Here is a 72,089-nt window from a genome sequence, read left to right on the forward strand (position 1 = left end):
TGGAATAGTCCTTCTGGGAGACAGTCTTTTTCAGTGCTACCATTTGATTTTCACATTTATCCTCCCATGGGCGCATTTTATTATTTCTTTAGTGGATGAGAAAACTGAGGCTAGGAGTGCTTTCTGCCTCACCTAAGTACCCATCCAGCAAAAAAGAGATCTGCATTTGAATCACCATGTGTCTGAATTCCAATTTCCAACCATCCAAAACCAACTTGCCTCTTTGCAAGACCACATCAATAAAAGTAACACTACTGACTACTGAGCTTTTGCTACGTGTCAGTCAGTCCAGTGGATACAAAGTGAAGGGTGCGGTAACGGCTCATATAATAACAGCTTTGGTGTCAAATGATATGTTCAGGTTTGAATACAGAATTTACTTGTACTCTAGTCTCCTTTCCTCATCTGTACAAGGGTGATGGACAAGATAGCATTAGAAAGAGCCAAGCCACAAGAGCCACATTGCACTAATACAGCTTCATAATTGATCTTTTTAATTCTCATCTGGGAAACTGTAATGATTAACAATAATGATAATGAAATAATTAAAACCGACCTTACGAGGTTGTCATAGTGATGACAAAAACGATCACATATAAAATGCTTGACGTAGGGAGGCATTTACACAGGTTTGTGCCCTTACTCATCCTGCCTCTCTCTAAATAGGAAACTAACGAGCTTGCGTGGATTTATCACTGATTAGCAGGGGCCTTGCTGAATTGATGTCTATCTTCTAGTCTCCTTTTCTCATCCGTACAAGGGTGATGGACAAGATGGCATTAGAAAGAGCCGGGCCACAAGAGCCACATTGCACTAATACAGCTTCGGACATGAGATGGCAAATATCCTGTATCTTGTGAGCAAAGAGAGAGGGAAGAGCAAATCTTGATCTCTTTGGCTCTGCTGCAACAGGAAACCTGACCCTCACCACCCACCTTGCAGGGATCTGGGAAGGATTAATGAGACGTAATGCTCAGTGCTCTGCTGAGAGCTGTTACACCTTCCAGGGGGAAAAATCCCATTGTTGCCAGCAAACAAGACTGACAATTTGATGAGGTGTGAATATTTTTAGTGTAACAGTATGTAAACACTGCTTTTTTTCATCCAAGCCATTCCTCCCTGTGCACACTCTTATGCATTTTTATGAGGCCATTTCTCCGTGGCTGTGAATATTCTGAGCTTGCCCTTTTCCACCAGCCCAAAGAATGTGCTGACCAGGGGCCCCGGCTGAGCTCTGAGCTGATTCCTAAGGCTCACTGCATTCTCTGGGAGAAATGTTAATAGGCGTATTCCTGTTTTGTGCCAATGCGTGCGCCTTGCTTCTGGCCAACACAAATTCCATCATGCAAAGCCAGGGGCAAAAAGAGGCTTCCGTTGGCAACTGTTTTCTGCAGTAATATCTGTTCCCCAACTCACACTCTGCAGCTGGTCACATCTAAAATTCTAGGTCCATGGCTGTTGGGCACCCTCTTCCTGTGCTGCCGAGGGCCTGAGCAGTAGGTGGATGAGGGGCAGGGGAGGCTTTCCTCTGTGGCTCCCACACAGCAGCATCTACATTACCACTGCACAAAGCTATACGCACGGGACTAATGTCATTGAAGGGTGGCATGTGTGGGAAGTAAGAACATAAAGTCATACCCTAAAAGTAGCAAATCCTGAGATGCCTACCTGCAAACATCCCCAAATCAACACTTTTCCTCACTTCCAATAAGAAAGCCCTAAATCCCAACAACAGGTAATTCTGTGTATTTTGATTAATGCCATAGCTCCTACCTGATGTTTCAGATTACCCCCAACATCTATTCTCCCTCAACAATCTGAAAAACTTTAAAAAATGTGAGCTATATTTTGTATTGCATGAACTCTCCAATAACACTTATAACCCAGAATCTTTCCATTGGTCTTCAGATCTGGCTCCTGCTGACCTCCTCAGGCACTCTCTGACCTCTCCCCGCCCCCACCACTGTCTAGGGCCAACCCTCAGGCCCTTTCTGTGCCTACAGGATGCTCAGCTTGTCTCCACCGCTGGGCCTGTGCCTTTGCTTTGTATTCTGCCTACAGCCCACTGCCGCCAGGTCTGCACTTGGCAGGTGACGCTGTATCATGTCTCAGCTCAGACTTCCCCTCCTCACTTGCCATCCAATTTATCCCCCATGCCCCGAGGTGCTCGCTAACAAAACCCCCACTTTCATTTCTTGCATAGCTATTTTCATGACTTGAACTTGTTGTGTATATTTTTGTGCTTTTGTGTTTATTATGTCTTGCTCCACCAACTCTGTAAGCCCCGTTAAGAAAGGCATCTTGCCGCCTATATCCTCTGTATCTCCAGCACCTAGCACCTGCCAAATGGCAGTGACCCAGTAAATGAATGAGTTATCCTCATAACCCAAAGGAAAACTATAAGAAAAATTGAATTGTACACATTTCTCAGGCTACTCACCAATGCATGCCAGTCCCCGCCCCTTATCCACAAGGGTTGGTCTTCACATGGATCTACACCCGGACAGTGCCTGTCCCCTTGGCCCCATCTCCAGGCATTCTAGGCCACATAGCCTTCTCCTGGCAGCATATTTTTCAAAGTCCACATACTTCAGTCCAAAGTTTCAGCATGTTTTTCCAAGATCACCTCTGGCCCTCAACATTCCTCACGGCAGTTCAGCCTCTTTGAATCCCCTTCTCCTGAGTAAGGTGCGACATCGCCCCCTCATTCTTCTCAATCCTCAAATGAAAGATGTTAGATCCAGAAAAGAAGGACACTCATACCTTTTCCAGGGATAAGCACCAATTCTCAAACACAATGCCATCGAAATCCGCCTTAAGTAAGGAGAACATCTTCCTAACAGCAATGATATCTGCACAGTTGTAACAGCTCCTTGGTTGTAGCATCTTCCAATATGACGGAGAGCAAAGACTATGTGCCTTCAGGCTATGTCCTGGGTCTTTACTGATTTATGAGAAACAAGGCTCAGCACAGAGCGATCTGCATCCAGCGACTGAGGCTTAACTTGTGATAGGCCAGTAGAAACACATTTGAAAGAGTTCCAAATAGTTTTAATGTTGTTGTTGTTTTTCTTTTACTCTCTGAGATCACTTCTTCTGAAGATTGTCTTCCTGCTGTTTCTAGACACAGAAGGGCTGGCCATACATCCCTCTGTCCAAGCTGCAGAGGAGGCGGCTTTCCCAGAGAGGAGTGGTTCTTCCAGGTACAGGTAACTGTGCTAAACCCCACGTGCCTTGACTGATCGGAAGAGACACTAACACAGCCCAAAAGGGACAGGTAGGGTGGAAATGGGCATCAGAGGTGAGAGAAGGTTTCCCAGGCAGGGGACGCTAGAACCAGCCCCAAAGGGTGAGTGAAATTTTGAAGCAAGGAAGAAAGAAAATAATTTCAGACAGCATCAGCTGGGTAAAATCCTGAAGGCAGGTGAGAGCATGAAATATCCTGGGAATCCAGGGAATTGAACATAGCCAAAGTGTAGGAGGCAGAAGAATACAGTGAGAGCAGATGTATCTGAAAAGGTAAGAAAAGCCCCTCTCATGGACAACCTAGTGACCCATAACAATACCTGAACACTCTCCAAAAGCAAAAGCATAAGAGTGAAAAGTTGTTGAGCAGAGGAGAAAGGAGTTTGGATTCCAGGATTTCATCCCAGCGCCAGAGCTCGCAGAGGCCATGCCCGCCACCCCCCTCTTGGTGGGCATCCTGCCAGACTTTTCCTCCTTTGCTGCCTCCACCTGAGCACTGAGTCATCACAGGCCCTAGGATTTCTAAGAACGTCAACTCCAAACCATTACCTGAGAAACAGGTTTGTGTTCTTTACAATAGAAGAGACACAATTAAAGTTCCCAGGAGTTAAAATGAGCAAATGTTACTTATATAATGGATTATTAATTACACTGCCTGTGTTTCAAAATGCCTTGTTTAAATAGATCTTGATATTTAGAGGAGATGTTCGGTGTCAGAGGTATCTTTCCTTTGACTTACATGTGACTATTGATCCTTATCAAAAACAAATTGAGGTCTGCTGGCTAATATTTATATCAGAGACCTGACATTTTCATTCTCAAGGTTACTAATCAGTTGCTATATACCAATTCAGCTTCTTGTAAAAAAAATTAAAAATAATAGCTTGTATATACTATTTACACTGACTCTTCTAGGTCTCCAAAAATTTTGTGTTGAGCCAGCATCCTTCCAGATAATCTTCCCAAGGAAGCCAAGTGAAGAACAAGTCAATGTTTGGTTGTGTTAATCTCTATACTGATCATGTGATTAAAATACAACTGTGTTGGACAAATGGGAAAATAGTGATAAGTGTAACTTGACTATCAACAACCAAGCTTCAGAGGTCGTGCTGCTTGGAGGAATGAGTGTTAAACCAGGGATCAAAGACCTCCATTTGCACCCAGCTCTGCTCCTTCTTGGTTGGTATCTTGGAGAAGCTGCTTCACATCTGAGTTTAGCATCCTCATCTGGAAAATGGGCTGTATGAAGGAGATTTAGGTAAGGTTCTCCATCAAGATTGAAAGCAGGTATCCTGATTAGCAGGTAATGCTATTACTCTCATCATCACTATAATGGAATAATCATTCCATTACTGGGTTTAAAAAAAATGATTATTAGAGGCTAGTTGTTATAGTGACCATGTTACCATAAGCAGGAATTTAGGGGTTGTTTGTTTTATTTTGCCTCTTGTTGGGGTCCACACTCACCCATTGTGTGTCCTCTCCAAAGTTAGCTGATCTTTCCTAACCTCTATTTTTCTCATGGGTAAAATGAAGATAATAGTATCTTCTTCCTCAAAGAGCTGTTATGGTGATGAAGAAAGTGTCCTCTCAACCTGCAGGGGACTTGGAATGTGCTAATGCTTATTCTCTGTACCCTATAAAAAGCTGTGCTGGTATTTCCCACTGGAACAAAGGAGTTATCTTCTGGAAGAGCCAACAGGATCGAGAAAGATGGCAGCATCTTCATCTCCCTTGACCCGCCCCTACCCCCACCCATCTGTCCTCTGAAGTGCTGGCTCAGGAGGCTGAGTTCCTCTTGGCATAGCATTGTCTGTGTGGTGCTGTAGTCCTCCATTTGTTAGGTCATCTCCTCAACTGGTTGCAAGTTCTTTAAAGAAAATGACTGCATTTTCTTCACCTTTATCCCTTTAGGACCATCCACATTGTCTAGCATATGTTCATACATCTTGTTGACTAAAGATAAAAGAAATGTGCTAAAATTCTTGTGGCTCCATATGGATCACAAGAGATAGTCAAGATGTGTGATTGCAAGCCAACTTTGTTCAATGTCTACTATGCATCAGATATCTTAGTAGATTCTATTTTGAGGGCAGCTCTGTGAACAATAAGAAGGAATCTTTTAATATACGAAAATCAGAATATGTTTCAAAGAGAGTTGTTGAACCTCAAGAATTGAGCCTTGAGCATATACAGGAAAGAAATGGGACAAAGACCTCTTTGAAAAGAGGGAAGGAGAATATTTAAGCAAAAGCAGGAAAAATGCCTGTGGGCCACATCAGAAAAGGCTTTAGACACCAGCCTAAGGGATTTGGGCTGTCTTCTAAGCATAGAGAGGAGCAACTCCAATTCCGGAGCAAGAGGATGAGTTGGAAAAGCAGTCTTCATAGTTCCCTGCCAGGCACCATTCTCAAACATAGCCCCTGCTAAGTCAGCTCACTCATGGCACTGGGGAGCCAGTGATTCCCATCCCACCTGGTGAATGCTGTTGAACCACCTGGAATTCAGGCCATGCCTGATACTTAAATGTAAAATTAGTTAGAATTTAATAAACAAGATAAAGTAAAATACACCACCCCCCTCCCCAAAAAGGAACCTTTCCCTACCTGGTAGATAACACCAGCTCACTGCCTTCTTTCTTTTCTACTTCCTTCTCCCAGTCAAGAAATGGTAATGAATTAAGTGGACCCAGGTTTGGGGAAGCTTACACAACCCATGCAAGTGTATCACTGCACATCTTGGTGAGTGTTGTGAAGGAAAGGTATTGTGTACTTTGAGAGCACATAATAAGGTAATCTGGTCTCTTCTCAGAAGTCAGGGACAGTTTTTACTGTGAGAGGGTTGTTAAACCTCAACAATGAGTACAAACATAATTTGTAGGTGTATGCGTGGGTGTGCGTGTATATGGGACAGGTGGGTGACATTCCCCAAAAAGGGTGACTGGACGTATAAGTAGCCCCAGGCATGAGGAAGATGGATCTTGAACACTTAAGAAATCAGGTCATACAACAGGTCCTTGAATAATGTTGTTTCATTTAATGTCACTTTGTTATAACATTGAAGAGGTGCCTAGAAACCTAACTCTTCTTTATATCAATTGCATATACCAATTATATCAATTGGTAGCCTTGGTTTTGTTATACATTATGCATTGTTTCACTTAAACTTGCAAGATCTATCAGCAAGGTTAAGTGAGGGCTTCCTGTATTCAGCAACATTCAGTGAGGACTTACTGTATGCCAGGACTTTCAAGCAAGAATAACAACACAAAAATAAATGCAAAGTCTCTGATCTCAAAAAAAAAAAAGGTACAATAATAATAATAGTCAGAGGCAATTAAGGTAAAACAAAGTCATATAAAATAATGAAATATTTGTTTGACATACTGTGTACTCACTACATGCCAGATAGTGTGTAGTTCAATTTTCATAATAACTCTATGAAGGAAATTCTATTTTTAATCCTAACATTATAAATGGGAACACCAAAGCGTAAAGATATAAAATATATTGTCCATGTTGGTACAGATAGTAAATGGTGGGTGACTATTAGATTCCATCACAGGAATACCTGAGTTCAAAGCTATTATCAAAAACATGGACATATATTTCTTCAATAAATATTGATAGTCTATTACATGCCAAGCATACCAGTTTTAAACATTGACCTCAAGAAGCTTATATTCTAGATTCTAGGGGAGGAAACACACAATAAGCCATATCATACTATGTTAACTTTTTCACTTAGTTTTAGGTATAATTTAAATATAATAAACTACATCAATATGAAGTTTAAAATTAGATGAATTTTGCCAAATTACCACAGTCATGTAACTACCGCTATGCTTACAATTTAGGACATTTCCATTGCTCCAGAGAACAACCACATGTCCCTTTGCGGTCAGTCCCCTGCTCCACCCACAGCCACTAATAACTGGTGACCTGCTTTCTGTCACCGTAGCTTTGTCTCTTTTGTAATTAATTTCATATAAACAGAATTATACAATATGCAGCCATTTGCTTCTAGCTTCTTTAAAACATGTGCATAACATTTTGCGATTTACGCATGTTGTTTCCCGTATCACTAATACCTTCCTTTTTTGCTGAGTATTAACTGATTAAACAAATATATCACAGTTTGTTTCCCTGTTCACCAGGTCATGGACATGGGGCTGTGTCCAGTTTTTGGTTATTATGAATAGAGTACATGCCCTAGAGAAGGACAAACTGGAGAATGAATCAAAGGAGGGCAAGGCCCCCCATGACACACATGCACAAGGACAACCCCAGCCTCGCTTGCGAGAGTAAGATACCCGCCATTTTCTAAGAACTGTGGAAAATAATTATTTAAAGAGCTAATAGTTATTGAATGTTTACATTTTGAAAGGCATCGTCTTAAGCATTTTTCAAATATGAATGCATTTATTACTTATACCATCCCCTTGGGCAGAGGAGGGATGTTATTATTCCCATTTTACAGATGAGGAAACTGAGGCAAACAGGAGGGTCACAACCTGCCTAAAGACACAAAGCTGGATTGGTGAAGCCAGGATTGGAGTTCAGGGAGGTGAGTTCCAGCCTTCCTACTTCCGCGTAACACAACATTCAACCTGTAAGATATAAAAACATACGATTACACTCTTTAAAACCAAATATGGCAAAATGTTTACCATCAATGAATCTAGGCAATGGGTTAAAGGGTGATCAATGTGCTTTTTTAATATTTATGTAATTAAAATTTTTTTTGATAAAACAATAGATAAAAAGTTAGCTTTTGAGGGGTTTACAGCAATGTGAGGAAAAAGCCAGCACATAGACACACACACAAAGTTCCAGTGAGTGAAAAACAGTAAATTCTAAGAACCTAAGTCAGACTCGGATATGCCTGTTGACAGGTCCGTGCCTACCCCACGCCCAGCTTCTGAACTCCCTGAAGCGGGGAACTGTGCCCGGCGGCCGCTGCACTCCCCGTGCCCAGTGCTGGATCTAGAACGGAGCTGGTGCCTAATGAACGCTCGCCTACCCAGTGAGTGGAAGCGTGGGGGCAGGAGGTTCAGCCTGCTATAGGGAGGTGGTGAGAACTGTAGTGTGCCCGTTGCCTCGGGCTGCTGTACCAAAGCACCGCAGACTGGGCGACTTAGAAAAGGAAAAATGGATGGTCTCACAGTTATGGAAGCAAAAAGTCCAAAGTCATGGTGTCAGCAGAGCTATGCTTTCTCTGAAACCTGCAGAAGGGAGAACCCTTCCTTGCCTCTTCCTGGCATCGGGTGGTGGCCGTCGCTCTTTGGCAGGCTGTGGCTTGCAGTCACGTCACTCCAGTCTCTGCTTTTGTCATCACAAACCATAGCATTTGTCCTGTGCGTCTCCCTCTCCTCTTCCTATAAGGACAGCAGTTATATTGGATTACAGCGCATCCTTCTCCAGAATGACCTCGTCTTGACTAACTACATCTGCAACGACCTTATTTCAAATAAGGTCACATTCTGAGGTCCTGGGGATTAGGATTTCAACATACCTTTGGAGGACACACAATTCAACCCATAACCCAAGCGCTGGGAGAGAAGCGGGGGAAGGGAGCATTGATCTGCATCTCTCCAAAATGGCCAGAAGGGCACAAATCCAACCAGAATGCTCTGGCATGGAAGATGGAGAACCAACCTGATATATATTTATTGACAATACTGACATTGCAAGGAATTTTACGACCTCCGCCAATCAAATGCCAGCAACAGCTGGCTTCCCCCGGTGCCAAGTCAGCTTTCCTTAAGCTGCTTAGGACTGGCTTCTCCGCGGCTGTTTATGTTTTCAGAATATTAAGCAGTGTTTAGTCACTTTCTCAGGGAGGGCTTCTCATTGCGGTTTCTAAAAATGTGCTGAATGTGTTTCCAAAGAGGAAAGACGCCAGAGGGCCCTTGGTGGGGCACGCTGGGCCCTGTAATCATGAACAGATGACAGAGTGGCCTGGCTCAGCCTCCAGGAAACGAGCAAAGGTCCGGAGCACCAGCTCACAGCCAGCCCGGCAGAATCACCATGGTATGGCTTACAAAAATTGCCCACAGTTGTCATGGACTCTTGAGTTCTAACGGTTCCATGACCCTCCAGGGGCCTCCATTTTCTCATCCAATAAGGAGGCCCTGTCTTCCTAGCCGTGTGACCGATCAAGAATCCCTAAAAGGCTGCCATGGCCTCAAGTTAGCAGGAAAGACAATGCAGAGACTTTTGCGCTTAGAGAAGTCGGCGCATGGGCCCCACACCTCTGTACAACAAGCCAACAATCAGTAAGCTCTTCTTTCTGCCACAGTGTGTGGAGCACACCCGACAGGATCTGACTAATTTCAACAAAGGGAGGAAAGCGCTTATTGGATAAACCCTAGGGAAGCCTGTAGGACTGGGAGGCCTGAACAATCTCAGGCTTTGGGAGCACAGGAACAGGGAACATGCTCAGGCACCCAAGCAATGGGAGAGCTCTCATAACAAACAACGTCTTCACAGTGGATGGAGCCAAGAGCCCGGGGTGGCTGCAGGTTTTCCAGTCAAGGTTCCAATTCCTAACCTACATGGAATCATCGGCCCTTCTGGGTGAAGAATAACATGAGGGGAATGGGGACTGATAATAAAAGAAGGGCGAGGAGAAGTGTGCTGGACAGAGAGCGGCCGCAGCTCCCACTGGAAGACTGACGTGTAGGTGCCCATAGGACCCACTGAATCCGTCCAAAGGCAGGTCTGCCCACCACAGCCTGCTTTCCCAGGGCCGGTGCCCTGGAAGGTGAGCAGCCCTGGGTCTGCCTTATGTACCCAAACCATGGACAGTGGGTTCCAGGTGGAGAAGCACCCCAAAGAGAGAGCTGTCTAAACAGCAATTTATCAGAGAGACCCCACTGAGCAAGAGGACAGGCAATATCCCTGTTCATCCATCTAAATCTAGTACCTGCAGAAAGTGCCGAGGCCAGTGAGCCCTCCTCTAACTCCTGCAGGAGAAAGATCAATTTTCTTAGTCTGGTATCTAAGACCCTCTGTAGCAGCAACTTTTTACCCCAGGACACTTCCCAGAATGTTCCACGGCTTGTTCCCTGGGGTCCCATAGTACCTTGTACACAAAATCATCTCTGCCCTCCATGTATTAGAGTGATGGGTACCGAGACCTAGGCGTGCCCAGCAAAGGAAGGGCTTCCTTGAGCAACTAGAAATCCCCTGCTTCTCCAAACACTGGTCATTCTATGGGCAGAGAGATTGATAGGCAAGGGGACCACAGAGCAATTTGGGAAGCACCCAAGAAATATTTAGCAGCAGAAAGGAAGTCTATTAAGAGCACTGTGTTTATTCAGAGGAATAAGTGAAAACCTCTAACAAGATTTAAAACACTATAAATTCTTTTAAAAATAATAATAAATGAGGCTACGTTAAAAAGTAAAAACCAAGTTGCCAAGTGCCTCCCTCCAAAAAATCCACAAACCAATTAAAAGACAAAAAGCAAAAGGGGAAACGAGTATTTGCAACAAATATAAAAGGGTGTTAATATTTAACTTTATACCAAGTTCATCCCAATGAAGAATAAAAGGAACAACTGTGTGGTCAGTATATTTAATTGTTTGACAAATATTTATCATGCATATTATGTGCTGGATTCAGGGAAAGAAATGCAAATTGCTTAGGATGATATGAACAGAAGCCTAACCTCACTCAGTAATTTAATAAACTTAAACTAAAACAGAAGGGTGTTGTTTTTATTTTTACCTGTCAGATTGACAATGATTAAAAGGAATTACAAAACATGAGCAAGGGTTTGGAAAAATGGATAGTCACATGGTGGTAATGGGAGAATAAATTGGCATAACTGCTTTGAAGGTCAATTTAGCAAAAGGTCAATATCTATTAACGTATCCTTTAACTCAGAAATCCCACTGCAAAAAAAATTTTTTTACAGGCATACCCACACATGCACTCAAGCATATATGGCTAAAGATATTCATTGCAACATTGCTTTAAAAAGAAATAAAAAAATAAAATACTTTAAACTGGAAACCATCTACATGTTCGTCAATAGTTGATTGTGGATATAAATTATAGTACATTTACATAATAGAAAACCATTCAAAAGAATGTCCCAAAATGACATAAAAGGAATGGTATCTATCAATATAAAAACTTCCACAATATATATTAAGTTAAAAAATAGAAGGCACAGATCAGTGTTTAGAGAATAATGATTATATAATCCTTTCATTTGAGTGATTGTACCAGATGGGAAGCTAGGGGTGTGTGTGTAAGAGAGCGTATGCATCCTAATCTATTTGCATAGGTTATATGTGTGATAATTTTGACTTCATTTTGTCTATTTTCTCTCTATTGTGTAAAATTCATCTCTTGCAATCTACAGATTAATTTGTTTTTCGATCATCACATCCTTGTAGACTATTTTGCTTTCTCGGGAGCCCCTAATTATTTTTTTATTCTTATTCCATCCTTTATCATCTCCTCACATTGTAATCAGCTCTCAAACATGTTATGCATCCAATGGAGATCTCTTTTTAATCTCCCCATATCCCCCATATCCAGAAAGTTTTGCATGATGTGTGATTTTTTTTTTTTTTTTTTTTTTTTTTACCATTTAAATAGAGACATTTCCGTTTGGCATTATTAACTCCCAGAGTTGTCAGTTCTGACACAGGGAAGCATAAAGGTGTGTGTGGTCTTTCCCCAAGGCCAGCTGCTTCTTTTCAGGAAGAGAACTCTAATCCTTAGGCCCTCATTACCACACCACCCCCACGCATAATGCTGCATGAGCAGATTCCCCAAGTTGGACCGGTTCTGTCTATTGGGTCTTGTCCATCTTCCTGGTAAGCACGTCCCAGGAGAGAAAGGCAATACAGTTGGCTGGTCCAGTAAGAGCTGCTCATCATTGTCCTAGAAATATAGTCAGAAGAATTTATAAACGGATGAAGCATTCTGAAATGCCCCCCAAACATACCACATCTGATTCATTCATTCTCTGCTTCAGCTCAGCCCCTCAGATGTAAGGAACAGTTTACGCCCCTTACACAGGACACCCTGGGACACTCATTTCAGAGTTTAGGGAGATCCCCAGAGACTAGAAGTCCAGCTGGGAGAATGCATAGCTGGGCGTGGGTCCTGCACACCTGTTCGGGATGTAGCATTTCAATACCCTTCAGACAGCCAGCAGACAGGGACTGAGACACCAGGGACCACAGAGTCATTGTTTAAATTAGTGCTGGAAGTCATGACTGCAAATTACATGTTAGCACTTTCCTTCCAGATTGTGTTCTTATTAATGGCTATGAAACATGGCCTTGTGAAAGGCACTATTAGCTAACACGGTAGACAGTCATCTAATTAGAAACATAATATCCCAGCTCGGCGGAGATTTTAGAAGTCACAGTGGTAGAGAGTAGAGCAGCAACACATCCCAGGAGCAATGCATGAGAGATAGTCACTAGGCCTTTTTGGGGGGAAGAGTGGTCCCTGTCCCCGGTCACATTTTGTATAATAAAAAAATAACAGCAGCAACAAACACTGATGTCCTGCTCACCACGTGACAGACTCGTTCTAAGTGCTTTTATGTGATGCTCACTTCATCCGCACAAGAGGTCCATAATCCCTGTTCCTATTCCTGCCACGTGTCAAGCCAGGAAACCAACGCCTGGAGAGATAGAGCCACATGGCAAGATAACCAGCAGTCGGTGTGGAGGTGGGGTGACCCTGGAACTCAGGGAGAGGGGCTCGCCGGCAGTCACCCCAACCCCCCTGCTGTACTACGCCTCTGTAACTCACCTGGGTGCCTCCATCACGACTCCCTTCCCCCCTCCTACCCGAGCAAGCGAAACAGCCATGGATAATGGCCATCAGTGTTTGAAATGCTACCTGCGGCCTCAATTTCTTTGCCTAAAGTAGAAAGACCAGAGGCGGGTATTGGAATTAGACAGACTTGTTAGGAATTTGCTCAGCCACTGGCTCGCTGTGGGTCCTTGAGCTGGGTGATTATTATCTCTGACTAAAGTACAGTCATCTGGAGAAGCAGAACAAGAAGGCTCACCTTGCAGCGCGTGCGGGGCAAATGAGACATTTGCAAGCTCCCCAGTGGGAGGATGCAGACATAGGTGTTCAGTACGTATGGGTTCCTGCCCCTGTCCTAGCTGTTCCTTTTCCATATTTCCCATTCTGCTCTCATTCACTTCAGGGCAGGAGAATGATAGAAAACCGCCTTCCCACTCTTCAGCAGCCCCAGGCATTCCTTGGCTTGCAGCTATACCACATGGCATTCTCTCCTGCGTGCCTCTGTCTTCACGTGGTGTTTCTCTCCTGTAAGAACACCAGTCCTATTGGATTAGAGCCCACCCCCCGTCCATGACCTCATCTTAATTTGATTGCTTCTGAAAGACTCTATTTCCAAATAAGGTAAACTTCACAACTATCAGGGGTAGGAATCCAACAAACCATTTGGAGGAGACACAGTTCAATCCACAAGAAAGGGACAAAGGTGCCACACGCACAATAGCAGAGCACGGATCCAGGGGAAACAGAAAGCCGAGGCCCAGGCTTAGAACTTCTGGTGGATTTTCTTCTCTCCATCAGGAAATGTGAATCACCACCCACACACTCCACGGGGAAGGTAGTGGATCAGGAGGCCAGAAACATTGAGGAAAACTTCTTTCTCATAAGAACAAGAGTAAACTTTCTCCTCTAACATCAGCCATGTATTGGGCCCACTCCACATCACCTCCTTTAATAATTCCAACACCCTTGTAAAAAAATATATAAGTAAGGGAAATAAATTCACACTCACGAATGATTAAGCAACTTGCTCAAGATGAGCCCACGGTAAATCTCAGGGCTGGAATGTGAACCCAGCTCTGTCTGGCTCAAGAGCCTGAGAGCTGATGAGAACCACTTACGGGAAAATCCATTACAGCTGTTCAGCATTGTATACACATAAGGAATTAGGGCTGTTTATTATAATATCACTGTAGGCCTGCCATTATTATTGCCACATGGAAATGACAACCACTAGCTGTGGATAAGCTCACCAAGGGGATCCAGGATTACGTATTGAATTGACCTGGTTTCTCTAACTATCCTCCATCTACCTCCCCTATCCTGCAATCCCATCTCATGTCTGGGTCCAGATGGGACAATCCCGGAGGTGTTTGTGCACCTGTAACCCGCTGAGACTCCTACAGTTTGGCCACAGGGTGGAGCGCTAAGACGTTGTGCAGAGTCTGAGTCTCCACACGTGACCTGACAACGCTTCAGTGCTTAACTAGCTCTGGGACCTCAGGCGAGTTACCTAATATCACGGAGCTTCTGTTTCCCCATATGTAAAAGGAGGAGAATCACACCTAGTCCTGAGGTTGTTGTGAGGATCAAATTAAATGTGGCAGCACGTGAAAAACACCTGGTATAGTACCTGAAACCTAGTATGTGTTCAACTAATCCTGGCTGATATGGTACCTTTCTTACCCCTGTAAGGCTCCTCTGTATTTTAGCTCATTGCACTAGATTTCTGTAATTTGATTCAAATGGGTAAGAAGTAGAATGAAAGAGCACTGGCACCACAAAACACAAACACATTGAAATCGTGCCCAAAGGCAGTCATGTTTCAACCAGGTGGTACGAGGTACAAGAAAACACAGGGCCATTAGTTTCCTAGGGCAGAGGTAACCAAGGACCATAAACTGGGTAAGTGAAGAACAACAGAAACACATGGTCCCCCCGGTCTGAGAGCTAGAAGTCTAAAACCAAGGTGTTGGCAGGGCCATGCTCTCAGGAAAACCCCTAAGGTGTAGTCTATCCTTGATCCTTTCAGCTCCTAGGGGCCACAGGACTTCCTCAGCCTAGAAACACACCACTTCAGTCTCTGCCTCCATCTGTGCACATAACCTTCTTCCTGTGTCTCTGTGTCTTAACATGGCTGTCTTCTTTTAAGGACACCAGTCGCATTGAATTAGAAACTCACCCTACTTCAGTATGACCTCATCTTAACTAATTACATCTACCGTGACCCCATTTCCAAATAAGGTGGCATCCAGGGGTGTTAGGGGGTTAGAGTTCAATATGTCTTTTGTGGGGGACAAAATTCAATCCATAATACAACACACAGAGTCCAGGAGGATGGCTCTCACTCTCCTCCCCAGAGCTCGGGCTGTGTCCTGGCTGATGAGACCCTTGAACCCCAGACTCCGTAGACCTTACACGCATAACTCTCTCCTGTTCTGTACTCAGTGACATCACACTGACAGCTTGAAATCAGCCCCAGTGGAAGTATTTCCACCATGACAACCAGCAAGCACTGCTTAAGAGAGTCTGTTCTTTAACATTTACCAGCCCGCAGCTGCCTAAGGGAGTCCCTTAGCTCTTATGGGAGAGAAAAGAGTCAGAACATGGGGGTTTTAGGAGAATAGAGCAGGCAGAACCAGGGAGAACTCTCCCCTTAGGGATAGAAGGTGGTCAGGATGTCTTTTGTGCTCCGATGTAGGCCTATGGCAAAGACTGAAGGAGGTAAGGGGCAGAAATACGACGTGTTTTTTTATAAGCGTGGGATTCTAATGCTGTCTTTTTTTTCCTGGCAGAGATTTGTTTTATTCATCTTTAAACATACAAAAAGCCTCAGAAGTGGCACAGGATGGGTGCTCTATATTTGCTAAATGAAATATAATCATCCCAATCAGAAAAGCAGGTTTTTCTGCACCTTGCTGCAATTTAGCTTCAGTAAAAGCATAAGTAAGTCTAGGATACTGGCCAATTGCTAAACCAGAATGGCTTCTTGAAAGACCTTACAATTCACCTTGGCAACAATTTGCACAGAGCAGTGGCCAGAGCTTTCTCCTCTGTCTCCAGCTGGAACCTGGATGGGAACATCAACCAACTCTCTTTGTTCTCTCCTCATCCACCCACACTCCCAGCAACCTGTGCACGGCCCTGTTAGGCCAAAGGTGTCATTAGCATCACAAAGCCTCTTCCAGATTCCTGTTTACCCCAAGCACTCACCCATCTCTCCACCCTGTGCCTGGGGTGCTCTTTCTAAACACACAACTGACCATTTCATCTCCCTGCTTAAAACCTGAAAATGATTTTTCCCCCTGAGATGCAACCCAAACTCCTTAGCACAGCATTCAAGGTTTTGGGGCTACTATTTGGTTTGGGTCTGGACAGGATGCTTTCATATCTTTCTTTTGCAAACATATCTTGACCCCACCACAGATAGAGATCACAGGTAACCTATGCTGAGCCAATCAGATTTCTCCATCAGATGGGCACTGTGATTGGTGATCCAGCAAGATCACATGACCCAAGCAAGACCAATCTGTGGTCCCTGGGATTTCTTTTTTATTTATTTTAATTATCCTTTCATTTCAAGTTATTAGAAACTTATTTCTAATAAATAAGGAAATAAATATTTGAGGAAATAAATAATGCCAGACTTATCAATGATAGTGTTCCTTACCACACAGGGAAATTCTATATTTACAATAAGATGTCTTTAATCTTGGCTCTGGTTTCTCTAGAGCCAAATCATTTTTTGCCAATACCCAGGCTTTGCCACACAAGCCCACTTCCATTTCACCTCAGTGTTTGGATTTCTGTGATGGGAAAGAACCCTGATCAGCAGGACAGTCCTGGCTCTCTGTCCCTCCAGCCTCACCCATTTCCCTCCCCTGCTCTGTGCTGTCATGTCTCCTATGAACAGGTCTCTGATTATGCCATGCACTCCACGCCTCCACACCTTTGCAGAGTCAGATGTCTTTTCCCAGAATTCTCTTGTCTGCTGGTTGAACATTGACTTTTCTCTCTTAGCTATTTTTTTCTTTGTAAGTTTTTGTCTGTCTTTCCCAGTGTGGATAAGCTTCAAAAGATCAAAATTTAAATTCACTGCTATGTTCCTGCCGTTTATATAAGCCTTGACACATGGTACCTGCACAGTGAATACTGTGTTGAAGAAGTGTATGCACGTGTCCTGAGGATGGGAGAGAACATGGTCATGATGAAGAGCGCAGACTTGGATGCTGTTGGCTTGCTAGACTTTGAACTCACCGGGGACAGGCACTGAGTCTTACCATTTCCAAAGCCTGCAGTGCCTAGCACATGGGGGTGTTCTGTAAAGGTGTGTGGACTGACAGTGTGTAAACTTTTGGAACCTGGGGAGGGCCCCAGGAGCCCCTAAAACTTGAAGGCACTCAGTAAATCTATGTGTGGGCCTAAGTGACCGGTAGTCTAGCCTTCCCCCCCCACTCCCAATCACTTTCCTACCTTTTTGGATGGAATAATAAATTACTTTATTGCTGAAAACAGTAGCTTACATTTATTTATGTCTCACTAAATTCAATATCTGTTTACATCCTTTAATCCTTACCAGAGTCCTACCTCATAGCTACTGTGTTGTTGTTGTTGTTGTTTTTCTTTTTTAGTGATAAGGAAACCAAGGCTCAGGGCTGTTAGGTGATAGGCTCAGAAGTCCATGACTATATATTGGATCAGGAGTGGAGCCCAGGGCCACCTGGAAACACCCCTTGGCAACTTGCCACTACCTTGGCTTAGCTGAGACTCAGGGGTAGGCCCCATGCTCACATTAAGGACAGAGGTATAAATGGGACACGACCCCAGCCTCCAATGGGTTGGGGACTCAGGGAGGGCAGATGATATATAAGCAGGAACATCAGAGTAAGGTACACAAATCAGAGACCTAGTCCAGGCTGAGGACAGTGGGAACAGGGCAATCAGGAAAGGCCTTGCTGTTGAATTCTAACAGCTGAGTCAGAGTTAGCCAGGAAAGGAATAGAGAAGGAAGAGAGAAGACAGCAGCATTCTCCAAAGAGAAAATAAGTGCAAAGGACTAAGAACTGAGCATGGTTAGCAAGCTCAAAGACCAACAATTGAGGCAGGGAGTCAGGAGGGGAAAAGCCTAGATCATCAAGATGTCAAAGGCCACGGGCGTCTCACGAGGCAGTCAGCCTATCCTGAAGGTTCAGACGTAAAAGTTCTAGAACTCAGCTCCTGGGCATGAGTTTTGGAATCAGATGGACCCGGGCTGTCCCGGACTGGATTCCCTGGAATGAGGAGTCAAAAGCGGGGGCCCCTGTGGCATTTCCTTATTATGATCCCAGAGAGCAGGTATGAGGGAAAAGAGAGAAAACAGGAAGGTGGACCAATACAATATGCTTTATCAAGTTGGCTCCCCCAAGGTATGACTGGTTGCCTGGTCCTGCAGGACTGTCTTCCAGGAAAATATATAAAATGCATCTCTGCACATCCAGGTGTCCAGGGGACTAAATGGGGAAAAGTCTAACCATCTGATTTCACTTCCCACTATCAAAGCTATGTCTCATGGGTCATTAATTTCTGGATCTCCTGGGCTACACATGCACAGTTGACTGGGGTACTGCATGTTCATAATCACAGAGAAACCCCAGAGCAGGAAACAGCAGACATGATGCAGAGGTGCCCAGGATGAGGTACTGGCCGATCTCACCTGCCTGATGCTGCCTGTTGCTATAGCAGTCCCTGCACCAGCAACCAGGGGAAGCTGGGAGGATCTGAAGAGGTGCATAAATGAAACGCAGACTCTAGCATCACTTACTGGCTGATGTATCTTGTGTGCTGGGTGAAGACCATTGTATCTTAGTTTCCTCTGATGAAAATAAGAATAGTAATTATCTAGCTCATGAGAAAATTCAAGAGCTTAGGATTGTGACTGGAACCTAGAAAATGCTCATTCGATGACAGCTATTTTTATTATTACTGTCATGATCATCAAGAACAAGAATGATATTGAATGAACTTTCTCTGAGATTCATACTTCGAATCATAACTGGATTTTAACCTAATAGGTACATGGCAGTTTATCATGAAAAATATCAAGGACAACCTTGAGTATTAAAAATAAAAATGCAACACTTTTTTAAAAATCTTTCTTATCTCTGTCCTTGAAATCAAAGCAATCCCTCCCTGTAGAAACCTAATTTGGAAAACACCATGAGTAAGGACTCAGAAGACTGGTCTCTGTTCCATCCCTGCACAGGAGCTGAGGGTCCCTGGGCAATGCCATTCGCTCCATCCCACCAACTGCACTGACTCTGGGCAGGCCCTGGGCCTTGCCTGGGGTGTCAAAGATCAGTCTGGCTCAGCCTTCTGAGAGCTCACAGTCTAACAGGCAGGTACAGACCCTGAAACCGCTGACGGTGGCATCAGGCAATAAATTCTTCACAAGTATGACGAGGAGCCAAGGAGCAAACAGAGAGTCACAAAGGGCCCCTGAGAAAGGAGCTTCCTCACTGGTCAGAAGAACACACCAAGGTGTCCCAAAGCATAGATCAAAGTCCACTAGGGAAGTTGAGGCAATTTAGGTGGTACAAAGACAGGGCATTAAATTAAGTGAGAAAGTTAGTCTCTTTACAACCCTGCTGTTTCATGTAAAAGAGAACAGCAATCTGAGTCTTGCTAATCTTCATTCTGTTAGGAGATATAGGTGGAAGGCTAACGGATCAGAGCTTTGTTGTCTGACACGGCATCTATGTGTGATTGTATAACTTTGTTTCATTTTATTTTACTCTCTAAAACTTTTATGGAAAACATTACTTTCTAATTGAAGATTTTATTTTTAAATATATTTATTTAAGTTTTCAAAAGTAAGTCGATTTAGAAACACATTATGTAAAAATAGTACAGATGGTATGTAAGTGTAGGGAATAACTGTTTTACTATATAATTCAGCAGGAAGTAATCACTTAAATGGACAGCAGTCAAATATAGCAGAAACGATGAAGGTGGAATAAAAGTTTCTAAGTTTGGAAAACAATGGGGTACATGACTTGTAAGGTCTCCCATTTTTAAATATCCCTTTGTCCATTACACAAATACATATGGCTTACAAATACATAATACACAAATCTTCCTGTGGCTTGGAATGAGGATATGATGGCAAGAGCTGAAGCAGCCATTTTTGACCATGCCGTTGTCTTGATGATGGATTCAGGGTTGTAAGAATAGAAAGAAAGGGCAGCTGGGACACTGATAAATGCAGGACCACTGAAGCAGTTTTAGGCCACCTACTGCTAGACTTCTTTTATATGATACTGAAATAAACTTCTTTCCCATGTATTCCACTGTAATATTGCTATTTCTGATAGATGCAGCTGAACCTAATCTAGATGCAGAATTTAGTTCTTGCAAAAGAGGCGCTGTAAGAAATAGAATCTAAAACGTGGCATCTCCTTATTGGATAAGCCACTACAGGTAGATATTAAGGTCTACGATATTGCAGGAAAGAAATCTGGTGCCTCAAGCTCTATGGCGGCAAAACATTAAAAAAAAAACTTATTGCCTACAGAGTGTGGGAACACAGACCACACGCTCTTTAAGGCTGTAATATTTAGACAAAAGGAAAATTCCATAATGTTGGTGTACTAGTTCTCCATTTCTGCTCAACAATTATCTCCAAAACAGCAGCAAGCATTTATTATCTCAGCTTTTTTGGGGGGGGGGGAAGGGGGTGGATTAGGACACCAAGCACAGCTTAGCTGGGTTCCTCTTCATCAAAATTGCTTTTAGGTTACGATCAAGGTATCACCTGGGGCTTCAGTCTCATCTAGAGGCCAAGTGAAAATCCACTTACAAACTCGCTGGCATAGCTGTTGGCAGGATTTAGTTCTGCAAAACATGTTGGACTGAGACCCTCGGATTTTCATTAGATGTTGGTCAAAGTTCTCCCTCTATTTCGTGCCATGTGGGCCTTTCCAGAGGGTAGCCCAGAGGATGGCAGCTGGTTTTGCTCAAGGAGAGGAAGTGATAGAAGGAGAGAAAACAAGCACCCAAATTCTGATCACACAAGCAGCATGTACAACCTCAGCCATATTCTATTAGCCAGCAGTGAGTCACTAAACCATTCCACACCCAAGTGGAAGAAATTATATAATCCCAGGAGGTAGGGATCACTGGGGACCATTTAAGAGGCTCCCTACCACGGTTGGTATGTGACAGCATCATCAGACACTTTTAGCAAAGTTTTACAAAAAGTCAGACAAAAATCTATCCATATACAAGACAAATCAGATGAAATACCATTTGCCTAGCTTGCAGACTTTCATCTGGACTCACTAAGAATCTGCAGTTCGAGGTCTTGAAAGGGTATTAGCTAGCCCGGATTCGCCTTGTTCTACGCTTTGGGACACCTTGGTGTGTTCTTCTGACCAATGAGGAAGCTCCTTTCCCAGGGGCCCTGTGTGACTCTGTTTGCTCCTTGGCTCCTTGTCATACTTATGAAGAATTTATTGCCTGATGCCACCGTCAGCAGTTTCAGGGTCTGTACCTGCCTGTTAGACTGTGAGCTCTCAGAAGGCTGAGCCAGACTGATCTTTGACCCCCGGGGCTGTGATTCCTAAACTTTTGTCCTCAGATAGACTTGCTATAAAAGGGAAATGAGTGCATTGCTTCCTGAAGAACCTATTATTTCAGGTGGTGATCAAGTTGGGAGGGAAGAATGGACAGAACACAGACATCTGCAAGTAAAACCCAGGAGCCTTCAGAGTTAAAACCTCTAGCTGCACACAATATTTCGCTATAGTTCCTTATACATGGAGTTTTCCAGAAGCATATAGGACAGAAACCATCTAAGTTGTTAAACAAGGGCCTGCCACGCAGGGCATGTCATTTTCCGTGTCACGGTGGCTACTGCGTGTGTCCCATCGTCCCCTTTGCTGGTGGGCTCTTTCCGCAGGCGTGCCGCCACTGATTGTCAGGCATGTGGGAAATGAGAAGCAAGTGGGTTCTCTGAGTTTATAGGCCACCAGGGTTCAAGGAGACACAACCAGAGCTGATGGAGAAACTGCACATCACCTGAGATCCTAGACTTTCAATAAAACACCATACCTGGATGAAATCCTGGGGTCCTCTCCCTTATAGAAGGGTTATGTTCTCCCTGTACAAAAAGGTCACTTATACGTTGAGGAAAAACTGAGAAAAAATGTTGGATACCTACCCAATATCTATTGTCTCCTTTTGCCTTAGTAGCAGAGCACTTCCCTTCTGTTTATTCTACACCCAGATAGAAGGCATTTTCCAGCCTTCCTTGCAGCTAGGTGGGACAAGTTCGCTAAGTGCCGCTCAATGAGATGTAAACCCAAGTGGTGTGTGGGACTTCTGGGAAGACTCCTTAAGGAGAGCTGACTTACTTGGAAGACACATCCCTTTCTCCCAAACACCTTATCCTTCTCCTGCTGCCTGGGATAAGGACATAACACGGGACGGCTGGAGCCCCATGGAAGGTGAGGTAGCCTGGAGGATGGAAATGAGCTCTTGAATGATGACCGCAGAGTAGCCACACCAGCCCTGGACTTTCCAGCTCTGCACTTCTTTAATGTAAGAGAAGAAAGATCTTCTACTTGAAGCTGCTGTTACGTTAGGTTTTCACTATTACTGCTGTCAGACTGGGCACCTAGTTCATGCCCAGTTCTATGGAGAGAGAGTTCTGAAGGCAGTGCCTGGCACACAGTAAGTGTTCAATAGCTAGAAGCATTGTTACCACTTTAGTACCATACATGGGTGGGTCCATTTGATCACCCCAACAACCCTAGGGCACATCTTCTTTATTACCACCTTCATTTTACATATATAAACCCTGAGGCACACTAATTTGCCAATTTCAGTCAACCAGTAAGTAATGGGAGTAGAGAGTTGACCCAGACATTTTGGCACCAGAATCCATGCCTTAAGCATTACCCTCCAATTTCTCTCAAGATAGTCAAGCCATCACTTTCTTCACAACCACACTACGTGTCCACAGATCACCCTATACTTTCTAAGAACCACTGCAATGTTCATTTACTGCTGTAAGCTCTTTCAACCTGCTGGCTGGAGTGTAAGGGGTTAACAAAATATGAATTGTAGAAATGTGGTTCCTGCTATGGTGGACAACACCCTTGTACACACGTCCTGTATTCCATTTCCAGCAAACCCGGGTCCCGTCTCTGCTTTTGACCAGAGCTGGCTGCTGGGAGCTGCCTGCTTCTTCCCACCCTGCGCCTGACCTTCGGCTATTTCACCAGAGTGAGAAAGGACAGGGAGTGGCTGCTCAACTAAACGAATCTCGTCGGGTGTCAGGGCCAAGTTGGGGTTACTGTAAGAAGAGCAGGGGAGAAAAGCACAGACTAAAAGGCAGAGCCTCCAAGAAAAACTCCTCCTTGGAAGATGCTGCCTCATTCACACCTTGGCATCACCTGTTTTTCTTGGTTAATCCCCTAGCACGCAGCAGAAAGGGCTGAGGTTCACTGGAAGAGCAGATGAGAAGCAAGAACTATTGGAAATCAGGAGAGATGAGGGAGCCCTGAGGCTGCTAACATGCAGCTCTAAGGCCCTGGGCAAGCAGCTTCCCAAGGAAGAGGAGAAGGTAAAATGGACACAGAGGCCCACCTTGAAGTGTTTCCTACCCCTAGTAAGAGTCAGGAGAGAGATGTGTGAGGTTAAAATTTCAGGACTAATTCAGGAAGTTGGGAAACCAAGTCCCTCCAGCTTGATGTAATATTTCTGTTGTGGTGAGGAAAACTAAAAATAGGGAAAAAGAAAGTGAAACAGAAAGTGTTGAAGGAGTGAACATTACCCAGTACCTGCTGGCAGTTCAAAGTGCGAGATAACAGTGGTCACACTCTGCCACTGTTTCTACGTTGGAGTTTTTCCAAGTACTTTCACCCACCACTAACCACATAAGATTCTCAGCAAAGCAATACTACTTATCCCCATTTTACGCATAAAGGGATTGAAGCACAGATAGGTTAAGTAACTTGCCCAAAGTCACACAGCCAGGATGTCAACCCAACCCAAACAGGAGGTCTCTAGGGACCGTGGGCTTAATTATCACTTCCTCTGGACAAAAACTTTTGCATTGGCAAGGGAGTGAGGAAATGAATCAATTAATTGGTGGCCAAATTAATGAATAAGTAAATTACTGAATGAATAAATTTACAAACTAAGAAATTGAATAAAGAGTTAACAGATGCCACCACTGTTGTAAGGACTGTCTAGGATTTGTTAGATCTCCTTAGTCTTTATCATGGTAATGAACTCTCCAAGAAGTCATTGAATGCAATCAAAATTGTCAGCAATGACAGGCAGGCTGTCTGTGGTGTCGCTTAGTTCCACTAGGAAACAACGATCCAGTACAGGAAAGGGAGAAGGGCAGCCATCAACACGGCTTCTTTTTTCTTCCAAACCCAGCCATGGTGTCTCCCATTCCCCAGAAGCCAAATCACCTGTCACTTACTTTCCAAACAGATTATAATTTTCCCTCCAAAATGCTATTATTTAGAGATTCACTTGGGCTGAATAAAAAAGAAAACACAGGGTGGAAGTATGCTGTCAGTCATTCAGACTTCATCATTGAGTTATTTATTCATTAATTCATTTGTTCCATGCATATCAAGCCCCACCACAGGCCAGCCTCTGTGTTGGACCCAGCCCTGCACTGAGCCGGGAGTCACTGTCTACCTTTGATGGCTCTAGAAACACTCTGAGACCAGGATGGCATGCAGGAGCTTTATTTGGGGGCAATCCTGGACAACTCATACAGGAGTGGGAGCAGGGTTAGACTGGGCAGAGAAGGAAGGTAGTAAGGCTGTGTTATCCTGCTGGTAACTGCTGGGGCTCAGTCCAGCCTACGAACTCAGGGACTTTGTAGAACTTGCTTCTGAGTGACCCAGACCAAGGGTGATCACGGTGGGCTACTTCTCACCTAACTCCCTTCCATCGCTGGGTGAAATGAAGACTGCTCCCAGGGACCCTCTTGCACTTCTGGTCTTCCCTGTCTGTGGCTGCAGAGAAACCCCTCAGACAGGAAGTTGCAGGTGCTGTGGTAGGAAAGAGGCAGGCACTAGAATAGCAGTGTTGAAAGGACACATGTGGGGCCCTACAGCGTTTGCCACAAACATACATGTAGATTACATTTGTAGATAGAGGCATAATCTAGAGGCTACCAATGATGGCGGACAGGAGGAAAGGACTCCATTTCTCCTCATTGGGCTTCCCTGACCACCCTCCAACACAAACACATACACACACAGATAGACACTTAAAGCCAATTAAACACCTCTTCTGGTTTCTTTCACAGCTCACAAGCATTCTTTATTAGAGTACCTCGTATAACTGGTTAAGTTCTTCTCTTTACAAGGATGAAGGGCTTTTTGAGAATTCAAACCCTGGAAAGACTGTGGTTCCTTTTCTTCCGATATTCAATTCAATATAAAAATACTCCTAAACCATAAATATGTGTAAGGAATTTCAAACCAGCTGTGATTTTCCCCATGGTGTGTAGTTGTATATGTACAAAAATATCAAATTATTTTGAAACAGTTTCTTGGTGTCCAGGATTTATTGATGCCCCCGGCACATACTTGGTCTGCCCACTGGGTGGTCTCTACACTGTTCCCAAGACTTGAGTATCATGAGTATCAGGGGAACCTCATCTACTTTAAGACAAGTAGTATCCCCAAGGCCTAGTAACATCAGGTGTAAAGTAGAAAGTTATCAAATGTTGGATGGAAGGAAGGATGAATGGATGGATGGATGGATGGATGGATGGATGGATGGATAGATGGTTGGATGGATGGACGGATGGACGGATAGACATTCAGACAAATGGGTGAATTCTATTTGGATGGAAAGAAGTCCCAGAACATGTCAGAATTTTCAAAGAGGCGAACTCTGAACCCAGCCTTGGAGGACGGTCCGTCGAGGTCTTAGATGGAGATTCAGAGTGGAAGACAGGAATTTCTTGACACTCATTTTTCAGATGTTCTGAACCTCCATTTAATTTAACTTAGCTCTGGTCTCAGATTGGAATCCATCAGGCCCCTGGAGTGAGGGCCTCTTAGGGCCTTCTACTCAGCTTTCTACTCATGGAAAGACCTCACGGGTGGTCTCTGAAGTTGTCAGCAGCCTTGGCTACTGTCACAAATAATTTATTCCCTCTGCTTGGGCATTTGCTACTGAGAGGGACAGGCTAATTGGGTCTTCCTGGCAATCCATGTCAGCTAGAAGCTTCCTGCTAAGATCCGTCTACCTCCTTGCCAACCTTTCTGAGTGCCAAGAAATAACGAGGAAGAACATTTATAAAGCACATGCCTGCTGAGAATACCCTCTAGTGATTGTTTTCCCCAGTGCAGGCTTTCCCTGCCAGCTACTTCAAAGGCTTTTGAAGTCACTGCTAATTTAAAAGCAATAATAAGATTGACATTGAAATGCTTCCCAGCTGGTTTTTCTGGGCAATAACTCTCACTAGTTCCTTTACAACCTGCTTTCTGTTACAATTTGGGATTTGCAAAACATAACTTTTAAAACACATTCAAACAGAACAGAACATGTTTCTAAAACAAAGAAATAGCATGATCCTAACACAGATATAAACACATTCTTCTCTATTTAGGATATATTTCTTAATAATGAACCTCCGTGAATTCAGGTTTGGAGCCGGTGAGTCTTAGGTTCAAAACTCCTCTCTTCCATTTATTAGGTGGGTGCTCTTAGACAAGCTATTTAAGCTCCCTGGACATCTTCCTTAAGAATAAGGCAGAGAAGTGCTCTCTTGAAAGCTGGTCAGGGGAGTGGAAACCCCAAGGGAAGCAGGCACAGGTATTAGATTCAGGTCAGACCTGAGGTCAGCTTTTAACTCTGCTAGTTTTCAGCTGTGACCTTAGCTTAGTTAATTCACCTGACCTCCCTGAGAATCATTTTCATTATGTGTAAAATGGAAATAATAAGATGAATCTCATATGATAGGCATACAGATTAAATTGTTATTTTACATAAAGCACACACTATCTGGTAGCAAGTAAATATTCAATAAAATGGTAGTTTCTATGGCTGCGAAGATAAACTGAGAGAAAGGGTACAAGTCCCTGGCACAGTACTTGGCCCTGGACAGTGTGCTTGGCAAGCACCATCTCTTATAAAAATGTTTCCATCAGCACATTGGTATCAGCTGTTGCTTTATACTCAATCACCCCAAAGCTCGGATTTAATCACTGTAAATATTGTATCAATGTTTAAGCTCAGGCTTGGAACAGTGACTGTGAATGTGGCTCCTGAGTCGACAGCTCAGCGTGGCCCTGGTTGCAATGGTTTGTCTCTGTTCTGCAGGGTTGCCCAGCCTGGGACAGGCAGGCCTCAGCTGCTTTACCCAGGGCTGGGCAAGGTCCCAAAGGAAAGTGAGCAAAAGCTTGGAGCTGGCGCTTCCGAACTTCTGCCACATCCATTGCCCAAGACACCTCACCAGGTCAGCCCAGATCCAAAGACTACAAGAAAAGAGGGCACCCGTTGCTGGAAGGAGCTGCAGAGATAATGCCAAAGAGCAGGAACATGGGGCGGGGCGGGCAGGGTGCCCCTTTTCTCATTCGACCGCATTGCCCCGAAATACATCACAGTAGATATTCTATGAGTTCATCATGAGAACTCAGATGCTCTGTCTTCAGGCCTAGGCTCAGAAAGAGACTTTCAGCCTTTTCAGAAGTAATCAGCTACTACAAGATTTTCCTTCTGAGAAACTTGTTAAACAGGTAGTTTGCCTCTCACATGCTCGGTCACGTGCCCTCAGTAAGACAGTTCACTATCTGATCACTCCTTCCCTCCCCTGTAGCAGGAGGGCAGCTCTGTGGATCCCCGTCAGGTGGCGACGGCAATGATCCTACTAAAGCTAGAATGGGATAAAGGGCAGGATGCGGCCCTGAATGCCAGCCTGGTCACAGGCCCGCAGACCTTCCGATTCAGGGTGGGTAGCTTTGCTAACTATCTGGAACTTGTTGGGGCTAGACGAAGGGGTAGAGCCGGTGCCTTCAGGGAGGGGAGAGGATCAGACACCCATCGTTTCCCATCTAGTCATAGGAAAGAGAGAAATTGCAGCTTCCTCAAGGGGGGAGAAGGTGGTTCTTACAAACTGATCTTTTCAAGGGTTTACCGAGACTTGAATTTTAATCAGCACAGGATTTAAAATTAGAATTTGGCGTGATTTCCAGTTCTGCTCCTTACTCACTGCTTGGGTGATCTGCTTACCACTCCTAGCTTCCGTTCTTCCAGTCTCTTATAGGGGAACAACAGTACTTGATGTACAATGGCACTGAGGATGAAGATGAAGGAAGTACCCCATACAGGGGGCTGAAGCCACACATCACATACAAGGTGGGCTTTAATGAATATTTAGTCCACATTTCATCATTTTAGCAGGCTCCCAAAACTGAGCACGAGTAGGGCAAATCAGCGTGAGATCCTTGAATCATGAATTTTGCAGTTTCTCTCTGAAATAGTCTGTCTGGGCGCTAACAAGGGACGGTAAAGGAGAGGGTGACCCCACTTGAGGCTTCAGAGGACTGGAGTCATCTAAGTGCCGCCTCCAGTGTCCCACCCATTCACCCCCGTCTAGGCCGGGGCCTCCGCTTTTCTCTTCTAGGCTGAGCTGGGTGGTCAACTCAGCTAGAGTTATCCCTATGGCCATAAAGCCAAAGCATGGTGGAACACTGGGGTTCTGAACCCCAGCCTCCTGCCACCATATCTGGCCAACCAGGATCGGAAAAGGAGGCAAAATCGCCTCAAAGGCCGACCTGCCCTGGAAGCTGGTCTGTCACGGGCATCGCCTCCGTCATCCAGCGCGGGACGCACACGGCCTAAGGCTGCCGGACTCTCTTCTGGTCTTTCCATGAAGAACAACATAAAATAACTTTTCAGCCAAGGCTTACCCTGGAACATGAATTTTATTTAATATAATTCTCAATAATTTACTATATGTGTAATATTGCCAAACTGGGTGATACTATCATGCCAACAGCGAGTACTTATTGGGTGCCTACCATGTGTCAGGAACACTGAACAAAATATATCCAGTACTTAAAAAGACCCTAAATGGGAAGTATTGTACAATTAAGGTGAGATTTGGCTAAAGGTAAGAGATACTCCCCAACATAATAGTGGCTTAAGACAAAAGTTTATTCCTCTCTCATCATAAGTCCCAAGACAGAAAGTGGGTTAACATGTTACTTTGCTCCAAAAATTTTTCAAGGATGCAGGCTCCTCTGCGTATGACCTCTATTCTCAAGGTTTCCTTATTACCCAAAATGACTGCTTTAGCTCCAGCCATTATGCCGGCATTACACCCAGCAAGGAGATGAATGGACAAAGTATGAGGGCAAAGGGTACGCACCTAGTTGTCTTTTTTAAAAAAAAAACCCAAAATGGGACATATGGAAAGTTAGCATTTATATTATGGGCCAATACTTTGTTGTAGGCTATCAGAATGGCTGGAAAATGTCTGTGTTCTGCATGTCAATTCTCTGTTCCCAAGGAGGAAGAGGTAAATGGATATTTGGGGGAAAATTTTAGTCTATCATATTGATATTAAAACCCTACAATACAGAGAAGGGACTAGCCTAAGAGGTGTTGCCCCTTAATTAGCTGATAAGTGGCTAACCCAGATTTGAGCCCAAGATTGTACCAATTTCAACAGCTCCTCTTCCCACTAAATTATATTGGCAAATTTCCATTATTTTTTCGGGAATCAAGGCCATAGATCATGTCATTAATGAGTGAGTTAGTCTAGCAGAGTTCCAGAAATACCCAGTCCCAAAGTTTGTACCTCCTCTTTCTCTTGCTCTACAGCAAGATTTATGATTAAAAATTACTGGTCTACTGTCAGCAATACCATTTACTAGCTGAATAATCTTGGAGAAAATCACACAAAAAAACTTGTTCCTCTTCATTTTACTCATCTATAAAATGTGTATAATAATACACACCTACTAAAGTCAAATTTCAGGACTTTAACATATGTAAAAGTAATATATAAAGAGAACCCTACCAACAGATGCGAGCACATTTTGTTTTTTATATAGGTATCAGGTGTGTTATTTTATGTAAATGGGTTCTCAGAAGTAAGAAAGATGAACTTCTGCTTGGATCAGTCTTTAAAGGCTTCATGGAAGCTGTGTCTTTTTAATGTATGTGGTATTTAGGGAATGAATTGGAAGATGGTCTAGAAAGAGGGCACCCATTTAAAGAAACATATGTTCGGGCAGAACATTGTGTTTGAGGGAGAGTCAATGACGCACACATGTCGACTTGGACTCATGTGACTGGGTTCTAGATCAGGACAATCAGTAACTAGCTCTCTGACAGTGGATGCATGACTTCCTTCTCTTGAGACTCAGCTCTTCCTCTGGAAAATGGAGGTGCCCTCTACCACCATCTTATAAGTTAAGGTCATGGCAGGGAACAGACAGATCATTGAAACAGGTCATAGCAGAAGCATGTAATAGGTGAGGGTTAGAGAGGGGAAAGAAGATAAGGGATGCTGTTTGAGTACCCAGGGCTTACACAGGAGAGAGCTGCCAGCAATGGGAGGTCTGAAAGGACACATTTGAGAGCAGATACTGGACCACAGGAAAAGTAATTATATGGAGAGAACTGCCCAGCTGTGGCCTCAAGGATGCAGCTAATGCTGAGCAACCTGCAAGAAAGGGATTGAGGGAACAAATACCCCCTCATCATTCACTTCCCACCACCACCATCTGCTAAGGCTCCCTGTCACAGAAACCTGCACAGAATTGAGGGCGAGAGAACCCCTGGATACGGTCCATGTAGGTCAGGCTCCTGAGGCACAGAAGGGGAGATAGAGGTGGAGATGGATCTGGAGTTCCAAAGACACCAGTAAGGGTTTCTGGGTCATTTGGTTTGACAGGCTGATGGGCTATTGAGAAAGTGTCCAAAAGTCTGCTGACTTAAAACAGGAGTTTGGCAGACTTACCTCCTTTTCCTCTCCACTGTAAAGGTGGCTCTGTCCAAAAATAATAAAGTAAACTATGTAACTGTGTCTGATTCTCTTTGAAAATGGAACATTTGTGCTACGCTTTGAAGTCTAGTTCTGGGCCCAGCACACCATCTCACAGTTTCCTCATCTGCTTCACAGGATTGTTGTAAAGACCAACTAAAGTGACAGAATTGTGCTTTGTAACCTGTAAGGTGGCATGCAAATAGTAGGCCTTCTAGTTGGAACTAAATGACAGTAAACATAAGCCATTTTTTGAGGTTCGCTCTATGCTCCTGAACTAAACAATTAATAAGTATTCTTCCAGATAACATGAAAAATACTATTATTTCCCACTTTACAGATGAAGAAACATAGATTGAGAGAAGTAACATAATTTGCTCAAAGTCACGCAGAAAGAACATCACCTCTCAAACATTATGCACCTGGAAATCAACTTGTGTGCTCAGAACCAACCAGTAAAATGCAGATCCTGATTAAGAAAGTCTGGGGTGGTACCTGATTCTGAATTCCTAATAAGTAGATATTGCTGGTCTACCAGTCATGTTCTGCATGGCTGGGAACTTCAAAAGGGGGAAACAGAAATGTGAACCCAACAATCTTCCTCCAGGGTCTGGAAGTTAAACCACTGTGTAAACTAGTCACAGATACCGCCTCCCCCCCTCAATTTAAGGAGCTCAGGCGTGGGGGAATTGGTTGCAAAGCACTTGCTTAGGTAACAGAGTGCATGGAGACAAGTGTGAGGGAAGAGCACATCATACAGCCAAGTCTGAAACCTGGGTGGGATACAGCCCACATTTCCTCACCAATCGAGCTCCAAGTCCTAGAACTTCCACCTCTTCTTTTCCTTCTCTGCCTTGGACCTACCCAGGACCTCAATTTCTGCAGCTAGCCCTCCAGGTGCAAATTCCAGCTCTGCTATGCATTATCTGGGTGACCGTGGACAAGTTCTTTATTCTTTCTTTGCCAGATGAAGGAATTCATTCCTTCTAAGGTTGTTGTGAAGGCTAAACTAGTAGATATGTATTTTAAATGCTTAGAATAATACCTGGCATAGAGTAAACACATAAAATAGTCAAGAACATCATCACTGGTCTCCTTGACTCTAGGCCAGCTCCCTTGAGATCCATCCCCTCCATGAAGGCCAGGCAGATATTTCTAGAACTTAGATCATGTCCCTGCCCCTCTGTGGCTTCAGACTCTTTGGTGATAGCCTTTGACTTCAGTGTGACATACTTGGTCCTTCCTCCAGGTTCTGGTCCCTGTTATGGTCCTGTACTCTTGTTGTATCAAAAGACCCAACACTCCCTAAACCTGGAGCATTTACTCTTTTACCTTTGAGCCTTTGAGCTTTGTACACAGTTACCTCCACCTTATTTGCCTCTATCCTTCAAGACCAAACTCAAACACCACATTCTGTGTGAGCCAGTGCCAAATCCTCCTCTTTTCCCCAGACATCACCCATGTTCCAAAGGCTATATTGCCCCAGAACTCTCTACATCCTCCATTTTGCAACACCAGACGGTGACCCATTTGTCTCTGTTCCTCTCTTTCCTCTAGAACATGAATTCATATCGTGTACCCCCTGGGACTAATCCAGGTCCTGGCTAAGGAGGGAGTGTTGAGAAGGGCTTAATGAATGACAAGAAAAACAGGAAGCAAAGGGAGAAAGAAAAGAGAGGTCTGAAAGAGCAGAGAAGAAGAGGTTGGGGCAATTTGTAGCTGCTATGAACCCAGTAACTTGAGCTACAGAGGTGACTCACACTGACCTACCAGGACACAGATCCACCTTTCTTAGAAATTGCCTTTGTTGTCAAAAGTTTGTAAAACAAAATGCTCCTCGTCATTGAACCCCCATACTTGCCCATACAAGCGAGGCTGTGCCGTGGGTTTGTAGGTGGTGACGTGAGTCAGGAGCATTTATCTGTGGATTAGCCCCAGACAAGTTCAGGAAAAAGCTTTTGTCACCTTTCAAGTCTGCAGGCAGAAGACTCTTCCTGAGGGAAAATACCTCCTGAACAGTGACTGAGCTTGTAAGATGGTTCCCTAATCTTGCCCAGTGGAAGGGGCAGAGAAGAGTTCAAGAAAGGAGAGCATTCTGGGTCAAAATTTGGGAGTTAATTTTGATTTGTAAAGTGTTAGTTCACCTCATTTGCATAATAAAAGACACCTTTCACCTGCCTGTGAGGCTGTGTTGCTGTAAAACCCTGTTATTGTGACATGGATGTGATACGCAATAAGGATCATTTACACTGAGTAGACTCGATGCTGAAATGACTCAAAAGACTAATCCTACTGTTTACCTGTCACAGCAATGCTATGGGCTAGGAGCTGTTGATATTATCATTTTCCAGAAAAAGAAACTAAGGCAGTTTATGAGTTTAATGAGTTTAGTTTCCAAAATCATCAGCTATTAAGTGGTCTCCACAAAAAGATATGTCTATACCTAACCTCCAGAATTGGTGAATATAACCAAATTTGGAAAAAGAATCTTTGCAGATGTGATCAAGTCAAGATAACCAAGATGAGGAGATCCCTGAGACTATCTGGGTGGGCCTTAAATCACTTGACAACTGTCCTAGTAAGAAACACACAGAGAAGAAGACACATAGAATTGAAGACAACATGCAAATGGAGCAGAGAAAGAGGGCCCGCCAGCCAGGGAACGCCAACAGCAGCCAGAGGCAGGAAGAGGAAAGGACAAGATTCTCCCCCAGAGCCTCCAAAGGGAGCACAGCCTTGCTGACAACTGGATGTCAGTCTTCAGGCCCCCAGAACTATGCAAGAATAGATTCCTGTTGTTCGAAGCCACTAAGTTTAGGGTCATTTGTTATCGCCGCCTCGAGAAACTAATGGAGTGGCAAAGGCAGGATTCAAACCCAAGTCTGCCTGGCTCTGCTCTGTCACTTGGAGCAGGTTGTTTACATTTTGGAGACTTCATTTCCTAGACCTATAAAGGGGGGTCACGGGGGGGATTAAGTGAAGTAACGCGTTCATGTCCAGTACTTGCTACACTGCCCTGGAGGACACTCTCAGCCATACCCAAGCAAGAGTTCAGGGGCGAGGAAGGCACAGAAAGAAATGAACCCCAGAAGACCATGAAGCGCAAGTTCAGAAGACCCAAAAACCTCTCTGCCATTCCCTGGCGTGTGAATTCAGTTAACTGATTTAACTCTCTGAGCCCGAGTTTCCTCATTAGTAAAATGGAGATAACATCTACCTCCCTGGACTGTTATAGATATTAAATGAGATCAGATTGAAACAAAATGTAATAAAGACTAGAATAATTGGTTTTCCTTTCTTCCTTCTCAGTTGCTCAGAATTAGAAACATAAGCCCAGTTTCTCTGCTTAGAACAAGTCAGATATGTATAAGGCAGGATGTGCCTACTTTGTTTTTAACTATTCACTAAAAAGCCCAGTTATTCGAACCTCCAGTGGTGTCCATGGTAAGTCCACTTGCAGTGGGTTAATCACTGGAGTTGAATACAGATGAACAGAACTCATTTTACCAACTTAAAATTCCCTCAGAATTCCTATTTCAGCACTCTGAACTGAACTTGAACCCTTTGGCATTCAAATTGGCTTATACAGTTTTGATTGCAAAAAAAAAAGAGAATTTTAAAAAGTCATTAAACAAGGTGGAAAGCCTTATTGGACATGAATTGGCTCTTAAAGAATATTACTGTGATATAAAGCTCAAATGGGTCAGAAATTTATGAAAGTCATTTCCCTTAAATAAAACATAATTTTAAATATTCAGGGGAGAATGCTTTGCAAAATGTACTTGGTGTTTTAAAACATCTGAAGAACTGCACGAGTTTTTGCTCATCCCAAAGACACTATGCTGATGTCAGAAGAGCTGCATTAGAACAGAGGGCTCCTCTGGGCCCAAGGCTTATGCGCTATGCAACCTGCACAGCCCTGCTGGTCTCAGGACTACTTCTCGTCTGCTCAGCTGGGAAGGCCACTTAAGACCTGGACATCGGACACAGGGATTGGAAACTCTAGTTAATACTGCATATGCCATATTGGAATTTCCTGCTCTTCAAATAGAATGTGAACTTATTGGAGGCAAATAGTAGGCTCTTTTCACTGTTATATTCTCCAACACTTAACACAAAGAGGTAGTCAGTAAGTGGGACTCGGTGTATGGGTAACCAAAAGGAAGAAAAGGAAGGACAGAGGGGGAAAGAAGGAGGTAAAATTGTTCAGGTAGAGAGAAAGAAGGTAGATACCTAGAAGGATGTACGGAGAAAAGAATGGAAGAAGGCATGATGAATGAATGAAAGGAAGGGATCTGGATGGACGGATGGATGGATGTTTGGATATTTGGATATTTGCATGGATGGATGAATTGATGGATGGATAGACAGATGAGTAAGTGAAGATATTGCCTACCTAAAAATTGCTTTTTGAATGAATTACTTCATGATTCCAGACTTGAAGATTCTATCTGAAGTTTCTATTTCTCTTTCTTAAAATTTCATTTACATTTTACAACAGGGGTCTATAATGCCTTAACCCCAAGATAATACACTATATATTCATAGATCTTTCTAGTCAAAGATAAAATAATAAATGGTAATGAACAAAGCAATATGGGCTCAGAAAACCTATGTTCCAGTCCAGAATCTGATGCTTCCAGGACATGTGGCCTTGGCCAACTCACTTACTGTCTGAATTCTGTATAATTATTTCTAAAATAAAGATGTATTCAATGCTGTTAGTTGGCTATCAAAAAAACATTCCCCCTTTCTTTGCTAACAGTATTTTCATTTGATTCTGGAAGTAATTTGCCCAGTTCCAGAAGAAAAATCAAAATTTGTTTATTTTATATAATCCTGTTCACACTAGCCAGTCACCCAAATCTGGCTAAGGAGAGATAAGGGGTAGGATTTCTGGGGATAAAAAGAAACATGTTACTGAGGAGAAAGCCCATGGGCTCTCACTTTTCGCCTTCCTGCTCAGGGTTGTACTGTATGAAACATTGACACTTGGAGCTGTGACAGCAGCTATTTTATAACCATGAAAGGAAAGACAGACAAGAAATTACAAGGCTGATCCATACTCTTGACATTGTTGGGGTTGATCATTCAAATTCAAATTCTACCCATACTCTATTTCACCTCATACTCTATTAGACCTACAAAAAAATTGGTATCGTATACAGTACTTTTCATATGTCAGCTGCTGTTCTATGTAAATTAGCTCATTTAATACTCAAAACTGTAGGTATTATTATATCTATTTTACAGATGAAAATACCAAGGCACTGAGAGCTCATGAGACTCACCCAAGGTGACAGCTAGTAAGTGGTAGAAGCCAAATTTTAATCAGGCCATGCGTGCAATCATTATACACTCTGCTTTCTCATGCTTTCTAAGTATTTAATTTTTAAAAAATTTTTATTTATTGATTTTAGAGAAAGAAGAAAAGAAGGAAAGAGAAACATTGATCTGTTGTTCTACTAATGTAGGCACTCATCAGTTGATTCTTGTATATTCCCTGAGTAGGGATTGAACCCACAACCTTGGCATACTGGGGTAATGCTCTAACCAACCTGGGTACTGGCCAGGGATGCTAAGTATTTCATTTATGATGCTGTCCGAACCATATCAATGTATACAAAACCTATCTTTCTACCTTGCATGATTGTTGTGAACACATATTGCTGCCAGTGTATTGTAAAACCTTTAAAACACCTCGAAGAAATATCTAATATTATTCTCAGATGTATAAATTAGGGAAATGGTGAATACAAAGATTCAGCCATCTGCCCAAGCCCACACAGCAGGCAAGTTGCAGAGCTGGGATGGGCAGAGGCCTGTGTGCCCTGGCACCAAAGCTGAATCTCTCCCCATCACTGTGCCCTGCCTTCCTGTGAGAGGCTCGTTTCTTTGCAGTGAACAGGAGGCCCAGAGGAGTCCTCAGTGATGTTAATGAAACCTGAATCTCAGGCTGAAAATAGTCCAGTGGGCCACTGGAGGGATTTGGGAGCAAATCCCAAAGGGATGTTCAATACTCTCAAATACTCCTACAGCCTACTCTCCTCTGAACCAACTCCTGAAAGGTCACCTCTTTCCCAGCTCTATGATTCAGGAAGACATGTCCTCCCTTGGGACTTAGCATTTACAGTTTCAGAATCCATGTTTTTTTCTTGCCATGGGTCATTTCCGTCTTGCTGCTGAGAAAGCACTACTAGCACCTATCAAGTCTCTAAACAAATCGGTCCTTCAATGACCCGAGCTAAGTCTGTTGTCTTTGGAAGAGACAGAGATGGAGCTGGAGGGAGACTGTTAATGGAGAGCCCAAGGGGTTGGGTAGGTTGGTGGCTGAGAATCAGAAACCTTGTTACCTAGAAAGCACTAGTGGTCGGTCATCTCATCTAGCATCCTCAGTTTATGGACAGCGGATATGAGACACAGGGGCAGTCATTAATAATTGCAACTCTCATCCGCATGCCAGACACTTTGCTGCCTGAACTCATTAATCCTTACAAAAAATCTGAGCAATAGGTAGTATTCCAAAGAAGAAACTGATGCTTAGAAAGAATAAATAATGTACCCAAGATCACAGAGCCACTAAGTGGTACAGGCAGGCTATGCAAGCAAGATTTCTATCCTCAGACTGCTGCTCTTCGTACAGTTACTGGTCATGTTGATGTCCCTAAAGAAGGGTTGATGGTCAACATAGAAATCAAGAATTAAGATAGAGAGAGCCTAGAAGAAGAACACTGAGAATAGAGAAGGGATCCAGGGGCAGACTTGTTGGGACATGCAGCCTCAGAGAAATGTATGCAAAGAGGTGTGCCTTTGCGCATGGTGGAGAGGAGGGAAGGGCCACACCTGCGCCAGAATCTCACAGCCATCTATTAAGTTCCCTGAAGTACCACTGGGCTGGTGGGGTTGGGAGGGCAGCAATTAGAGACTCTCTCCAGGTTATAAAGCGAGGTAGTAATAGATGATAAAGGACTCTTGTGTATGTGTATATGTTTGCTTTTTCAACACACGGTCTGTTTTTTCTAGTAGGTGGAGTTGTCATCACATTTTTGAAAAAAAAGATCTGACAAGTTAAAAAGTCATCTGAGAAAAAATTGGAAAAAAGAATCCCAAACGTAAATGTAAGTGCCATGCAGTTCCGAAGGCTCCATTGTGCGTTGGTTGTGCAAGGGCGGTAGATGGGTGGGGGAGCACCATTTGGCTTCTGCTCTGCACTTTTGGTGCCCTGTTGATATTAAGAAACAATGCACCCAGGAGCTTCCTTACCACTGAAACCACAAGCTAATCCACAACACCCCAGACAGCTTCTTTTTCTCCCTGCAGAAAGTTCAGCATGGAGCAGGGCAGTAAGTGTGAGAGAGTTTGGGAGTTGATCCTAGGCTGCAGGTAGCACTTTTCACGCCCTCCCACATGGTGATATGGGTGAGCCGTGCCTTGTTTTCACCTGTACAAAGCGGATGGTAACCACATCTGCTGCCTTTCTTTCCTCTGCACTGGAGCTATGCTGGCTCTTGTCCAGCATGCCCTCCGACTTCAGCCCCAGGACTTTGACACTCATGTGCTATTCCCTCAGCCTAGAACACTCTCCCCACCCCTCCCTTATTACACCCTCCCCTAGATGTGTCTCCTGATCCTCACAGGCCCACCCAAGCTGCCCTTTGACATGCGTCAAGGTGACTACTTGATGTTGTCTCTCTCCCCCATCATGGATAATGACTGGGGAATGAATAGTATCATCTAACATTTACTCAGTGCTTATCACATGCTAGACAGCTAGACACTGTTCTAAGTTCATTGCATATTTTGTTCTGCCTCTTTTTTTTTTTTTTTTTTGGTTAATCCTCATAACCACTCCTTGAGGCTGTTAGTAATGTTATCATCATGCTCTGTACAATTACAGAGCAGTATAGGGAGGGATGGAGAATTTCTGTAACTTGTCCAAAGCCACACAGTTGCTTTGGTGGTAGCAGAGGTGAGATGTGACTCTCATCAGCTTGGCTTCCCTGAGCACCTGTTCAGCCAGCACACGAAAGCTGGTTAAAGAAGACACCCACCGATGTTATTTCCCTTCAGTTCCAGGGCAAAGAACTGGTACGTGTGCTCAAGACACACAAACTTGTTTCTGTGACTCAGGACTTGAGGGTGAAGGTGAGGCATCCAGTTATTTAATATAAATTGAGTGGTGATGCCTAACATTATGAAAAATGGCTTCATGGGGAGGATAATCCCTGCTTTACATTCATTCATTGAGAACTCATAGGTAGAAATAATGGATGGTACCGGGACCGGGGTAAGTGTTCTCACATTTCAGAATAACTAAGACAGCCAGATGGGCTTGCCTGAGAAAGCACCCTTTGGTTCTGTCCCTCTCAGAGGCTGCACCCAGACCTTGCCCTGCCTTGAGGCACACTCATGCTGAAGACCCTACTGCAGGCCTGCTCACTTTCAGACTAAGTCACTTAGTGCCTGCTTCCTAGACAGTCAGGCCAGCCGGCAGCCACGCTGTGTCCCTTGCTCGCCCAGTGTTTCCTCTCTTTAAGACTTACTCATTCAGTCCAAGCCGTGATCCAGTCAGTCTTTCCAACAGATCTAAATGCCGTAGGCTCTTGGCTTTATTGTGAGAATTAAAATATTAACAGGCCTCTGAAAGCCCCATGGCTTAGGATATCAAAATGAAACCCAGCCATTTAATGAGAACCCACTATACACTCGGTATCTTATATCCACTCTTCTTACTTATCCTAATAATAATAATCACAGTAATGCAATGTGTGCATTATTACTATAAACAAGCAAATGAGAAAACCAGATCTCTGAACAGTCAAGTAACTTGCCTAAATTCACACAGCTACTAGGCCGCAGAGCCAGGATTTATACCCAGGTTCTCAGTAAGCTTTGCTGTCCACACAGCCATGGACTTGGGATCTGATTTAACAATCCCAGTTCACCCAAGGTAATCTTGTCATTGTTAAAACAATAAATGACACAATCATTTCACCTCAGATAAATATCAGTAACCAGCAATGGTATTGCTCCATAGTATTTGGCATGTTGCACAAAGAATCCGTCACATAATTTCATCATTCAACTTCATCTAGTGTGCCTGGGTTGCCCGTCTTCTGAGAATGAAGCTGCGGCCACATCCACGTGATACTCCAACAAGGCTCAGCCCCGTTGGCTCCTCTCTTATCATGAAGCCCTTGTGGTTTTCATTGTCAGCAAGTTTCATCAAATCAGGAGCAGGCAGCCCTGGCTGATGGAGAGTTCCAGCTAAGGAAGCAGGGAATGACAGGGGGTGGAAGATACTCCAAAGGCATGAAAAACAGGCAGACAGGAAAAAACCGACGCTCTTAAATAATGCTGGCAGGAGCGTATGAGCAGTTTGGTAAAACTGAGCAGAAGTATAAATATAAATAATATAAATATAAATATAAATATAAAAACATTTAGATGAGTGGAATTCTTCTTTGAATAATTTTCCTTACCAATAATACACACAGGTGTAGAATCATGCATGTATTAGCATTGTTTGTAAGAAGAAATGTTGGAAATAATTAAAGTGCCCATCAATAGAGGGCAGGGTAAATAAAACACAACCAAGTTCATAGTCTGCTGTCCACAACCCATTGGTCCAGTTTTGATTTAGAAAGTAGACTTTTCTTTTTTATTTTACTAAAATAATACAGCCGTGTATAATATGTACTCCACCTCCAGCAGACCCTGATTACACCCTGATCAACTTATAGTCACACTTCTGAGGCAAACGTCATGAAAGCTCAGCGGGAGATGGAAAACTATAGTAAATAGTTTCGTATCATTTCAAGTCAGTTTCGCTGCCAGATATGTTTGGGTGTCAAAATTTGGGGTAAAACTAAGTTTTTGAGGCTTTGGTGATTTGGGAAGGAGACCATACATATTGTGACCTGTATATTTATATAAGGGAATATAGTGAAACCAGCTAAAAATAAGTGAGGCAGCTCTATGACTGATAGTAAAGTTCTCCAAGATGTATTGGAAAATGAAAATGATGATCTGTCAGGCAGTATATCTAGGACGCCATTATTGGACGCACACACATAGACTTACACAGACGTAGGAGAGCTCTGCAAAAATACACAGGAACTGATTTTAGGTTTTGTTTCTGGAAAGAAAAATGTGAGGCTGGAAAACAGGAGTACAAGGAAAGCTCCCTTTTGCTCTGTACACTTTAGAATATTTTGAAGTTTATGTGGAGTGCCTGCATTAGCAAATGAAATTAAATACATGTATTGATACATCAACGTTCTCTTGACCACCTGTCAGGCAAGCTTTCCTTGAACAGCCCACCCCTCAGCATCCTCTGGCACATCTTCATGTTTAATTTTCTTTCTAGCACTTTCTACCAACCACGATTTCCTCTTTGTGTGTTTATCTTTTTATTTTGTCAGCCTATCTCTGCAAAATGCAAACAAATTGTCTGCCTTGTTCCTGAGGGAAGCCCAGGATCCGGACGGGGCTGGCCCTGAGGAATCATGAGAAACCAGGAATCTCACACAAGGGGCAGGCTGAGGTAGGAAGCTCAGCGCAAACGACGCTTGGTCCCATGGCAGAGCCCGACCGTGGGATGCCCATAAAGGTGGCCCTTCTGGTTGTCCACAAAAGACACCTTTTGAATTATTTCCCTGTCAGAGAGGCAGAGTCCAGAAGGTGGGCCACACTCTCACCTTTGACCCTGTTGTAACCCACCGCTCAGGATACTTTGGACAGGTGTCTGGTGAGGCTGACGGGTTCTGAGCACACCTCTCCTCCCGCCCATGCCCTTGCAAGAGGGAGTCCACCCGTGGGCACCTCCTTGCAGCCCCTCAGCCACGAGGTCTATTCAAACCCTGGCTCCCGACAAACTCCAAGTCCCCATGTGGGCAACACACTGTGGCCTCCTGGCCCCTGCTTCTCCTGAGCCCTCTTCCCAGAAGGCCCTTCTCAACTCGGCTCTGCTTAGCAGAGTCTTATCTTTCCTTTAAGGTACAATTCGAAATGCCACTTCTACCACGAAGGCCTCCTAAGTCCCTTGTCCAAACTAGTCACCTCCTCCTGTGTCTCCCCAGAGCCCCGAGGCAGGCAGGGTATGCGAGGATCTCGCTCTCCTTGCCATTCCAGCCAGCTCTTCCCCTGTTAAGATCCCCAACGGTGCGAGTTCCCGGAGTGCAAAGAGCCAGCCTGAATGGAGAGTTTGCTCTTTATTCCCAGCACCTAAAGGGAAACCTCACCTATTCTTAGGACATAACCTGTTTTAACTGTATAACAGGGAACAGAGGTAGAACAACAAGAATATTCAAAAGCAGTACTCTATACTATAAAAAAGAGTAAAGACTTACGAACGAAACAAACGTGTTGGAATCTCCACTCTGCAACTCACAATTTTGTTCCTTTGGGCTGTTCCCTTCACTCCTCAGAGCTTCAGCTTCCTCGGCTCTAAAATGGGCCAATAAGACCTGCTCTGTAGGAACGAGATGAGGATAAAGGATAGAATATAACAGGATCTGCCTCGCAAAGAAGGCAACACTAGTAAACACTCCATAGAAGCTGTTTCTTCAATTTCCTTTATTATATGAAAGAAAGGATGGATAAATAAATGAGTGCATATGAAAAAAATAATAATATTGCTATTTACTGTTAAATCAGGTTCATAAGTGGGCGGCGAAAGGATTAAACTTTCAGCCTCACTCCTGGCGCCCGGGCCCAGCTTCAGCTGGTGAGGACAACCCGCACCCAGAGGGATCGACTCACCATCCCTGGAGGTAAAGCCGCGATTCCTCTGAGCTTTCAGGTTAGAAGTGAATCTTCTAAAATCTTATCCAGATAAACTTGACATGTCACGATTACCCTGACTCTTAAGCAAAGAGTGAGGCTGTGACAGCCTGTACCAACTCCAATCTGTGTCCTGCCAGAACCAGGTGAAAGATGGAGAAACAATAAAGAAAAGGTACCGCCTGAAAGCAGCCTCCCTCAGCATCTCTGGAGGCCAGAGAGGGTCGTCTGCTCCAGGGAGCTTGCTTTTTTCTTCATTTGGTGCCACCTGCCTTCTCCCTCACTGTTCTCTTGGCCTCAGCTGAGTCCCAAGGAATTAGCTCCTCTGCAAAAAGGAATCACACAACAGTGGGAAGCCGATTAAATGGCCTTACACGTGCCCGGGTCTGCTTACAGCCAACCCGAGCGAGCGTGGCCTGGTTGGCCCTGCACAGGAAGCGCGAGGCTGCACTCTCTACAGTCAGAAGCGCCTGACCCACGTGGGTAAGCGCGATGCCGTGGTCTCAGGACTCTCCTCAGTTGTGAAATCTGTGATGCGTCACCGCATTTACTTTGTACTCAACGTGCCATTCCAACCTGACCTTTTCTGGAATCTGTCTCTGGTTGGGGAGGCATTGTCCTGGGCCTCCTGCAGCCAAGGCCGGTTTGAAACCCGTGGAGGATGCAGGCACTCTTGTTTCCTGAGGCCCCCTGCATACTGTATTAAAATAAAATATAGTCACGTCCTACAGTAGCTATCTTGCTTTATAAAACCAGTTCTGAATTAGTTTTGGTATAAATTATTGACTTTTTTCCCCTTGTGGTTTAACCTATATTATGTTATGCTTAAAAGTATAAAAAATACAGTGTATATATACATAATATGACATGCATTTATTGTACATGTGCATTGAGTGGCAGAAGGCTAGCTGACATAATGTGAAATTTTACAAACATTGAACTTTGCATTTATTCATTTTTGACTCTGCAGTTTTCTTTTTGCCCTTTGGAGGTGCCTTCCCTCTCCCCGCCAGCCCCCCGCCCCTCGCTCTCCGCTATCTGACATTTGCTTTCCAGCCTGTGAAAAACTCCCGAGCCCCAGACCCTCCACTTTGAGTGGCATACGGATAAACTAGGTCAGACCGCAGCCCCTCCTGCCTGGTATGGGGGAGAAAAGCAGGCTTTCACGGAGGCCTCCCATCTGGCGCACCTCTCAGGACAGAGCTCCGTGGTGTTTGTGCAACATCTCTACGTGCAGGTACCTCCTTATAGTGGAGGCCTCAGGGATGTCTCCACGATGTTCTCTGCCAGAGACCATCTCTGGTTTTCTCAGTAGCTACCAGATGAGAAGCTACTAATACAATACAGCACTAATCTTGCTACTGGCCCCATTTTCTCCTTCAGCAAAAACTTCATCCGACTCATAAATGCCACTTCGTGGTAAAGTTAAAATGTTCCTTTAAATAGGGCTGGAATGTGAAGGTCACAGTGGAACTTCAAACTCCGAATGTTATTTTCTAGGATTGTAGCTCAGCCATGAAATTTTGCTCCAGGCAAAATTCAGCATGCTAGGTTGGAGCTGAAAGATAAAGCTTCCCTGCATTTACTTCACTTCAAAACCAGAAGCCTTTTTATATTCTTGTTTTACACATAAACACTGGGAAGAAACTGTTCCCCCACAAGACTCTCTTTCAAAAAGAGCAGCCTAGGATGTTCCATCTATTCTCCTTTTTCTGGAGAAGAAAACTGACTTTGCTGAAGAACTATTATGTGTAAGGTTCTGTTCTATGTGCTGTGCATGCGTGTTTTCTCCTTCTTAACCTTGTAAGGACCTTGGAAACAATAGATAGTGTCATTCCCATCTTACAGAGAAGAAAGCTGGGGAGCCACGAAGATTAAAAACCTTGGTGAGAATCAAACACCAAAGACTCATCAGTACCAAAATCTGAAATCCATTCTCTCCATCACTCTACAATTATGAAAAGTAGCCTCAAGCACTGATTAAGAAAAACATGTGATTCAAAGGAAATATATTCAGTGGTGCTAAGAGTTCTGAGAGAATTTTCCCATCCAGAAAATTAGACTCAAGTGGGCTGAGTCTACCGAAGATACGAGCAGGAACACTGGTTTTCTGTTCCCACTGACCATCCCAAAGGACACTGACTTTTTGTTTTGGTTCTCACAGGCCCCAGCCATTCATTCCCTGGTGCTTTTCTATGCAGTTTAAATGTAGTCCTGTTGGGGGTCTTTAATGACAACAATCTGCTTTCTTGTCTAAGTTCCAAATCAACGAAGAGATAAGACAAAGAAGGCAGGGAGATGGAACCAAAACTTGACCACCCTTAAATTAATATTAGAGAATCTGGTTATAACCAGTGGCCACTGAATCGTGGAACTGATCAGACTTATCTACCAGACATGCAGTTCTGAACCAAGGCAAGTCTGATTCTAGAAGAGCTGTATTGAACACATGTCTACGAGACAGCCCCCAGGAGGAAGCGAAGCTTCTGTCCATGGTCCATGGCCAGCTTCTCCCTCTAACCTCTCTAATGAGGTGAGTTACTCTTCTCCTCTGGGGGAGGAGGTCAGCAGTAATACAGTAATGGATGTTTCTCTGCATGGATTAAAAACAGCAAGAGTGGCTCACAGTAGTATCTAATAACTTCCCCTGGATACATTGTGCATTCTAGGCACTGTTTTAAGCCCATTATATTTTTTAACCCCATCAGTTCTCATCACAATTCTATCAGGTCAGGACTATTCCTAACTTCTATTTCAATAGATGAAGAAACTGAGGCCCAGAGAGGCTGGTGAGCTTGCCTGGGGTCCCTCTGTCACTGAGGGAGGGAGCCGGGATTTGAACCCAAGAAGTCAGATTCCAGAAGCACAAATCTGAACCACCAAGCTATGATGGGTTCACAACCTACGGGGAATCAAAACTGCTCTTCCTTAACACCCCCCTTTCTAAAGTCCAACTCTGCCCTCCCCTGAAGGCAAAGGCGAGGCGCAAGCTCTAGCTCCCGTGAAGGTCTTCCTGACAGCGGAGCTCCTTGGGACCCCTCCTCCACTCGTCCTGAGGGCTTTGGATCAGCCTTCACCTTTAAACCTGCTCCTTGGCAGCCTGCACACTGCGGCCTTTGTTCAAGTGTGGACAGAAACCAAGGGAAGCAAGGGTGAAGCTACTGAGACATAAAGTCGGATTTGTTCTGATCACTATTAGATAACTTCATGTAAATGAAATGATGTGGAAGAAAAACAAATGGCAAAAAGTGGAGTCTGATTTGTATCTTGTAACTTACTTAGCACTCAGTTGTCCACCATCTCATGGCATGATTAGAACGGCCCGCTCTGCTCTCTGCTGGGCACTGTTCTGAGTCCTGTGATGAGATTGCTCAAAACAAAGCATGTAAGCAAGTGAACAAAACCTCCCTGATCTCACGGGCCTTATTGCCTAGTCAGTAGGCCCAACTTCAATTCTGTAATCACACAAACATGCTATAGCACATGGAATTAAGTGCTCGGGAGAAAACAGAAAGGTGCTGTGAGAACAAAGGTCAGAGGAAACAACCCTTTCTGGGGAGACAAGATGTCAAGAAAGCCTTCCTCGAGGAGTCCTTTAGCTACGAGTTGAAGTACGGGTAGTTACTCTCAGGTTTAAGATTGGTTAAAGCAGGGTCACATTCCAGGCAGAGAAAAGGGAAGACACAAAATCTTCAAGACAGGGAGCAGCGTGGAATGACGGGCAGCTCCCATGGCTGATGCCGAGGAGAGATGGCATCAGAAGGGGCTGGAAAGGTTATGTGGGCCATGTGAGGGAACTTGGGGCTGATTCTAGGAGCAATGGGAGGCTTTGCTTCATTTGTAATTCCTTCATTGATCAGCCTATTCAACACACATTTTTGCAAGATCTACAAGGTGCCAGGATCCATGCTGAGTTCCACGGACACTACAGAGATAATGAGACAGACAGTCAACTGAGGGAAGGAGGTAGCACAAGGAACAACTGTAATACATTTTATTATCGTGAGACAGGCTTGTCTCAAGTACTACAAGAACACAAAATGGAATTTTAACCATGCTACTAAAGGAAACAATGACAGATTAAAGGAATACAACCAGCTATTCCCAGCAGAGGAAAGGACATGTGCCCCAAAGAGCAGGGTGGGCCAGGAAATCCCATCAGGAGTAGGTAAAGAAAAGGACTGTGGGCGACCTGCCAGGTAGATGGGATGTAGAAGGAAAAAGGCTTCACATACCATTCTGATGCATCATATTAGTCTGTTTAGACTACTCTAACCAAACACTACAGAGGAGGTGGCTTAACCAACAGAAATAGCTGGTGTCTTTGTGTCTCTTCTCTAGACCTGCCGGCGGTTCCCCCAACCAGAGTATTTTATTGGAGACAATTTTTGGGGGGAAGCTTTTGGGGTCCATCTTCTGGGTATTAAAGTGCTGGAAAGACAGCATTGGGCAAACAGATAGGGTAGAGAACCCCTCCAGGGGCCTGCCTGGATTCAGCTCTGACAGATGTGGGAGCACCTTTGACCCGGGAAGGAAAACACATAACTGATTAGAATCCAAGGTTGGCAGAGCAGGTGGGCTTTAGTGACACTGAGGGCCCATAGTCTTTAGCCTGACTCTGTACTAGAATAATCTAGAAAGGTTTTTTTTTTTAAATACTGATGTTTGGGCCCCAATCCAGAGCCACAAAATCAAAATCCCTAAGGGTGGACCTAAGAGTCAGCAGCAGGTTTTGAAGTCTTCCCAAGTGATTAGTGAGTTGCTGAAGTTAAGAGCCAATAATGTGCCTAATTGACTCTTTCACATGAGGAAACAGAGGCCCAGAGGGGTCATCCTGGCAGAGAAGTGGCAATCGCCACCATTTTGAATCATAACTGCAGCTCACTATAGTGTAACCAACCTCAAAAATCAATACATGATGAAAGAAAAACTAAATACACTTAAATGAAAATAAGGGGAACCAAACAGATAGCTGGAAGAACATGCATTTTGCAAATGCCTCTACTCGGGTAATGATTGCACTGTATTCTCTTTACCTGCTTATTTTTCTGAGTCTTCCCATCAGCTCCCCAGACCATGACTGGTTCGAAAGCAGAGCCATGCCTCGTTCGCATCTGCATCCTTGCTCCTGCAAAGGCTGGCCCAGTGTTAGAAGGTCGCATTTTGTGTCCCCCAAAAAGATAGGCCCAAGTCCTATCTCGTGGTGCGCGAGAACGTAACTTCCTTGGGAATTGTTTCTTTACAGATATAATCAGGTCTTCAGGGAAGAGACCCACAAAGTTGTCAGAATTCACTGAGAGCCTTCTGTGCTCCAGGTATGTTCATGATCTCCCCTCTTCCTTAGGAGGGCCCTAGGAAGTGGACATATTTATCCTCATTTATGCTAAGGAAATAATAACCGAAATCTTAAACTTACACGAATGTGCACTGTGGGCAAGGCTCTGTTCTAACGGGGGTTTGTGTATGTACTAATTTGCTCTTTTGATACTCATAACAACACTTGGAGGAGTCACAATATTGTTCTCATTGTACACACGAGGAAACTGAGGCATGAAACATTAAGTGGTGTGCCCAAATCACAAAGCTGGTAAATAAAAGAGTTGAGATGTGAGTCCAGAAAATTGGTCCCTGGAGACCATCTCTCAAATGAAGGAGGATGAAGTTCTTTACCTTGCCCATGTGGAGCCAGGATTCAACCCAAGTCTGGGTCTTCCATCGCCTGACACTCAGCCTTGGCCCCTTTTGATGTCTGGCCATACCTGCGGCCCTGGGGCAGCTAGTGGCACTTCTAGGGCCTTTGTTGAGCCATTGAGCCAAGCAGAGCAACACAGACAAATCCTGCAAAGCTGGGGGCCGGCCGAGTCCAGTTGGAACTACACTGGGGATTAAGAGAAGAGAACACGATTTTGTTTCTGCCTGGCCTCTAGCCAGGATACTGAGATTAGCAGAATAACTGCCAGATGGGTTATTACTGAATCTCGGTGCATTCCAATTACCAACATCTAAAAGCCCAGTTCCCATTCCAAGCCCAGAGCGACTCGTAGCAAATGGCATCCTTGCCCCACGAATGCTCGCCTGGCAGGTCGCTTCAATTTCCGAGCTGGCACATTAGCACGGCAGGCACTTTCTTCCTTCTCTCCTGGCCCTTTATCTTTCTGCTTTCATTGAGCTGAGCTCTGTGAAATGAGTGGCTGCTCCCAAACCTACCCATAGCCCCAAACACCCTGTGCTCCACACAATGGACAAGGAACAACGGCCCGCCTATCAGCAGCCCCACTCTGTGGCTGGCAGGACGAGAGAACCTCTGCAGTGGACCCACACACCAGCTCCCGCCGCGGCCGCTGGCCACCTCCCCAGTGTGCCAGCTGGGGCCTTTCACTAATGTCAAAGCACAGCATCTCTTTATGAGGCAGAGCCCCGCCCAGTCTGCAGGCTGCCTGGGTCCTGAGAAAGGCTTTCTTCTCCTCTGGCACCAGGCCCACACCACTGCACTTGGGGGCCCTCAGACGCTGGACCCTGGGCTCGCAAAGAGGGAGGACTCTTTTTTATTTCATTTTACCAAACACTTGGGGCCTATCTAGTAGTGCTTGTGCTTGGAGCTCTGGGTGAAGGGACATCAATGAAACATCTGCATTCCTTCCCTTGAGGTGCCCATGACCCGGGCAAGGAAAGGTAAGGTGAGGAGGGGAAAAGGCAGACAATACAAGACAGACTAAAGTGTGCTTAAATTAAAAAATAATGATAATGATGAGAACCATATCTACCGCATGGGACAGCAAAGCTCTGTATTGCGGATGGGAGGGGGGTGAAAATCCAGTCTGCCACCTATCTTTATAAATAAAGTTTTCTTGGAACACTGCCACACCTATTTGTTTGCATATTTTCCATGGCCATTTTCACCCCTCAAGGGCAATGCTGAAAGACCACAAGCCCTGCAGACCGGGCGTATTTACCGGCTGTTCTTTATAGAAGAATGCTGCCAGCTTCGATCTATGTGAGCTCTCAACATACTTAATTCCATTTAATCGTCACAACTCTTATCCTGTAAGTATTATTAACTCCACTTTGGAAATGGAGGCAAGGCTACACAAAAATAAAAAGAATTACCTGAATTTGACCCAAAGGCACTGCTTTTCCTTTACACCTGTGAGCTGAAGCTTGTGATCAACCTCTAAATTAACAGAAGGTTTTGATTAATGACCAGGAGTTGGAGAAAACATACCGTTGAGGAGGAATGGCTAGAACAGCAAAGTGGCAGGAATGAATGCAGCCGGTACAGAGGGGACCTTGAGAGAGAATGTTAGAACTGCAGAGCACAAGGAGCCTTCAAGATCCAGCTTATAAAGCCCTGTGTCTTATCCAGCTCAGGCTGCTCTAACAGCATGCCATAGTCTTGTGGCTTAAACAGCAGACATTTACTCGCACATTTCAGGTAGCGGGAAAGCCCGAGATCAAGGTGGCAGATTTGGTTCCTGGTGAGGGCCCTCTTCCTGGCTTACAAATGGCTGCCTTCTCACTGTGTCCTCGCATGCTGGGGGGTGGGGGGGAGGGAGAGAGAGAGAGCACTCTATTCTCTTCCTTTCCTTATAAGAACAACAATCCTGTCTTGAGCACTCCACCTTCATGACCTCATTTAAGCTTAATTACCTCCCAAAGGTCCACCTCCAAATACCATCACACTGGGAGTCAGGACTTCAACATAGGAATTTTGAGAGAACATGAACATTCAGTCTATACTATAGAGGAGACTGGAGACCAGAGAAGCAAACCAATGCACCCAAAGACACACAGCAATAAAGGACACGCTATAAGTAGAACATTCTTAGGGGCTTTGCAGAGCCTGGCCCTGTCTGGGACAAACATGCCCCCTGTCAGATTCCTGTGTTTAGGGTGGGCGGATCGCAGCCCCAGGAAACCCTGAAACTGAAGCCCCTTCATGCTGTCCGGAGTCCTAATCAAACCAGTTGCAAACTTGGTGTTTGTTTTTAACTGCATGCTCTCATGTGACTACAGTTTCTGTTTGACCAGGTGTAGAGAAAGGACACAGGTCTGGCAATCAGCCAACCTGGCATCCTGTTTGTCACTGGCTCCATGTGTGACCTTGGATGAGTCACTTAAATACTCTGTCCCCAATCTGCAACTACACAAAGTGCAGGGACCTGGAGACAACACTGTCAGCTCAACTTGGTCACGTTGAACAAGACTGATTAACACAGAAATCATTTGGGGCCCCAAAGACAACACACGAGTTGACTGGCTGCCCCATTTTCTCAGTCAGACTTGATCTCACCAAATCAGGAATCTGGAATATATTATTCAAATTTGTGAGACATAAAATATTACTAGAATTCAGGCATTTATTCCATGAAAAGAATGAATCCAGCTAAAGTTTTGCCAGGAGTTGCACTTCATGCAGGACACAGTTGTGAACAAACAGAGGAGGAAGCAGACAGTGCAAACAGTGTGAGACGTGCCACCCAGCAGAGGCAGCCGAGAGCCAATGACTGCAGACACCTCTGGTTCAGCTCCAGACCGCACCTAATTATCCACGTAGCCTTCGACAAGCAACTTATCTTCCCTGAGGCAGATATCGTCGTCTGCAAAATAGAGATTGAAATGGTATCTGTCTCAAGGTTGTTGTGGAGGCGCAGCTGAGTGCATTCTTGTCAAGTTCTTCAAACCGAGCCTGCAAGGATGGAGCACTCCGTTGTCAGCTCTGATGACGATGACTGAGATTCACTGGGTAACAAAGGAGAAAAAAGCAAAGGCACTTCCGTGATCCAGGCCAGGGGTGGGGGGCATATGCAGTGAAAGCTTCCCAGGGGAAGTGACATCAAAACTGAGGCCCACAGGATGAGCTGGGTGTGAGAAGTCTCCTGGGCAGCGGTGTGCAAAATCCCTAAGGCAAGGACAAATGGGGATTCGGGGGCAGCCACATGGAAAGTGCTGACAGCAAGGCCGGGGAGATAAGCCCAGGACTGATCAGAAAGCCTACAGTCAGCCCCTGCCCCCCGCCCCTCCCACTGTGGAACTAGAGCTGTGTAATCCACCACGCCATTGATCTCTTTAGCTGTGTGGAAAGCTCTGGGGAATTCCATGCCTGCCTTCGGGGCCAGGTCAGCACTGGAGGGCTGAGACTGGAGCTACAGTTCGGTCACGCAGGGTTTCGGCCAGAAGCTGGCAGGGCTAGAAGAGTCCATGGTGAGTGCTGGCTGGGTGCAGTCAGGCTCAGTCAGGGCGGCCAAGGGCAGCTGCAAAATCAAAAGAGCTGGACAAGCTAACACTAAACACAAAGCCAAGAGAGCTGGAGGGTAGTCAAGGAGACAGGAGAACAAACGGGAGAGAGACAGAGAGACCAGGGTGGTGAAGAAGCAGCAGGGTTCACAACAAATGCCTGCAGAAGACCCCAAGGCCAGCGGCCTGTTCTTGTGGGCCTGATTGCACCGTGTGAGGGTGGACCAGCCTGGACTGGGCACCAAGGGTCTGGATGAACGCCAGGCGCTGACACCCCAACAGGCTGAGAAGTGAGGGGTAGTCTCCGTGAAGTGAGCAGAGGTAAGATCTCTGTTAGACTCATATCTTTGCTCCAACACTGCCCTCTCCCACCCCGGCTGCAGCGTGGGGCGCCCATGGGATCTCTACACCATCATCGCCCCGGTGTGTCTGGGAGGAAGGAATAAGGAGAAATACGGCTTGCGAAGGCCTCTGGCTCTAAAGCCAGAAAGCCTGCCCTCTCCGCCGTGCCTCCATCGCATTTACCTGCGAGTGAGGACAAGAATACTGCTGCTCGGTCATTTTCTATGGAGAGCACATGAACTAATATAGGCAAAGTGCTTGAAATGGAGTAAGTACTCTATATAATTACTTAATTCGGTTTCACTTATTTATTTGAAGAAAATTATTGAGGTCTATGTTTTGGGCTCCAGGTTGGCTGCTCAGCACGTGAAGAGGAAGAAGGCATGGCCTTTGCACTCAAAGAGCTTTACCAGCCGCTGGTCCGCTGAGGACGCCAGCTGAGCACTTGGGTGAGGACAGGACAGGGTGACAGGGGCTGGGGCAGAGAGAAGCCAAGGGTGCCCTTGGAGCCCCTGGAACACCGAGGAAGGGAAAATAGGTCGGGGACAGAAATTTAGATGGCAAATTCAGAATTATATGCTCTGATGGCTCATGCTTCTCAGGGTCGCCCCAAGAGGAAGGAGGAACCGATACCATCAAAGACAAGAACTATGAAAGTCAGACAGTGGCAATGACCTGGAAAGCTGCCTATCACTGACCCTTTGGCTGTCTGTTAGAGAAGGCCTGTCCTCCTTTATTAAAGAGAAAAGGATGCTGATACTCAGCACTTTTGTGGTTCGGAATAAATATGTATTTCAGGGAGTTCCCAACAAGTTGTGACCAAGTCTCTTTTCCTTCCTGATATTCAGGCTTCTGGGTTTTTATTGTCCCCAATCGATTTATAGATGCAATAAAAATAAATATGAGAGGCAATGGATTTGTTCTATGTGAAAACGAAAGCGTCAGCGAGTTTCAAATACATTCAGGGCTTTTATTTCTACTTAGATTTTATGTTTTGAAAATTAAATATATTAAGTGTTAGGACAACTATAATTCTTCAAATGGAAGTAGTTACTAGAATAATTCAAGGCTCCCTAATATCCATATTTCTTCATTTTGTGCCAGTTTCTGGTAACTGTGGCAATTTGACCCAAATTACATGTTTAGAAATTTGCTTTTCATCTGGTCCCAAAAAGACGTCTGAGTGCCAGTGTATAAGTGTTTCTTCTGACTAAATACACCAAAGTAGTGTTAGTTCAAACTATTTCTTTCATCTGATTTTAAAACTACATATGCTTTTGGTAAGAAAATTTGAAAGTATAGGTAAACTTTAAGAGTAGCAAAACCCAGACTTCCTGTGGCAACCAATTACTTAAGAGTATTTCCTTTCTGATGTCTTGTTTTGATGCATATTTTGCTGCCTATTCATGTTTTAAATAGTTAAGAATATGCTCTTTATATGTATTTGTATTCAACTTTCTTACTCACCCTGATGCATTTTTGAGGAGGTCAATACATGTTGTCCCCGCTTGTCTGATGATGGTCCTACACCGTTTTCTTACAGGGAAATTCAGGGTGTTTGGTGAGAAGGTAAGGAAAACCAACCGTGCAGCTGCACTCGGAGGGCCTGGGCTCTGGGCGAGGACACCTGAGAGCCACGGCACGGACTGAACTGGAAAACGCAGCAGGACCGGCCCGGGCAGCAGCCGCAGGAAAGGAGGCACAGCGGCTTAAACACAGAGCAAAGCACTCAGGCCGGTGGTTCCTGGAGGCCAGCACGTCAGGGCCTCCCACTGCTTTCAGCCTTGTCCAGCCGGGCAGGTAGGACTGGTATTTCCTCTTCCGTGGAGGGCGGTATCGAGACAGCAGGAGCTCTCCCACTGCGCTGAAAATGAGGAGCATCCTACATCCAAAACCTGGCAAACACTCTCTGTTAATTGACCAAGACAGGATTTGGCAAACACCTTCTCTTAAGGACCAGAGAGTAAGTATTGAAGGCTTTGCCAGCCATTTACGGTCAATGTCACAAATTTGTCTTTGTTGAAAGACCATTTAAAAACGACAAAAAGGAAAAAACAAAAACAAAAAAACCCCTTAAGAGGGTGTATAAAACTAAGCCATAGCCCAGAGAGCATGTGGACCCTTTGACAGGGGTTTCTTTCCCTTTTTATTAAAAAGTAAAATAGAATATATAGAGATCTCGAGAATTTAGAAAATAGAATATATAGAGATCCTTAAATTGTTGAGAAATGTTACAAAACTCATGTAATTGTAACTGACATCCTGAGAAAGAATCAGGCAGAGTTAAGTGCTTTGGGATGGCATCTCCGGTTCCCACAGGACCAAAAGTGGGCGCCTCGGAGTTCTGAAACCACGGGCAGCAAAGCATCCTTTATATTTTGGGGAATCCACAACTCTCGTAAGGCTAAAAAGGCCGCTTTTCCATAATTAGGAAGGACAAACTGTTGCATTTAACAAGTGGTTTGTGACATTGATACATTACAAGAAAAGAATTCTGGAAAGGACCGTGGCTTTATCAATTGTCACCCTTACCAAAAGCACAAACCACGATGCTGGATATATCCTTCCGACTTGGGAGAATTCTGAATTGAGTTGAACTGAAAATTTTACCCAATAGTTAATGGCAATGAGAGACTGGATATAAAAATGGACAATGCCAGACCATACCTAAAAATACAACTCTGACCCACAGTCAGCAGGAGCGAGCCCAGGAAGTCAACCCCTTATCAGCAGGAATCAGCCCAGGAAGCCAGTTGCTCTCTCCAAGTTAGACTGTAGGAATTTAGACTGCTGTCTCTTGTAACATTCCAGGGCCGCCAAACAATAGCCCCTATGACAATCAGCCCAAAATGGCCAGAGTTTGATTAATTACTGACAGCCTCCCTAATTTTGTCCCCACTTCCAGCTTAGCACCAACCAGAATAACTCAGGGACTCTTTCATTTAAGACGCTAAAGTTTAAATGAGGAAAGTGGGGCACAGAGATTTTTGATCCAGCACTCCTTCCGTGGCATTAGGCTGCCTTCCTGAAGGTGGGCTCATTTCATGCTAGGCTGGGCTCAAGTGCCCTCTCTCTGTGAAATGGGACACAGAGGCTAATGGATTAGCTGGGTGCCATTTGTTTTGTTAAATACCTACTTGGCGTCCAGTGTTGTAGTGTGTTTAGAGACATATACGATACGATCAAAGAAATTAGTTGAGGAAGCCCCTATGCAAAGAATTTGGAACTTACATAAAATGCCCAAAGAATATAAGATAGCATTTCCAAAGTACATTCGAAAGAATGTTACTAACTGCTAAGTGGAAAAAGAGACTTCTAGATCAAAAGCATTCGGAAACCAAGATCCCAACAAGCTATTTTGTGGATATTGACACACTGATTCTAAAGTTTGTATGGAAAGGCAAAAGACTCAGAATAACCAGCACAACATTGCAAAGGACGAACAAAGCTGGAGGACCAGCATGACCCAGCTCCAGGAACATCTGTTCCGTTTTGTTGTCTAGCACACAGCTGCCGTGCAATAAATATTTATTTCATGAATGAAAACCCCTATGCAGCAAATAGAATGCGTGAAGAAATGATAGCAATGACTGATATGATGAAAGCAATTTCATTCATGTTTTGGCCTTCCGTAAACTCACTGCCACCACAGAGCTGAACTTGGTGTCCTGAAATGAGATATTACTCTGCCTTGAAAGTCTCACAAGAGGGCAAGCTGAGCCAGAATCCCAGGGTCTCAATACTAACTTGCAAAGTTTAGTTTTGTAACAGCTATTAGACATCTCTGAAAACTGGCCACTGGATTTACTCTTTAGATTTAAAGAGTTTAGACTATGGTGAAACATCCTTCTTGGTCCACTTTTGTTTTGGTTGTGAGACAAAGGAAGCAAAAACAGAACTTGGAACATGCCACAAAGACACTAGTTCCCCAGAAGGACCTTCTTCATTTGCCCTCTTACAACACCAGGTAATAGATTAAACTCTTAGCATTCCAGCGAGAAATTGCAGTACTTTATCATAAGGTACAGTTAAATTTCTAAAAAGGCTTATACTCATTAGCTCTCTAAGGAACTACCTTAATAAATAAAACAGATTTTTTAAAATTAAGTTAAAGAGGAAACCAACTATCTCCCTGCGTTGTACTGAGTGCGTGTATTTCTTCGCTCAGTGTGGCCAGCAAGGAGCATCCCGGCACATGGGGGCTACCTGGTCAAGGCTCCGCACACCCTGATTCTAGGCAACATTTTGACATTCCCAATGTCAACTACCTGGGCGGGGTGAATCCTTAGGCAGACACTAAGAAAGAGGTGGGGGGTTTACATGGACGCTGGGTTTGCTCTTGTCTTCCATTCTTGACCAGCCCTTGAGGCATCCCGGTACCTGTGAGGTCACTTTCAAGTAGTGGGAGTTAAAAACAGACTCTGGAACTTGGGGTGGATAAATGCTAATACTCATGTCTCATGATGACTGAGTACTCCCCATATGCCAGATACTCTAGTCAATGGGTGATCTCATCAACTTTTATAGCCACCCATCATGGGTGACCTCAAGCTACTGAAGGCTTAGAAAGGAGCATAGAAAATTCCTAGAAATATAACAGTGGGTCCCCCAAAGCCCCGTTGCTAGCCAGCTCCAGCATGCCTCTGGCCGACCCGGACTCTCCGCGTTCCGCCCCGCCCCCAACTCCCTTCTTCAGTGTCTGAGTTTCAGATTCTCCGTAACATCTTTAAGCTTCTAACTTACAATGACGCCAGTTTCCACCGTGTGCTCCCCAGCCCTGGGGGTGGTTGCTACTTCAGGCACTTAGCATTTCTGTTACTGTAGTGACTCCATTTGTGCATTCTCCCCTGCTTTAACCAGTCCCCAGAGTGGCTGCTTGTTGTTAAAATAATTAATATAACTTTTGTCTTCCTCACTGGAACTTGATGGATACTGTCAACTTCAGAACTTTTTAAAAAATTCCCCCAACCAGGTTCTGCCCTTTTGCCTCACTGCCTTCATACTCACAGGTCCTTCTGTCTAAAATCCCATCCCATAGGTCCCCCGTCTCATCAATTGCTTCTCACACCTCCATAGCAGTACATCCATTGGTCTGTTTACTTTCTTCCCTGCACTGTGAGCACCTTGAAAACAGGGACTCTGTCTTCTTGTCTCTGCTGTGTCACTATATTCCCAAAGTGCAAAGAGCTAGAACTGGTGGGATGTGGGATACGTAGATACGTAAAATAAGAAATGGGTTCATACTCTCATGAAGCCTGGCCAGTCCCATGATCTGCGGGGTGAGCAAGCAAACTGGTGCTACTCCAGTCTGAGGGCCCACAGGCTCGGGACCCAGGAAGAGCCAATGTTTCCTTTCAGATCCAAAGATAGAAAAAACAAATGTATTTTATTTGGGAGAGGGTCAGCCTTTTGGTTCCATTCAATTTATTGGACAAGGTCTGCCCACTTTACTCAGGCTACTAAATGAAACATTAATCTCACCCAAAAACCCCTTCATGTTAACAGTGAAAATAATGTTTGATCAAATGGCTGGGTATTCCATGGCCGAGTCAAGCTGACACATAAAATTAAGCACCCCAATTGTGAAAGCTCATTACTCAGTGTGGTTAAAAGTTTCAGTGTGGTGTGGTATGGTATGGCAGGGCACAGATGGAATGTTATGGTATGGTATATCCAGAGAGACCTGGATTCAAACCTTACTCCACCCCTTTCTAGCTTGTGTGACTCAAGGCATGTGACTATACTCTGTGACCTTTGTTTCCTCATCTGTAAGGTGAAACTGGCCATGCCTATCCCTCAGGGCCATTGAGAGAATGAAGAGCTCATGTGTCAAGTGCCTAATGCATTTTCTGGACAAGAGCAAACACCCCAGTGTGTTTGTTGAGCGCACCTTTACCACGTGGAAGGGGACTGTGCTGGACACTCCCATATGCTTTCTCATCACACGTCACTTCCTCTGGAGTTCCTGGCAGGACCTGTAATCACTCCTGACCAGGTATACCAGCCAGCTTCTGTGACCTGAGCTGAAAGGTGTTTTTCAGATTGTGCTTCAGTCTTTGGAGGTTAGAAAACACTGCCGACCAAAGAAAATTTAGTGTGATTTCAGGAATACCAGGCAGGTGGGGCTGGGGAAGGAACCTGACTCTTGACTTAAGATGAAGTTATTCAAGGACTTACCAAACCACAAGCTTGAGAAGTGATGTTCCGTCTTAAGTTTCTGATCAGAATAAGCTAAAAATTCTGCTGGGATCTCCCAAAGAGCCCAACCTGAGTCAAAGATCTCAGTCCATCTTTTGACTTCATCAATGTCCCCGTGTACCACAGAAATAGCATCTGCAGCTCTCTTTTTGTCCCCTTGACAATGAGACAGTGGGTGGATTCCTGGGCCCTGGCTCTGAGCACCTCTGGGGGGTGGAAGGAGGGGGGCAGGGTGGGGAGGCAGGCTTGTTCTCTCTCACCAGGGCTCTCTCTGTTGGGGATTTCTGCTCGTTCACTTTGAAAGCAGACCCAAGTAGCATCATAGCTCAGCACTCAGCCATGTGTCCTTGTTGAATAAGTTGTTTTACTTCTCAGATCCTGAGTTCTTTCATTTGTAAGATAAGATCCATAATATATACTACTCAGAGCTTTATTAATAACTGGAATTTACAGAATTTATTGAATGTCCTAGACACAGCAATTATCTCAACAACTGTAGGAGGGACAGTTGCATGTTGCCCAGGGCCCTGAGCTCAGAAGGGCAATCTTCAAATTCCCATTAACTTTTGAACAACGGCCCCAACTTTTTCAATTAGAACTAGGCCCTGCAAATGTTGTAGCCAATCCTGGCTCTAAGAAGCAGGAATTACCCTGGTCTTCCTTGTACAGATGAGTAAATTGTGACACAGAAAGGTTCAGTAACTTGTCCCAGGTCATACAGCCAGTAAGTGGTAGAAGAGGAAGTCCCCTGACCCATGCTTTTAACTACTTCTGGACAGTGCCTTAGTGAGAGAACTCAGGGAAAAGCTATTATTAGTTGGTGCTTTATAACTCTGATTGGCTTCATCCCTGAGTAGTCTTTACCCTCATGCTAATGACCCTGAGCCCAGAAGCTATTAGGAAATGACCCCATGTTGCAAATGCGTATGATTCTTGGGTTTGCTGCCTGTGCCACACTATGATTAAACCGAGGGACCTGCCACAATGAAGTCGCTGCCCTGGGATGAGGCACTCTCTCTAAGGGGAAGCAGGGGGGACAGAATTGCTGATATAAAGACTTTGAAAAAGAAACAGAAATTTGTAAAGTGGACAGAGCCTGGGGGTGTCTCCTATCCTCGGGGACCCAGCTCTCTGGTTCTTGGCCACAAAATAATCAAAGTAGCTCAGGCCTGTCTCTCTATCCCGGGGAAAGGCGGTTAGGGGTGTGAGAGTGAGCTGGGGGACAGTCCCCTCCAGGAAGCGACAGGACTAGATGTGACCAGGACACCAGGGGTCCTGGGCTGCTGCACCAGCCCTGTGGGACCCGAGGACAAGTCTCCTAGGGCACAACCAGATGGTTCAAGGCTTATGAGTCTGGAATCTAAGAAAAAGACAAGGGCCGTGGCGGCAGCAGGATCTGCACCATGCTTTCCAGACATGGATTAATCCTTTTTGTTTGTGTGTTTTTCCTTTTTTTATGTGTCTTTGCTTTGCCTCTGTATTTGGTATTTCACGTTTGTTCTAATGCTAGTAAATTCAACCGTGCTTGAAGAAATTAGGAGAATTAGAAAAGGCGTGAGAACAACATATGCTCAGTCACTCTGTGGTGCGTGGTGTTGGCAGTGGAATTAGAAAGTAATGGTCAGAAGGAAGAGGCATGCCCTTCACATCGGGTAAGGGTCCCTGGGTCAGCATTTCTACATCTTTAATGTGCCCATGAATCACAGGAAGTCTCTGATTCAGGAGGTCTGGGAGGGGCCTCCGCCCCTGCATTGTTTCCGAGCTCCCAGGTGGTACAGATGCAGCTGGTGTGCAGACCACACCTGGAGCACCACGTCCTAGAAAAGGTCCACCCCTTAGGCTCTGGGCCACCAGTCAGAGATATTTTAACATGGAAATGGGAAGAGGAGACAAATGCCAGCAAGCTACACCCAAGGAAGAAGGCGTCCCTTAAAACAAAATCTGAAAGCTCCTGGGGTTATCCTCATGAAGAGAATAATTCGAAAGAAAAAAAAAACCTGAATAATTTCATTGACAAGTTTCATTTCTTTTTCATGAAATTTAGTGTGATTTCAGGAATGACCAAAAGCCCCAGGTGTGTCTAGTACCAGCCCTGCTTTTCCATGGTGATTGAAATAACCACCGTGAGCAAAAGCTACTATATTTATGAAAGAAGCATTCACTCAACAATGTCCCACTCAAGACAGTTGCTCTCTCTATGATGGTTTCACTCAATGTATTACTACAGAGTCTAAATCTGTGTTAAAAATGGCTATGAAATAATACAGATGTGCCCTTACGTTATTCCAGATTGATTACAAACTCTATGTACAATTCCTCACCCCTCCTTATATCTCTGACTGTTGCATGGTACTAGTTCTTTCCAGGAAGCCAACCCTTAAATCCAGGCTGGCCTGGTGACTTGCACCGGCAGTGACTGCGGTGGCAATAAAGAAGTGCCAGCTCCGCACCGAAGGCTCTCACACATCTGCTCCCTCTCTCGGGATCCTGCCACCACCATGCACACAAGCCCAGGCTGGCCTCCGCGTGGGAGAGCTGTGAACCCACAGACACGTGAGGTTGTCCAGTCCAGAACACCTGAGGGCGGATCCGTGAGCAAGTCCAGGTAAAGCGCCTTCCAACGAACCCTGGAAGTCATTTGCCATTGTTAATGGTTCTTACTGTAATGCACAGAGTTTTGGGGCAGTGATATAAGTGTTAGAGTTATAATGCAACATAAAGGGAAAAGGAAAATTACAGGCAATGAAATTTTATCCACTAATATGACATAATTTTAAAATAATTATGACAGAAAAATGGTATACATGAAAATGTAACGAATGACTATTTGAAGGCAGCAGGCTGATTGAAATAATGATATGTTTTTCTTTATCTTTCCACCCTTTTGCATTTTCTAAATTTTCTCTGATGAGATGCATTACTGTTATCATGTTTGCATAACCTAAAAGCGGTTCATTTAAAAATAATAACTCAGGATTCCTATGTATGCTTGGCATTTGCTGGATACTCTATGATCTATACTAGTCCAGGGAAGAATATAAATGTTTTAAAAATTATGAAATATCCTAGAACTTTTAAGGTGTTAATCAGATTTTTTTTATGGTACATACTTACATAACTTTCAAGTACTCTGATACAATACAGCTCTTTCTGTTCCAAAATTGGTACCATTTTTATATTTTGATCTGATGTGAGTATTAATCGAAAAAACTAACAAAGTAACAACCTGAGAATTTCAGCCAACTTCCCTATCACTAAATAACACACACCAACAATAACAAACATATTCCCTGCCTGCATGGTACATGGAGGAACTTCTCACACTACATGCAGCTGAACTTTGGTCTCCAATGGAAGCTTCAGAAACATGGCAAGAACAGAGCCTCCTTGAAGTGCTTACAGGACAGTAAATGAGGGGCACATCCTTGTAGGATAAAAGCTGTTTTATGGTGTATAAAGAAAGTCCTTCTTTGAAAGTACAGCTAAAATGGAGAAGGAGACTTTGTGGCTCTATAGAAACTTTCATCCAAGCCTCTGAAAGCATTTTATTAACATACACCTTTAATCTATACAGCCTCCTGAGGGTAAGTGGCAGGTTTTATTATTCACATTTTACAGATTGAAAAACCAACGTATAAAGATACCAGAAAAAGATATGTATTAGTTAAATTTATTTAGTTCCAAGCAACAGAGAACAATTGGCCAATATAAGCAAAATATATATTAATGCATGACTATGAAAAAAAAGAAGCCAGCAGCTCCAGGGCCTTAGGCACCAAGAACCAAAGGAAAGTTTCTCTTCAGGGTACCAGTGTCTGGATGAAGCAGCTACAGCAATTTCTCAATATTATGTCACTCCATTCAAAAGTAAATCCTAGAGAGAGAAAACCTGACCACTCCAGAGTGCTTCGCAGGCCAGCCTTATGAGTATTCCACAACATGATGGAGAGGTGATTCCCGAAACAAAAAATCTAAAGGAAGAAAATGAATGTAGGACGGGGGGAAAAATTTTATGTGCACATTATAGGATGGAGAGGAACTAACAGAAGGCTCGTTTAGATGTCTACCTGCCCATCACTCTGCCTTTCCTGGAATCAACCAGAAGCTTCTAGAAGCCAGGGAGAGGGGGGCTTCCTTGAGCCTGTCCCACAGCCTGCCCAAGAGTTGTGTTCAGTAAAAGAGCATTGGATGGTGAAATGAATGCAAACACCATTTGGTATCTGCATGGCCCTTGAAAAAATACTCAAGGTTGGTATTTGCTTCCATTTCTCTGCCACCAGTTTCCACACACTTCCACACCCCAGGCCATTTTTTTCTGTTTCCAGCACTCTTCCCACTGGGCAGTGAGAATTTGTCTAGCCCCTAAACCCCCAGCCCCTAGAGTTGTTCGTCCTCAGGGATGTGTCCGTAAGTGGTTCTCGTGTTGCCCATCTGGAACTGGTTACATCTTCAAACCTGAGTCCTCTTCTGCCTCAGTTTTCTTATTTGTCAAAAGGGAAGAGATAATAATAGTTCTACGTCATAGGGTTGTTTTGAAGATGAATCAAAATGTTAGGAGGCCTGTTTGTTAGCTGCTATCATTGTCGTCATCACCATCTTACCAGCACTCTCCTTAAGTCATGCTGCGAAGTTAACAATCGAGAGCCTCCCGTTGTTGCAGAGCACCCTCAGCGCCCCTGGGGTTACCACCAGTGTTCTCATTTAGTAAGAAAGGAAACAAAGTCAAAGAGTATAAGTTATCATCCCAGGGCCTATGACTGTTAGGTGGCGTATTCCATTTCTTGCCTCTAAAACCCATCTTCTTTCCACTACGTCATGTCATATGATCTCACCTATAAGTGGAACCTAATCAACACAACAGACAAATGAGCAAAACAGAACCAGAGACTTGGAAATAAAGAGCAAACTGACAGTGACCAGAGGGAAGGGGGAAAGGGAGATAATGGAGAAAGAAGGGGAAGAGGCAAGCAAAGGAACAGGAATAGAGGCTTCATGAGCATTGCCAATGGGGGGGATTGACCGTGGGAGTCGGGGGAAAGAGTGGGGGAGAGCAATGGGGGAAAAGGCGAGGCAACTGTAACTAAACAATAAAAAAAAAATGACATATTTAGCATCAACGTGGGACTCTTAACTACGTCACCCATTATTTATAACTTTTTAACACCTACTCTGTGGCTTGTGATAAACAGTCTTGTCACCTGGGAAGTTCATCATGTGGTTGAGAAGGCTGATGATTACACAGAAAACCAGAGCACAGTCAAATGCAGTGAGGGCTGGGCCAGGAGGAAGTCCGCGGCGGGGAGCAGGTGCGCAGAGCAGGCACCTTGCGCAGCCTGGCAGATGGGAGGAGGCACCAGCGTCGCGGCACTTTAGACGGCAGAAGTTGGTCAGCTGAAGCAGGAAATCAGAGGGGAGGGAAGATGTGTTTTTTCTGTTTCCATTTTAGCTATAAAAATATTCCTCCTCTTAACTAGAGGTTAAAGGAAGTCATTAAAGATCTGAAGCCTGAGAGTGACATGATGATGGGGGAGGCTGGAGGGAAGCCAGCCTGGGGGCAGAAGGACCAGTTCCAAGGCCCATTCTCTGCTTTCCTCCAGGGTGAGCAGTCTACTAATTACAACCTGTCATGAAGCCACAAGGCCAGTGGCCTGTGATGACACAGCACTAAGAAGTCCCTGCTTTTGCTGGGATTCCTAATAAGTTTCCCTAGACAGAGGACTTGGCTTTCACAGTTTCTAATTCTTTTGCAAAACCCCAGAATTCACCTGTGGTCCCAGCCCTGGAGCTTCTGCGACCTCACCTCTGACTCATGAGTGCCCATTGACTGACTGTCCTCTCAGCTTGGCCAAGGAGGGAGCAATTCACAGACAAGGGGAAACCCACAGAGGCATGGAGTTCCCCTCGGCCAAAGGAGAAGGGGTGTGCCAACCACAATTGTTCAACTTAAAGAACTAGGATGCTCCTTGACCTTGAAAGACTGGGCTTAAATTTGTGGTTCTTTTGAGCCTGTCAGAAGCCAGAATGAGTCATAACCTTCCTTGGCCTCAGAGGGAGGCCAAGTGATGGGGTGTGAGTCACAATGGAGAGAAGGACTTGTTAGTGTGGGGCTTAAGAAAGACCTGCAGTGAACAGCAATGGTGAGGGCGAGAGCGTTTTCTGGTTTCTTACATTTCCTTTAAGATTCTGAGCTGAGCCGGGGACTACAAAAAAGAACTATCTGGTGGCCTCTTATTAATGAAACTAAATAATTAGAGGGGAGAAAAATAAATAAATAAACCAAGCCAGGAACAAGGCTGGCTCAGGGGAATCAGAATGCCAGGTGATTTTAGAGACATTAATAATAAAGAGTCCTATTTTGTCTTTCCACCAAAATAATGCCACTTGGGCACACTGTGCACTGCAGAAAGTACGTGTGTGATCTTTGGGACCAGCCCGGTCTGTGTTAGCCTCCTGCTCTGCCATTCCTTAATGGTGTCATTTCACAGGCAAACTGGTGAACCTCTCTGAGGCTTGGCTTACCTAGCAAATGGAGTTAAGCAACAGTACTAAGGGCCATCACTACTGAACAACGGATATGTGCCAGACAGTGGACTTGGTGTTTTAGTGACATCATCTCAAATAATTTCCACCCCTATTGTATGATACTATGTTTGTGTTAGGGTTCCTGGAAAAGTTAAATGAAATAATGTAGTGAAAGAGCCTAGCTCATTGCCTTGCACATCCTAGGGACTGAATAGCTCTGCGTTCCTTTTAACCTCTAAGGAAGAATAACTATCTTGAGCCTGAGGTTTTCTTGGACATGTTTATTGAATTTCGTTAAATCTGTACCTGTCAGCCTTGGGAAAACAAATACACAGCTTTTATTTTGATCATTCTTTTCCTGTACTGCTTTATTTGCATTTTTCCACCAACATTAACTTTACACGCATCATCGTAACTAATTCTGATTGGCAATATGCGATATCTTATGAGTAACCCAGGACATAATAGTGAAAAACCAATCTGTTAAAGCAAAAAAGAGATTGGGGATAACTCTGCTTTTACTGCGCCCATTCCTGTGAGACCTTGAAGTTAGTGACCTTCAGGTTATATCATTCAAGTCCATTTAGCACTGGACACAGCCCGCCCTGAAAGCCAGATTCTGTCAAACGGGAGCGTGAGAGGGAGGAAGGGGGAGAAGCCTGTGTTTCGGCCCTCAGCTTCCTCCTCCACATTCAAAGTGGGGGTGCCTTAGGTGAGTCTTGTTTCTTACAAAAGTTAAAATTATATACAAGTTTAGAGCTGCAACTCCCTAAACTCAGGGATTATAAAATTGTTTTTGTTGAGTTCCGCATGATAAATAATGTGCAGAAGTTGCTCCACAAATTGTTGGTAAGTGAAGGAAGGAACAAGAAAGAAACCTGAAATTTAACTGTACTCGAGAATGGCTGATTCCCATCTGCCCAGGATCTCAAAGAGATGTCAGGAGAGCCCTGGCTTCAGAATCAGGCAGTTCTTGAGTGAAATCCAAGCACTGCCGCTACCTTGGGGGAGGCACCTCACCTTCCTGAGCCTCCGTTTCCTCACTTTGAACCTGGGATAGCCATACTTCTGGGCTAGGCAGGGTTATGTCATCCATACATAATTCTCCCTCCCCTCTCTGTCCCTATTTCACCCACCTTTTAATCAGTCATAACTGAAGACCCTAGGAGAAGGCTCACTCTTTACCATTCTTGGCCGATGAATTCATTCTTCGTCATCATCACCACCTTCTTCATCCTGCATTCATTTGAACGGCACTTAACAGAGTGCCATGTCTGTTCACCTCCCCCCTAAGGTAAGCTGGGATGATGAATGGCTCAGGGAGGCAGGATATGACCCTGGTTAAGGGCCTGGGCTCTAAAGCCAGAGATTCTGGGCCTGACCCTTGGTTTTGCAGATAATTACTTTTGTGACCTAGTAAGTTAATGAATTTCGCAGTACTTCAGTTGTCTAATCTATAAAATGAAGACATTAATAACATTTACTTCCTAAAGTTGCTAATAGTTGACATAAGTAAACACTTAGAATAGTATCTGGCTCATAACAAATATTCACAGAATCTTATTTTATATTGCTATTGTTGACCTCATTTTAAGGATGAATAAATAGACTCCCAGAGGTTGTGACCTGCCCAAGCCCACACAGCCAGAAATGACTCAGCTATAATCTCTTCCTAGTCGCCACACTGCAAGGGGGTGGGAAAAAGAGAAGAAGGTTCACTGTGAGTCCTGTAACAGCCTCGGGAACCAACGTGGAACTATAGACAACTTCTTAGAGTGGGTTGCTTGTAAGTTTCTGGAGCACAGAAACACTATGAATCTATTTCCAATTCCCAGGGCCCAGCACAGTATCCAGGCCAGAGTAAGTACCAAGGGAATATTTGCAGAGTGATAAAGAAATCAATGAGAAAAAAAATCGGGTATGGGAATAATAAGAGCATCAAGACTTTGTACCCTGATGAATGATCTGGGTCTAGGGCAGGTGGAAGGAATCAAGATTTCTCCTGCCTGCCCCAAGAAAATACAGCTCAGGGGCAACTGTTGGAAAGAGGGGGAGGGACTCATTGTTGACTCTGGAGGTTGGGTCGATTATGGAGCCTCTCCAGGGAGAGGGAGAGTATATGTCTGAACTTGCAGACCTCTGGAAGGCTTTCCCCTTACTCATCCTCCATGAGCTCCTTTCTATTCAAGCTTGGCAATAGTTTGGTGGAAACTGGGTAGCTATTAAACTGCTGATCAGGAGGAGCAATTGCCAAAGTAGCCCCAGTGAGAAGTTTTGTTTTGTTTTTTTATGGAAACACGTAAGTTCCCTTCTCATGCCAGGATATAATTATCATGATACTCAAGCTTCACAAGGCGTATTCCTGTCTGTGACCTTATAGGAGCCCCTATGAGGTAGGTAAGGCAGAGTCAATTGTCCCCATTTCACAGGTGTGAACACTGAGGGCCAGAGAGCAGGAAAGACCTGCCCAGAGTCACTCAAGGAGTTAGGGTCAGAAGCAGGCCCTGACATTTGAACCAAATCCACACTCTGCCTCCCTACCCAGTTCATCCACATTCTGCATGCACACATGGCAAATCCCATAGCCCAGGGGCCTCATGAGACTCCGGATTCCCTCCCCAAGCTGTACATGCCACCATCCAAGTGTGAGGCTCAGAAAGAGACTCTGCTGGGTCTCTGTCTCCCAAGGTTGGAAAGAATCTTGATTTGGCCCTAAATAAATTATTGGGTCATCTGGGTAGTTTGAATGGTCAGGAGACTGGACTTAGGCAACGGCCTGTATTCAAGTCCATAGCTGGCTCCATCCTGACTGTATGGCCTTGGCAAGTCACCCAACCTCTTGGGGTCTCAGTTTCTCAATCTTTATATTAGAGGAAACTTTAGCGCTATTTAGGGATTCTTGTGAACAGTAAGAATTTTAGATGGTGAATCGGGCTGCCCCATCAGGTAATGAACCCCTCATCACCAGAAGTTGAAAAGCAGAATGATACATAGGAGCACCTACTCTTAGAGGGGGCTGCTCTAAAGGAGAAGTGAGTTTGGACGGTAGGTGGATAGGACCACTGGTTCCCAAACATCAGAATGGCCCAAAGGACATTTAGAAAATGCAGAGTTCCTCTTCCTTGGTACTCTGATTGCAGACAGGTCAGACTGAGCTCAGAAACCTGGAGTTTTCTTACAAGTATTCAGGTCTATCAGTTTGCTTGCAATAAGAACATACTACACACTAGTAGCTTAAACAACAGAAATTTATTGTCTCTAAGTTCTGGAGACTAGAAGGCCAAGGTCAGGATTGTGGCAGCGTTGGTGCCTTCTGAGAGTGTGCAAGGGATCCATTCCATGCCTCTCTCCCAGCTTTCAGGAGTTTGCTGACAACATTTGACATTCCTCTGCTCACAGATCAGCACCCCAATCTCTGCCTTTACCTTCACCTGGCATTCTCCTTGTGTGCCTGTCTGCCTCTGAGTCTAGATGTTCCCTTTGTATAAGTTACACTGGATAGGGCCCATCCAAATGATGCTGAGCATCTGCAAAAACCCTATTTCCAAACAAGGTCACATTCACAGGGGCTGAGGGTTAGTACTTCAACATTTTTTTTGGAGAACACGAGTCAACCCACAGCATCAGGTCATTCTCATGTGCAGGTAGAATTAAGAACCTGCGTTGCAGACTAGAGCTTTTCAAACAGAATGAGCCACAACCCCCGGGAAGCTTGTGTAACCAGAGATTCTGATTCGGCGGGTCTGGCCCGGAGGGCGAAGGGCCGGAGACTGCTTTTCGAACAGGAGGTGCCGATGTTGAAATGGCACTTTGAATGCGCAGGTCTTCCAAGACCAGATTCTCACAAAATCCCAAGATGACCACCAAACAGACAGAAGCTTTTTGCCCAGTTTCTCTAGTGGAAAGGGCTGCTTTTTCTCTTTATATGTATTTTTTAATCTCTACATGACTGTGCAGGAAAAAAAGCTGCCAGTAGAACTGTGGCTCCTTCCTGCTCCTTCCGGAGGGAGCAGCCTGTGATGGGAAAAGAGGATCAGGGTCGCAAGCTCTGGAAAAAGCTCCCTTTATTGCTACCCGCCCCCCCCCCCCATCTTCTCTCTGTTTAACCTTACATGTTCAGAGTCATTTTTTTGTTCCTAATCTGTCTGTGCCTGCCACCCCCTCTCCCATCCCCACTCCCACACCCCAAAACCACCATCAGTTCACCCTGCCCAGCCTGAGCGTGGGCTAGGCACAGCTAGCTGGCTCCCATGAAGTGACTGTAACTTGGTCACCTGCACTGGCTGAGTCCGGGTCTAAAGGCTCCTGGACTAGCACGGCCGGCCCTCAGCTGTAGAGAAGCCCACCCCAGGCCAGGGTGTCAGTGGACCGCCCCCACCTGCCCTGCCGAGGTAATGTCACCCACAGTGGAGCAGGCCTGGCCAGGCACAAAGTCAACAGCTGCATGGCCGGGCCCACAAGGCCTCAGCCGGAGGGGCAACCTCCGCACTGTGTGCAGCCTCCTTAATTTATTTATAGTTGCACTGGCTCTTTACGTGGCCTAGTTAATACGCCTTTCCACAATTACATAGAAACGGATGTTATTCTAGAAGCCACCAATAATAGACACAGCTGTAGTGATTACTGCTAGATTAACAGCCCCACCTCCTTCTCATCCCCCTGCCTGCTCCAAAATAGAAAATAAAGTTAAAAATGCATATGGGTTTTTTTTTTCTTCAGTGTTTGTGTTCAAGACAGAAATTCTACTTATAATGAGATGTTTCTTTGAGAGGTAAGACAAGATTTCTTAGGGAACAGAAAATCAGAAAATTATGAACTAAAGCTGTATCTTTGTCAATCAAAAATTTAAAAAAAAAAACCCGAAAGCAAAAAACAGAAAAAAAAAAATAACAAGCTCTCACCTTCCCCTCCAGTACTAGTGATACCTGGGCCCTCAGCTTTCATCCCGAACTGCGAACATCTGTTTAACCCAAATGTAATCCTCTTGTTCCAGAGGCCACGTGTGGTTCATTTCTCTGCAAAACTATAATTTGCCAAATACAATTTCAGCTCTTTCCAGTGGAGCGCTGCTGGCCCAGTAACTGCTCTTTGGAGTCAAGGGGCCAAGGAAGAATCATCATTACAGAACTGTGACCAAGTCCCCAGCCCTACCTCTTTGTTATTTCTCCCAGTTCCTTCTACAGATCCTTAATTCTATTATCTAGTGGTAATTTGGCTAGGTGTCTCTCCAACATTCTTTCTTTTCTTCTACTCCCTTTCTTTTTAATCGATTGATTCATCTGTAATTGGATTTTCTCTGGCTCTTAGCAGCTATTAAAAGTAACTGCGTGTGTGTGAATGAGTGAGCTTTCTAACGAGGCCACGCTTTGCAATGCCTTGCAATCCTGAATCTTGCTCAGGTTTCTTAGTAGGAATTCAGTCGCCTGATTCCTTTTGAGGCCGCAGGGAACAGCAGAGAGAATACAAGCTTTGGACGCAAACAAAGCCCTATCATATTTTGCTTTGTTTGTTTTGTGTCAGGCTGACATTTATTGAGCTCCTACTACATTCTTCCAGGCACTTTACAAGCATTGATACCCCTCACCACATCCTTTTAAGGCGAGAGCTCTCATTACTGGAGGCAGAAGGAGATAAGTAACTTGCCCAAGGCCACACAGTGAGCGGACGGAAGAGTCGTCAGTCATGGTGCAAGTTTTCTAAAGCCTCCCCTTTCATATCTGTGCCACTTGGGGCAGGGCTTATTTTTCTTTGCCTCAGTCTCCATATCTGCAGCCTGGGTAAGAGTAGCTTTCCCTCACAAGACAAAGGTTAGAACATACTGAGAATACCGCACCTGACCCACGCTGGGGGTTCAAACACAGGGCAGATCCCAGCGCCCGCCAGACACTGCGAGGGAGTCCAGTGATCCCTGCACTGTGGATGAGACCGAGGAATAAATAAGGGAACCCAACAAGCATGGAGAACAGAAATTGAACTCTGTCTTGTGACATGAGCTTACTAAGGAAGTCACCACAGCTTTTGCGTTGGGGAAAAAAAAATACCCCGAAATGACGCAGATCACTATATGGAATCACTAGAAAGGGCCACCTGGAAAGCAGTGAGACCACAGACAAGCCGTTGGGCTCTCCAGCCCTTCATTTTCTCGAACATCAAACGATCGGGTAGAGCTTGCTGACCACCTAGACCTCTTCTGGAATGACCTCAGGGGACGGGCTCAGTGCCAACGTGCTGCCACGAGCCCAGACCATCTCTGCCATGGCAATCATGAAGCACTTGACCATGTAGCACTCTCATTTCAAACAATTATTTCACTATCGCCACAAATACATCTAGTCGATACTCGTACCTCATTACACAGATGGGGAAACTGAGCCACAGAGTGGTTAAGTAACAGTCCCGTGGTAAACAGCAGGTCAAGACACAAACCACATTCTCTCCACTAAAGCACGGGGCCCCCCTACCATTTTCTGGGCGTAGGGCCTCAGGGAAGATCTGAAGAACTTGGCTTTGCCATTGAGACAGGGTGGGACAGGGTGCAGGGCTGAGTCAGGCACTGGCAAGCGGTAACTTACTGAGGGACGATGGAGGTGTCAAAATGGACTCCAGGACAGCTTGTTGCTTGACCACCCATTTAGGCTGTGAAACACTTCCAGCCTCCATTCCTGAACAACCCGATAGATGATGTCACATGATCGTCGAATAAAGCAACTCATATGAAACCCTTCACACCGCAGCTGGTCCTCATAGTCTTACAACTTCCTAATTCTTGGGAATTATTAAAATAATAAGTATTGTTACTGGAAGGGATTCTCAAATATGGTCTATATATATGTATATAAATGTACTCAAGGTTATTAAAATATAGTTATCAAATGCCTTTTATATCAGATTAAGGACTATATTTTTAAGTCAAATTTTCAAAACCACTTCCAGAAACGGAACAGAACTGGTTGCACCCC

General features: G+C 44.6%; 1 long non-coding RNA gene across 5 annotated transcripts; it reads right to left on the reverse strand.

The window, feature by feature from the left end:
* Positions 1–7,469: 7,469 nt before the first annotated feature.
* On the reverse strand, positions 7,470–43,299 carry LOC129077530 (uncharacterized). Of its 5 annotated transcripts, none has more exons than XR_008529871.1 (6): positions 42,814–43,299; positions 42,402–42,523; positions 40,046–40,300; positions 13,297–13,562; positions 11,851–12,149; positions 7,470–7,855 (listed from the first exon to the last, which is right to left on the reverse strand). It is a non-coding gene; the product is annotated as an uncharacterized LOC129077530 (long non-coding RNA). The 5 variants fall into 5 exon arrangements; XR_008529867.1 differs by having other exon boundaries at positions 40,046–40,317; XR_008529869.1 differs by having other exon boundaries at positions 40,046–40,352.
* Positions 43,300–72,089: the final 28,790 nt, after the last annotated feature.

The sequence above is a fragment of the Pteronotus mesoamericanus genome, unplaced genomic scaffold (assembly GCF_021234165.1).
Source record: "Pteronotus mesoamericanus isolate MK-2021 breed Mesoamerican mustached bat unplaced genomic scaffold, CSHL_Meso_final contig_68, whole genome shotgun sequence".
NCBI lineage: Eukaryota > Metazoa > Chordata > Mammalia > Chiroptera > Mormoopidae > Pteronotus > Pteronotus mesoamericanus.